The sequence below is a fragment of the Spea bombifrons genome, chromosome 5 (assembly GCF_027358695.1).
Source record: "Spea bombifrons isolate aSpeBom1 chromosome 5, aSpeBom1.2.pri, whole genome shotgun sequence".
Taxonomy (NCBI): domain Eukaryota; kingdom Metazoa; phylum Chordata; class Amphibia; order Anura; family Pelobatidae; genus Spea; species Spea bombifrons.
The window spans coordinates 63,390,860-63,462,948 of record NC_071091.1 but is presented as its reverse complement, the minus strand read 5'-3'; positions in this window follow the sequence as shown (position 1 = coordinate 63,462,948).

Genomic DNA, 72,089 nt, shown 5'->3' with positions numbered 1-72,089 from the left:
AAATAACCGATATATCCTTTCAGGCATAAAACAGTAGGGCATCAACGATCAAAAGAAAAAGGATTCATATAGCTTTATTTTACAGCTAATATTTTTATCTAAATATTTCAGCACAAACCTTCTGCTCTACAAAAAGGTTTCATTTTACTGTGCACTCAATGACTCCCATACGTTTTCTGCTCTGATCCTAATCACAAAAGTATATTTTATTTATTACTAATTACAAGTATTTCAATTGGTAGCATTGAACAATTATTCATATTTAATTTGTTTTATTTGAAATTGGTATGCGGTTATCCCTACTTTCACATGTATTTATTTTATGTTGAATAACCACAACCCAAGCCGCTCCCTCACATGTAAGTGGAAGGGCTCGTAGTAACTACAAGGCTTTTTTGTCAGGGCATAGGTGTAAACTAAGCAGAACATGACCCCAAAGGAACGGGCCATTTAAGGTAGATGGGAATTGGTAAAGATGGGTTGGAAATATATGAAGGGTCACCTGTCTACCATTTCTGTTCGGGCAGTTTGGGGTTTAGGTCTGTCCATAGACTTCAAGCAATGTCACATAATGCAGGGCTAGTCTAAGAAGAGTTGTGGATCTCTCTGACTGGGCTATAATACCCAATGTCCCCAAAAGTGGAATGGTAGGGGCGTTTGGCAGGACAGTGGGACAGTACTTGAAAATCATGATGGTTGGGATTATAGTGATGGGTTATACAAAAAAATTATCACTCTAACCCTGCATATAGACCTTATGTTGTGTATGTATTATATTGCAAGGAGAATAAGTGGATTCCGATGATAAAGAAAACCCCCACAAAGCTATTGATTATTGAAATTTTTTTTGTTTTATGTTTTTCAATTACAGGTATAAATTTATAAAGTATAAATTGGCTGTAAGCGATCTCAGCAGAGGAGGAGACCTGAAGCTACATTTATTTTAACACTAAGGTTTCTTTCAGTCATTAAACACAAAAATATATTGATGTCTGGCTTGTGCAATAAGAAGGTTGAAACGATTCTATTATCATAAGGTTCCCTATCTTGCCAACTCAACAACCAACCACTGTTTATCGTCCATAACAGGCAAATAAAATGTTTTACGTGAAAAAAGTGATTCTGGTGCAATGTTACATCTAAGTGGCAATATAGCCAGACCTAAAGCCTATAGCCATGAAGCTCCCTCCTGTGTGCCATATTCGTAGATAATGATGATGAAGATAGATAGATAGATAGATAGATAGATAGATAGATAGATAGATAGATAGATAGATAGATAGATAGAGCTTAGAACACACTGCACACAATGTTTTGGTCTTTCATTACCTACAATGCATATAATTTATTTGTCTTAAAACATATTTTATGTTGTGAGAAACAATTCAAACTTGGAAACAGGAGGCCTTTTATGATAAGCTCCTTTGTTTCTGTTTCTTTTTATTTGTTCGCCTTTGGTAAGAAACACAAGAATTACCTGGAATAGTAATGCTCTAAATTTGAAATATGGTAAAACTCTGTTTTCACACTGTGTTCTCAATTTTGAGTTCCATTGTAAATGGAAACATCTTTGTTTTAGCTTCCTTCACAGAGCATTGCATGGGAAGTGAATATTGGCAGAATATTGTGCTGGAATCACTTTATGGATGCATACATTTTAGGTGTTCTTACCTTCAGCTACTTTAGAATGCAATTAAAATTGGTCACCAAGTGGAAATTTGAAAAGAAATTGCATAAAGCATTTATGACTGCACTGTAAGATAAGCAAGGTACAAAAAATGTTTAATTCTTTCAACAGCATGCAAGAGTAGCTCTGACATTACCTGTAATGTCCCAGATGATTTTGATAGGGACATGTCTAAGAACCTATTTTACAAGAATGGAGGGAATCACTGCAATATAAGCACAAGACAGCGATCCATTTACTTCAATGGATCCAAAGAAAGGGGCGACCAACTTGGCGACTGGTGGACCTTGTTGGATTTGTAAAATGAACATTGAAAATTATTATTATGGTGACTGGGGAAGCATGGCAGAGAGACAACTTCATATGTCATGACCAGTGGAGCAAGGCATATAATTCAAGCCCACTATGTCCACCCCCTATATGTACACTATATGGACAAAAGTATTGAGATACCTGACCATTACACCAACAGGGACCTTATGACATTACATTATAAATACATAGACATTAATTGGTCCCACTTCACAACTTTCACCTTTGTGGAAAGGTAAGGCACAAGATTTTGGAGTGTTTCTGTGGAAAGTTTTGCCCATTCATCCAGTAGAGCATTTGTGAGGTCAGGCTCGCAATCTCCATTCCAGTTCATTCCAAAGGTGTTTGATGGGGTTGAGGTCAGGGCTCTGTGCGGGTCAGTCAAGTTCTTCCACACCAAACCATGTCTTTTTGGACCTTGCTTTGTGACACAGTCATGCTGGAACAGAAAAAGACCTTCCCCAAAATGTCTTGGGATGCTGAAGGGGACATGCCATGACATTTTGTACAATGCTTTGCTTATAACTTCCATAAAGTATATAGATCCAGATACCTGGCAAAGAGCACTTGCCCAGTTCATTGTAAGCTGAAACTTCCTCTTCCTGTTTTATTAATTTGCTTTATAGGTTAAGTTAAGGAAACTGTCCACTAGATTTTAAGAAGATTTATTTTTCTTCTTGGTATATACATTCTTCTTTGATAATATTGTGTGTGTTGATAATTCCAATTTTGTAGCTCTATTCAAGTTCAATATACACTTTTTGAAGGTTTAGTTGAATGTTACCACCCCTTTAAAATAGTGGTTTATTGATTACAAACAATGCATTCATCATTTGCTTGTCTTATTCAACCAATATTTTCAATTGCTTATCCACACTGCACAAAAAGGAATCTCAGACCTCCAGTGGGTTCCAGGACTCCAAAAGCATGCTATGCTATCAGCAGTAACATGTTTAGCTTACTGCTGTGACTAAATGGATATTGTGAAAGACTGCAGGCAATGGATGAAATGTGATGCCCTCCCTGTGCACAATACGTCTGTGCAGAATTGGTCAAAACAACACAACTTCACAGGCAGAGCAGCAGAAGGCACTGGCTCCTCTCTTTATTACCTGGAGCAATATGTGCAGAGAGGAGAGATAATGAAGTACTTGACTAATTCAGTGTGATCCAGCTGACTAAGCCAGGGGGCTTTACAGAGTATGCAAAGCTGCGGAGCCCAGTGCTATCCTTTTCCCACCGGTACCTGCAAAGGCAAAACAAAGAGCAGCAAAAGATCAAAAACTGAGAAATACCAACAACAGTAATAATAATTAAAAAAAAGCAAAAAAAAAACCACGCTGTGTATTTTTGCTTCTAGAATATTATTTTGCTGGGATGTTTTTTTGCATTCCCTGCAGATATAAATCTGAAATAGATATTCCTATTATGGAAAAATATGTTATATACACTTACCCAAGATGATCTATCTATCTATCTATCTATCTATCTATCTATCTATCTATCTATCATTGTAGAATTTGTTGGCTTGTTGGATTGCAGCCATTATGTCTGAAATCAACCCATCTGCTGCATCCAATCATCTACTTTGTATGGTACATCTCTGATCTCCCGCACACCACACAGACATACTCTTCTAGTAGCAATAATATAGTAAACCAACCCTACCAACAAAAGAGCAGGCTTGGTGGTGCTGCAAATAAAGCATAGGGAGTAGACGATTCTTGTGGCATAATAAATATCAAAAGATCCTCTAGTCACTTTGGCTGACAAACAATGAATCATTACTTTCTTGCACAATTCAGTATTACAAGAAACAGACACACACACTATGTATCATTCAGAGATGAAAATGATAAATAGTCTTGAGGAATGTGCGAAACGGATAGTCAGAGGCAACTGCCAACATATTTCCAATGCCAACCACAGTAACAGTTTAATCATGAGATTAAAAATAAGACTGCAGCCAATGTATTTTAGAAGCTGGAGGCTTGTTTTCATTCTTAAAAACTATCAAGACAATATGATATGACATCACTCTTAAAATGTGACTGAGGACATGAAAAGGGTGTCAGTTCTACAATTTGTTAGATTTGCATTAATAAATGGAATAGTTATTGCACAATCACCATACATTCAGAAGCTTCATTTGCATCCTGAAACATAATCGACAGAGACCATGAAAGCATTGAGAACGCACGCTATTTTACAATTGAGGAAGAATTGAAAAACAAGAAGTTTTAAGCTTGTCACTATATTGTTCCAATCTATTTACCTTCTTTCTCATTTTAGGTAAATGACACAAGTGGGGCTCTCCAAACCCATATGTTCAAACTAGTCCGTCCTGCATAATAAATATAGAAAGTGATCAAAATAGAAAACCTCACATGTTTCTGAGTTTTATTGATTATAAATTATATACATTATAATGCAAAGGAACATCAAACCCTCAAAATATACCCATTTGCCTTTTAATGACCCATTAACCGGCAAATATTAGGTGTGCTCCACTTTAAAAGTTGTATTTTTTTTTCTTGCACTGTAACCCTTAATAGCCCTTAAAGCTTCCAAAATCTCCCAACAGAAGTGTATGTTTTTGAATAACAATCTCGGTTATTGTAAAAAGGCAGTTCTACCTCTCTTAATGCAGCTATTTTCCTACCAACATCAAAATAAGTAGCAAAATGTAAAACTGCATTATTCGCACACCACTTGCTTTTTTGCATAGGATTTCTTCCATAAAACAGGTGCCACTGCAAACAAAATCTATTTATGTCCAGCAACATCCCCAGAATACAGTAATAGACCAGGTGCATAGGTTTTTATGATATGCATAAAAGCCATCTTGCTCCCTTGCACACTGCTCTGTTTTTTAAAAAAATATACTGTTAGTGTGGTGGGCAACACAGGGGTTTTCTAAAGATTTGTAATCTCTTCTGTGCATAGAACAGGGTGTTTGGTGAATTAGAGAGCAACATTACCAGAAATCCCATTGGATCCTTTCAGGTCTCTCATGGACTCCCAATGATCCCTTTTTTATATTTACATTATTTGTTTCGTATTTTCGTTGTTATTTGAAGAAGTTATTTCTACACCATCTCACTCTGAATTCCCTGCCTGCTGAGCATACAGTGATAAGGAAATCCCAGCAGAGTTTGTACAGATACTCTACAGGGTCTTTATTACACTTAGAGGTTTTTCCTGTGTTTCTGCATTCAAACCTCAGACAGGGAATACCAAAACATTCATTTGGTCATATTAACACCGAGCACCGGTTAGACAGTTTCTGTCAACACTTTCATGGAAGGTGAGATTGTTGGCAGCCTGTAGCAGAGCCATAATTATCAAATTAATTTGGTGTCCTAAAGTCGCTGCCTTCACTGTATATATATACCGATCAGCCATAACCATATCAGTGGGTTAGATTAGTTAGCAAGTGAAAATTTTGTCCTCAAAGATGATGCGTTAGAAGCAGGACAATTTATTGATGGCTAGACGAATGGGTCAGAGCATCTCCAAAACTCTTGTGTGGTGTTCCCGGTCTGCAGTGGTCAGTACCTATCAAAAGTGGTCCAAGGAATGAAAAGCAGTGATCCGGCAACAGGGTCTTGGGTGACCAAGGCTCATTGGTGCACGTGGTGCGTAGTCAAATCCAACAGATGAGCTACTGTAGCTCAAATTGCTGAAAAAGTTAATGCTGGTCCTGATAGAAAGGTGGCAGACCACAGTACATCGCAGTTTGTGGCGTATGGGGCTATGTAACCGCAGACCAGTCAGGGTGCCCATGCTGACCCCTGTCCACTGCGGAAAGCACCTACAATGGGTACGTGAGCATAAGAACTGGACCATGTAGTAAAGGTGGCCTGTTCTGATGAATCACGTTTTCTTTTATATCACGTGGATGGCCAGGTGTGTTCGTCGCTTACCTGGAGAACACATGGCACGAGGATGGATCCATCAAGGCCCCACCTCGCAACTTACTGGACTTAAAGGATCTGCTGTTAATGTCTTGGTACCAGATACCTTCAAAGGTCGAGTGGAGTCCATGCTTCGATGGCTTAGGTCTGTTTTGTGGCAAAAGGGGGGCCTATGCAATATTAGGCAAGTAGCCATAATGTTATGGCTGATCGGTTTATATATTATTCTAATTTGTAGATACCATTACGTAGCTTTACTTGGTTAATTTTTAGACATTGAGAGAGTCCTGGCACAGCTTCAATGTGTATGGGTGTACTAGGTTTTGTTGCGTTTTCAGAGCTTTGAGGAAGTCAAGGTAATACTAGTTAGATGAGAAGGGAAATAACACATTATGATATTTTCTTTAGACAGTAAGGTTTCACTGGAGTGGTGAGTAGGCATGGCTAAACAGGAAGTTTATTGTCAATATGGTATTAGAAATTTTGGCAGCAGTTCACTATTTGTAAACCTACTCCAGTATATACAATTGAGAGATATTCATGAGGGGATTAGCCTTGAGAAAATCTGGGCTATTATTTATAGCCCCTGGCAATGGAGATCAACAACTCAAAAGCAACATCAGATATTTATTTATAGCCATTCCACTCCCTACACCACTACAAATTTGGCTCTCAGTGTTGTGCCTTAAGAAACTGTAATCGTGTTCACTATACATCACAACACTCGAAATGTGTTTGTTTAAACATATCTTTCTTATACAAATGTTCAACAACATGTTCCCCCGTCCAACCCTTGCAATCTTGGGACAACGTGTAATTCGCGTTATGGCAAGATTTGTAGAAATCATAATTTGCAGAGTTTACATTCTTTAAAATAATGATATGCACTATTAAACACACAAGTTTGTCTTCAATGTTGGTCTATACCCAAGGATTTTAGGTGAAAAACAGATAAACATTTCACCATTCTACGGAGGTTTTAAAAGCCTATATGCTGATTATGGCGTGCATTAGTGATTTGCTATGTATGCATTTATTACAAATAAAATTGAAAAGTGTATTCTGTAAAAGTGTCAAGTAAAAATTTTCTTGGGTACTTATTATGCCCTAGATAAACATAAACATGTGGAGTAAATGTCACATTGATTGAACAGTATTTTATACGTCAACACATGCCAATATCAGTAATGAGTTTTTCTGAATGCTGTTGGATAATTACTAGTAGTTCTAAAGGTGACACAACAAGACTTTTGCGGAGAAATAGCCCCAAAATAAACAAATGAATGCTTTGGGAAAAAATGAAAGATTTTCTCCCCTAAATAACCAAAAATATATGACAAGCATCATTTTGGAGTTTTAAAGAAGATATTTGTAATGTTAAGGCATTGTGTTCATGATATCATTAGTAAGCATGTGTGTCCAGAGAGGGGGCCAAGAGGGGGCACATGATCCTCACTGGGAACTTCAAAGGGGCCCACTGGAGCCGCAGCAAGAGAAGGAGAAACAATGGGCAGTAAGTGTCCTATTCAAGGACACTTGAATAGGACACTTTAGCCTTTATGTCACTTTTTACAACTCTCTTACTACTCTCTTTTTTCGATACCTCGGAATGCTACATAATACAACATTAACTTTTCTTGATTGCACCTCCCATGATGTTGATCCAGCAATTGTAGGAATAGTAGCTGGGCTTTGAGGGGGGGAGTACAATAAGTCTACAGCACATACACTCAAATTTGTTGACTGCATCTAAAAAATTATTCAGCAGCCAGGGCCGTAGGAAGGGTGAGGCAAGAGAGGCACTCACCTCGGGCGCAGCTGGGAGGGCGAGCACAGCCGCAGCACTTGTTGGGGAGATCACAATCCCCTTCTAACTGGCCCAACATTAGGGAGCGCGAGGTCTGTCACTTTAGACCTTGGCTTCGGTGCTTCCTAAGCACTACACGCCGGCAAATGATGCAGAGCGCCGGGATATGACAACACTAACCATGGCATTCTAATTATGAACCATTTATAATATGCTCTAAATTTGTATACCAAAATACATAGAAATACAACCATCAGTAAAGTTCAATGCACATGGAAAGTCTCAGAGTTTAATGGCCAGAAAACTTGTAGACATTTTGACAATGTTTTGGTTACTTCATTACCGATTCTCGGATAAGGACAATATGTTTAAATGTTTGTGTCAAGTGTGGTGTCAATCCAGTTCTTCTATGCTGCTGGTTACTTGTTGTGGCAGTTGTTCTGGGACGGTTGTGTTTGCATTTACTTTTGGGTATACTGGTACTTTGAATGGGACAGATGTATCTGTATATATGAAATGCTGTGATGACTCCAAAGATGTCTACACTTACTTCCAATGTTGAAGCACCCCAAATATCCGGCCAGTATACCTACAATATAACTGTTTGTTATAGTTTTATTATGTTCTATATCCTTAGTCATATATTTTGTTTACGCTTATCATATGTTTACACATTTTGTTTACCCTTGTCCTTATAGGATATTTTTACAGAGAAAACCATGAAAGCTGTACAAAATACAAACTTATTAAACTAAAAGTCATTAATGTAAATTACAGAAGACACATTTTATGTTTTCTCAGACTGCAAAGGCAAATCAAGTTCCTTCTGAATAATCAGGTTAAGCTTGGAATAATGAGATACACACCCCTTTGTTTCACAAAGGGTTAAAGATGTATACATTTTGGCCTTGTTCGTTAATTCTCCATTTCTAGACGTAACTGGAGCCCAGACCAGAGACATAAATAAATGTAATTAGCTTATCACTAAGTTGGAACAAACAAGAAGGACAATCATCTCTCTGTTAGATGATCTAAGAAGTTTTTATTTGCCAATCTTGTTTCTGTTTAAAATTTAAATCAACATTTTGGTTAAATAAACATACTCGATCGTGTGGGGTATGCCGTTAGAATATGTGGAAAGTATGATTCACATATTTTTGTCTTCATAACACAACCAAAGTTAATTAAGAAATAGATATTTTTTTTTCTCCTGGTGTGTAACGTTCTAATGTTTTATATTTGAAACTCAAAATTCATATGTAACAATTGATGATAAAAAAATAAAATTTCTTTATTTTGGTAATAGGCAAAGTGCAATTGTTTTAAATGTTTGGGGCTCTGTGCCTTGGAAAGATTCGATGCTCACCTGCTGCTTGTCACTGCTGCATTAGGAATGATGGATGGCTGTCTAGTTGTCTGGTAGTGGTTTTGCCTGGTGGCCTAGTATGGAACATTGAAATTCATGTTTCTACTTTTCTGCTTCCTGTCCAATTCTCCCCATAGGCCTGGCAATGAAATTGAAGTCTTAACAGAAAAAACTCTGCTGAGGAAGATTATTAGACGTGGGAAAGCTGGTTCTTCATGGAGCAATGCGTGAGCAGAGCTGGATTTGCCCACTGTGCCCACAAAGCTAAACGGCTAATACTTTTTTTTAGTTTAAATGCAAAAAAGAACAACCCACTAAATCGCATTTTTTCCCTGTCATTATCCTATAGAACATATACCGTAAAACCTTCAGATGTCATGTTTCTAAAATTTGCTACTAGTGTTCCAAACAATTGAGACAGACTTCACAATTAAAATATAAACATTTGTGCCATAGAAACGGGCAACTTAACTTAGGGACTTTCCTGGTGTAGCATTGAGACAGAATTTAATTTGGCTCTTGTCAATTCTTAAAAAACACTGATTGCAGTGTATAACAGTAGCTATGTTACAGTAGAACTAGTGATTATGGATCCTCATCCTTCCAAACGTCTGCTTTTGGTAATCTAAGCATGAATATTAACAATACCAGTCCTGAAGTACCCTCAGCTGTGAAGGTTCTCAACACAAGCGGAGAAGACTCTCTTACACAGATCTTAAGTAGAGGCACTGATTAATTTATCAATGCTCACTAGAGGGGATTCTAGAAACATGCACTATTGGGGAACATTTCGTAACCAATACTCAGAAATTGTAAATCTCTTTCTTCTATTTTTTGGCCATTCTATGAAACTGGAATTAGAAAATTCATATAACATAAGTAAGGTGTAATAACTATTATTAAAAAGCTGAATACAAACAGAGAGCACCTAGTTAATCATGTATTGCAAATATTATCTATGTAATGAGAAAAAAAGATATATATTATTTACATTTTTATATATTTGTATTTGTTCAACGTTGGGGAATTGCCTCTGGTGTACAAATACAGTACATATTGCTTGATTTTGATTTTTCTTTTCAGATTTTATCATCCCTACGAGTTTCATTGTCAGGAATCAAACCACTACTGCGATTTAGTTTGCCTGGGGTCTAGAGAGGAGTTACTAACACATCAATAAAAACAAGCATATATACATTGCCTGTTTTTTTTTTACACTCATGTTTAAATAACTCACAGGTCAGTTATTTTCTATTTTCAGTGTGCAGCAAAGCAAGCTAAAGATGCCTGTAAAACGAATGACTAATTTCCATTGCTTTCTGCCATTCAGCCTGAAGGTGGTCACAATCTGGGCCTCCCACTGCACATGGAAAACAAATTGAGAAGACAAGAGGAAATGCATAATTTCTGCCTGTAAGGGAACAGTTTAGACTGTAGCAACAGCGGGTCTGCGCTGTGCCCATAATGTGGTGAACACGATGTTCAGCCTAGCACACCTTTTCATTAGAGAAAGTCGTGGAACGAGCTCAGAAAAAGGCCTTGGGTCAGGCAGCCACTGTAACCATCAGCAGCATTAAAAACCTTCTGGGATTCAGACGAGGTGACGGCAGGTGACGGAAAAGCATTTAGCAAAGCAGGTCAGGCTGCTGGGGATTTAAAAACAAGTTTGCCATTGCAACTGCTGCTTGGCAAGTTTTATCTACTGATCAACACAGTGTGCCAAGGGGCTGATGGGACACCCCTGTCAAAAACTTCAAGCAGCATCTAACAAATCAGTAACAGAAGGCGAAGAGAGACATTAGCAGGGTCGGTTCCTATGTGCACACACAGCAGTTGTTGTAGACCTTCTTCTGCACTGTGTCTTAACCTCTGGCTGCCTGCCTGTGCTAATTACCATGTTCCAAAGACATAGTGATTTCAAGCCACCTTTAACATTGATAGGGTGGTAGCAAACTGACCGAGGTTCAAAGCAATTAAGGAAGAGTTTCCCAGCTTTTCCAGCATGTGTTATATCCTAGATCAAAATAGATTCATCTCTGAACTCTTCCTGACAGCCTTACCAACCATGATCGTATTGCTATTATCAATGTAAAGAATATTCAAAGACGTGCCTCAGTCTGATACACTGTAGACCTGCCATGAGCCCTATAACGTTCAGTTGCCAGCTGCCAACCACTGATCACATAAGTGCCTAACAGAATTAATGGAAATGCTAATATGTTCAATCAGAGGATAAATAGCATGCCCGTGCCTCGGACCCTATGCTTTATTCTCTCCTCCAACATTAAAATTAAATAAATTGCAGTATAGTGATTTGCATAAAGGCTAGATAAGTTAACAAGAGGAGTGCATCAATTTCTAATGTGACATATTATGGCTCCTGCATTTTAGAAAGTCCCTGAATAAACAGAAGTTTAACTTGCCGATGGAAGTAATATATATTGATATTCTGAATATCAGCTGCAATGTGCAAATTACGCTAGAAGCGAATTGCTAATACTTAATTATAGTTTTAACTTATTAACGTTATTTCCCTGTTTCACTGGGATGGCTTCTTAATTTTGGAATATGCAAATTCAAATAATTTGCGGTAGTGAAAAAGAAATAGGATTAGATACCCACAGGTAAAAAAAAAGGCAGCATTTCTAGGGTCTAATTATGTGCTGCTTGCAGGATTGATCACGCTTTTTAAGTGATAACCCTCATAGTAACACCACACCTGTGAGTCAAAACTGACAATTAACGCCTTCTGCTTCAGTGGCTTCCAAGAAACAGCATACTTCAATGTCACTTGCCTGTCTCTCTTGTGCACACCACTGCTCTTTGGCTTTTATTAACGAGTAAACGTTTGCAGTTTTTTTGGTTCTGAGTACTACTCAGTTTCTACGCGTTCCTTAATTTTAAAAACACTTGAAACAAATGTGTTCATTTTTTTGTCTCCCGCTAAGAGTGTTCCTTCCAGGAGGAAATGAAGATGACACTGGCAACTTAAGTATCATACACTTGTATAAGTAACATATATATACCAAATATGCTCTCCTTTCTCCTTATCCTGACAAATACTTCAGGAACCAATCAACAACAACAGTAAAACAATAGAACAATAGGGTACATAGAACTTAAAGGGACAGTTTAATGTTTTTGGCCACCCCAGTAAAGGAAAAATGTAGGTTAAAGTTATTTTTTTAAAAAACATGACTGCAGTGCATGAAAAATGACTAAAACCACACCTATATATGGTTAGCTCTTACACAGTACTAAACACAAGCCAACATCAATAAAACAAACAAAATTAAACAGCTCAATCATTCAGAAAACGCCTTCATCCCCCCATTTTCTGGAAGCTGGCCCACCCCTCGTATACTAAGCTCCCACCCCCATGTGACCATAATTAGGGAGCGTGGCCTTATGCCGCCTAGCCATACTATGTAGAGAGGGCCTGTGCTCACCTCCATCATGGGGCCCCTCTGTCCGATTTCCCTCACGTTGGGCTGTTCTGAAACAAAAAACCTAGCGTTTACCTGAGGTAGAAGCTGCAGCTATAAAGTCGTGGCCAATTATGAAAGTGCTCCAAACGAAATAAATAGCCAACACTGGAGTTGACTACTCATAAGTATGTAGATGAATTTGGCCAAACACATCTCCTGCAAGGAAACTTGCTGGTTGTGGGGGAAAGTGGTAATGTTTATAGGGGGTTCTTTAGAATTCCCAATGCATTTGAGAAAGGACACAACATAAATTTAAAGGAACTTCTGGTCATATTCATTAAAGTTAATATGATGGCTAGCGTGTCCCTTTCAGATGGTGTGGTATTGAAAGAGGACTGCTCCCATGGTATACATACCATTAATGAAGGATTAGGGAAAAGTGACAGATCTTCTTTATATAATTAAAGAATTGAATTCATGGGTTAAAATGTATTTTTATGGCTCTCATAATCCTCTCTTTCTGGTACTTTCCATATCTTCCTTGGCACTTGGATCTACTGGATTATAGATGGTACTTATTAAAGTTATACTAAAAAAAATCATATTTTTGCTTTCTTAGCACATATTTCCAAATAATTGTTATATATCTCCAAACTACCTTTTAGATAAAAAATAATATTATACTATTAATTATACTGTGAATGTCAAAGTGTTGTACATTGTAGACTAATGCCTTGCTGTCCCACTAGAATTGAGAGTTTACTTTCGTATAACATGGCTTTTATCTGACAGCAAACCATAGTTAGGTACAGTGGATTTTACCAAGTTTTGGTTCAGTAATCCCCGTCACTGATACAAGGCTTTCCTTTCATGTCTGCCTTGATGTTTGTATTATAATCTGTAAGTATCATATTTAACTCAACGTCTATCCTGTCAGCCATAGACCGTACAATTTAATAAAGCTACTTTACCAAACCTCCTTTGAAAGACTAAATGTTCACGTAAACAGCGCTCTGTATCACTTTCATCTGTGTTGTGTGTCCTTATCTCAAAACATGGGGTAAAATAGTTTGTTGCGACTGCAAGTCAAAATCCTTGAAATGCTTCACTGAAGACACGTTACACCGAGGTGGGTGGTGTGCTTGGAGGATAATGAGTAGATGTACGTATAGACGATTTCAATAAAAGAGTTTTTAGTATAAGATAAAATTAAGTACATCTGGAGCACAAGAAATTATCAGTGTAATAAGACATTGATCCTTGAATATATGGTGTAGTTGTATAGTAATTTTGGTTATTCCTGAACCACAAAATCATTGCATACTGTTAAGGAAAAAAAAAATACTTTATAGTGTAGGGAAAGATAAAACATAAAATAACTAAGACTATTAACTATAACAACACGGTTATTATTGCTCTTGGGCATGCAACACATCATCATTATAGCTATCAATCCATGTTGTGTTAAGCAGAATATAATATATATACTGTAAATATTAGAACTGTATTAATTACCTTACATTTACAAAAAGAAAGGCCAGAAAAGGGAGGCATAGTTAAGTAATACAGATACAGTTAACATGGTTTAATTTGGACTGCATCAGAGTTTTTGTAACCTACGCTGATGTACCTATTGCCATACCACTCAATGAACACAGGCAGTTGGAACCAAATATCAAAAAAGAAATTGAAGATAATGTTAAATTTTTTAATAAATAATTAAAATGCAAAAAAATATTGTTCTATTCTACACGCATTGCAGACTTTGAAAAATAGTATCATTATTCATCTATTTCACAAGTCTTTTGATAATTAAATATTAATTATATTACATGTAATATATTTATTCGTTTTGCAACATAATTATACATATAAAAAAAGGTATTTGCAATTTTTTGCAGTGATTCTATGGCAATAAAGAGCACACCCAAAAGCAGACACTGTTATTCATCAGAAAGATATTTAAGATGAAGATAAAAATCAAGGGAACTCTCAAATGTTTGGAGAACATAATCTATCTCTAGTTTCTGAGATAAGTAGTTGCTTGTCTTTTTAGTTTGAATGATCTGGAGACTGATGGCTAAGCTTGAAGAGTGGCGTATGTTATTTTTTTGTGGGGAGTTGTACTTGAAGATATTTTAGTCACTGCAGTGAAAATCTTGCTATATTTTAGAACACTTATTAATTTATAGTGTCGTACGAGGAGGACGATGAAGACAAAGTAATCATGCATGACCTTTGCTTTACTCCATCCAGACACATTTATATAAATAACTCCTGTTAGAATTTTCAGTTTTTTCTTCTGCACTAAAATATTGCTATCCAAAAATTGGAACCAGAATTGGAAGAGAAACAGAGGATGCTTGCTCAACCAGAATGTGTTTTTTATATGTGACAAATGCCAAGTGGAGAAAAATCTTCTAGAATAAAAGTAAAAGGAATGCATTGTCCAAAATTCAAAATAGAATATTATTATATTAAGAAGAAAGATATCGTATAGCTGTTGAAGATATTTGTAAAGAAAAGTCCATATTAATTTATTACATTTTTTAAAATTGTATGTTTTGCCTGATTTCTTACTAGTTGTCCATTATTTTAAATATTGCTTTATCTGATTTTTATACCGGAATACAATTGAAATCCGTAAGCTCCAAACACAGTAGTATATTGTTTTACTTAAATGTTACAAGAAATATATAATTACTCTTAAATTCAAGAGTACACAAATCGGAAAAACATACATACATGCTAAGATATATATTCAGTTTGAACATGAATTTGGAAATGTTCCTTGTGTATTTTTTGAAACAGGTTAGATTGCATAAGAGGTTAAATCAAGGTTGTCAGACTGACCAATTAGAACTAGACAAGGTATTGCAGCTCTATGGGAAAAACTTTATCTCTGTACAACCACAGATTAAAAATGGTAAAAAAACGTTTACAAAGTATTCCAGAAAATAATTTTACATTTCAGCCAGGTAATATAGTTACCTGCTTTTGGGCCATCACTCATGATCACTCAGGCTTAGGTTAACCACTTCGTAGAAGCCCTGCCTATATTGAGATCTGATGCATGCTGAGGAACACACATGAATAGGCTTGGACTGGCTATCTGGTAAATTGGGCAAATTCCTAATGGGCCAGATGGAGTTGCTTGCTTACCTTTTGTGACACTTCTGTGGGCTGGATACTTGTGGCTGCCCTCTCCACAAGTGTCAGAACATGTAGGTCCATGTACGTCATCTGCAGTCTAGCCTTGAACATGAATCTTTATACTGGCTGCTGGAAAAGGTATATTCTTCAACTGGCAGACTGTCATTAGAGGCACGATAATGCTGGCAACTGACAAAGCTTCACTGAAATTTCAGTTCCTTCATTCCTGACAGATATTAAAAATATGAATATTCTACCTGTACTAAAAGCGTGATTTAATGTATGTGTGCATCCTGAGCTCTGGCTACACAATGGGGGTTATTTATTATGTTGCAACAGTGCCAGTCAGGGTACAATTACACAAACGTGCCAGCGGATCTATTAAGACATTCATTGTAACGGTCCTCAAATTGGCAATATTGTAGCTTAATGAGTACTCCCAAACGTGTCTAGACTGAGACGTCAAATTTAGTGGGTTATAACAAGGATATTAAACTTAATGCTTGATTGATGGTTCCTCGTGAAAATAGAAGACTCCACTGAAGAAACGGGAAATGGTAAGAGGCAAACTTTTTAGTAACTGAAATTACTCATTATGATGTGGGTTAGCGCATGTCTTTGTTTTCTGATAACAACACCTATCAGCCTACCTATCATTGCTTTAACAAGTTTAATAAGATGATATCATCATCCATTAACGTTCACGTCAGCTTTTGTTGAACAAGTATGCAAAAGAAAATATATTTATTCACCTATTAGCTATTATATTTTATTGTAAATAAGGCTGCATCATTTTCAAAATGTATAAACTTTCTCACCTACATATTAGCCAACATTTGCAGAGAAATTAGAGCTAAAAATAAATACATTTCCTCATACATTTGGTAAGACTATTATACCAATAACAAAATTACAAAATGTAATTAGTTATGCAGGCATTACCCACAATGATGCAAGCTTGCGCCTAACACTACTATTTAATATATAATTTATTTGTAATTATATCATTTTATTTTATTTATGGAATCTTTGAGGAAAGGGAGGGCAAATATATATATTTTTATAGGATAATATAGGTTACTATGTGAATTCACATACAGTTTTACTGGATTGAAAGACTATTATTTACGGATTGAAAATCCTAAACTATTTTAGTTATTTTTGGTTAGATTGGCAATGCCCATTAGTCAACACATATAGTGAAATTATTTTTCTGCTTGCTTGAAATCAGTTTCAAGGCTTGTATAGTGCAATGAACCAACTATTTCCATTCTGATCATGCATGCCATATTTAATTATACAGAGCAGCAGAAATGGATCGTTTGAATCAGACATGTTTTCAAAGTTTGTACCAGTGCATTTTATTTGTACATGAAACAATATGAATGCTTCAAAAGAACCAAGATAGGCTGGTATTAATCCTGTTTAACGTACAAGATATGTCTTGATCAGGGATCTCATGTCAAGTGGTTGTTTGGGCAGTTTAATATCCCTGGCAGCCTCACTAAAGAAGAATGCATATTGAACTACTTTATGAATGCTGTATTTGTAATGTAAAGTACCTACCTTAGGTCCACAGATGAAGATCATTGTCTCCTCCATGGTCCAATCACCGGCAGAAAAGCTCTTTTACTGAAATCAGTGAGAGAACTTGACTGCTTAGGCCTGGAGCCTATACCTATTACCTCTACCAAACCCCTTAAATAAAGACAGACGTCAATGTGCGGGTAGGGCATTGGGCACAGCTTTATTGTCCCATGCAAGCATTAACAACCAACACAAAGATTAACAAATAACCCGCCAGCTGCAAAGACGAGCTGCAGGCGGTTCTCACCCCAAGAGTCCTAGTACAGCAGGTGCAATAAGCCGCCTGCTGGACCTGCCTCCCCAAGCCCAGTTTGGGCGCCTCTTGGGGTAACACAACTTCCACGCTGGCCGACGGGGAACTTCCACTGCTGTGACTACAAATAATAAAAGCAGCAAGAAAAAACAGCAACAACAATGAAGTATACAATACATTTGGGTGAGTGGGTTGGTGGGAACCTCTCCAGGGAGGATCCTGGTGGGAAAAAGGTAGAACCCTACTCGCACCCCCTTTACTAAACTGCTGGCATCCTTTAAATCGGCCGTAATACTCCCCTTTCCCTAACTGTCCAGGGCCCCCCCTAACTGTCCAGGGGGCCATTTCCTCGCATGTGCAACGTTCACAGAGTCAAAACTGGAGCTTATTGGTGGTAAGTTTATTGTTTATTATTCCCATTTATCCTGCTGTGTTTAAATTGTTAATATTCACAAGAATTTAAAGAGTGCCATTCATGGGTCCAAAACAACATTACATACTTTCACTAAGTGGATTTGTTTAGAACACATTAAGGATTTTTTGACTGGGTGCGGTACTAAAGATCCCAGTGCTTTGTGGCATTTGTAAACACAACCCTGCATGTATTATGCCTCTCTGTATAACCACCCGCTTCCTGGGGCAGAAATATAATATGTGCTCTATTTCAAACTTTTAGGACCAAAAATGATCTAAGCAGACTTGTGTATGTGTATGGTTTGAAATGTTTGGTTCTTTTCACGATTATAATTACTAGATAAACATACCTTTAAATAGAAATATTTTGGATTTTTCAGGGTTTTCCTTAATTAAACAAACTGCTGTTAGACTTGGTTTGTGCAAGAAAAAAAGTACACCCCAAAAAGGGTTTTATTTTACCCATCTTTGAATGAAAAACGATGTTCCAGTAAGTATGTTAAAATAAACTGGTAGTTCTAAGGAACATTTCATTCACAGATCACAACAAACACACAGTGCATCAGCTTCTCCACGTCATCTTTCATATCATATCTTTATAGACTTGAATGCGTATCTACCTATGCATCAAGATGGATTTACTATATGGTAAGTAATGCCAAATCACTTTAACGCCAAACTAAACAGGCTTTTATGTCAGTCTACTGTGAGAAGTATACAATCCAGTATACTTTTTACCATTCTCTGTTGTGATTACCTCTCATAGTATGTCAACTCACACATTTAGATGCATCGACATTTGCTCCACAAGGCAAATCACAGTATAGTTACACAGTATATCCTTATATTTAATAACTGTAATGGTGGCACATCTCACCTCCAACACTGCAACTGTTGCAGATGCCATTACTTTAGGACGGGGGTTCTTAACCTGTGGGGTATGCCTTCCCTGGAAGGGTTTGGACCGACTCCAGGGCAGATGTGAGTAGCCTCTCAATTATGAATTGTTTTATGCAAACTCATCCTGCCTAAGTCTACGTTTTGGGTCTTTAAAACATGGGAAGCGTGTATCATAAGATTTTTCACAAGGGAGGTGTGATAGCAAAACATAATCTAGTGTCTCTGGTGACATATTATTTCTCTAAAGAGCAGTAAGATGTCACAAATATAAGAAGTTCTTTCCCAACAGTTTATTAACTCCATCTCACTTATATGCCTTCTAAATTTCAATTTAACTTTCCTCTGTTTCTTCTCACACTTTTCCTTCTGTCACTTTACTGGATTTAATTGGTCATTGTGTGTAACTTACCTTATATAACTTCCCTTACTTCTTGAATAGTTTCCATATATTAGCACAGAGTTCACATCAATGAGGCTTATGGAGACAGCAGTCACAGTCTGTGTGCATAACACCTATGCGTGGTGATTATGTCAGAAATCAAGATACATGGCTGTGGTGATGTCAATATACCATATATGGCCACTTGACAAAACTAACTTTCACTGTGTGCCTTGGAGGCAAATTGTTCTGTCTTCCCTAAACACTAAATACAGGGACTTGAGGCAGACTGTCAGCTCCCCGCATCTCCTTGTCAATATCTTTTAAAATAGGTTACAGAGTTGCACTTATATTTTACAAAATTTCAAATGAATTCATCTATTTTTGACAGTGGGGGTTTTTTTTACTGGCAGAGATTTTAAAATAGGTCTTGGTTTAAACGGAAGGCAAATATGCTTTGCATAAAATTAATCTAAGCTCTCAATTTTCACAGAAGGAGAGAATTAGTAATCAAAAATGATATTGACTTGAACAGCATAATCTCTAACAAAGAAAAAAAAAACGGCCACAGATGAATACACCCCTATCAGTTTAACAGACTCATGCATGCTCTGTTTCTAGAAAGCTTTACTTTGTAATTTTACTCTCTGGCAATGTGTAGATAAATGATCTTAAAACAGTGGCAAACAATTCCTGCAGATCTAGAAGCAACGAGTGTTAAATGGCTTAGGTAACTGATTGGCACGTTTCCCAAGCAAACAATAAAATTGACTTATTTTAAGAAATTATGAAATCGCAACACATTCTCGTTTATTGCGCTGATTCGATTGCGAAACAAATAAGGTGTTACAAGAAAAAATAAAAAGACAAATACCCAAAAACGAATCGTAAAAATATATGTCATTTTGAGAACTTCTACCTATAGCTTCCTAAAAAAGACATTTTTGAGATTATTTACATGGAAAGTTTGAATCAAGCCGAGTCATTTTCCACATTTCTACATTTGCGTTTGGTACGGGATGTATTCACCAGGTAAAATGCTTTAGCAGAAAAGCAAACCCTAGTTAGTGACCATAAATAATAACCGCATTATTCCTTTGTCTTGCCCTTTGAACACGCTAATATGGTCTGACAGCTAGCTTTGCTCATTTATTAACTCTCTGTCAGCTGTGATCACTGATAGTGAAGTCAGGCAGCAACATTTACAAGTGGCAACTCTCACCAGCACCTTTTCAAGTATTTCACTATTCATTTTCTCAGGTGATTATTCTGAGTATAGCTGGAGCTAGGATGGGCATGGATCTTTTTTAAAGAGCATGATAAAATACACTATCACTGTATTTCTAGTAAATGTTAGAGTCAATCAATGTATACAGAATTAGGCCAGAATGTAACATTTAACAACGCTCAATGTGCTACATCATCTGCGTCATAACTTTTACTAAGTCTTGTTGTGTTATGGCACACACATTGTCTTAAAACTGGAAATATTTCCACAGTATGAGTTATAGCCTCATGGTAATTTTTCATATCCACACCTTTTAATTGTTGGTATTAATTTAATGTGTTACAAACCCTTCTGATACTCAAAGACAATATTTATTATTATTATCTTTTATTTTGTTTATTTAGCACCAACAATTTACACAGCACTTCTTGTACGAATTAACAAAATGAGCAAGTTTCGTTAAAATTAAAATAACCGACAGACTAAGGTGAACTGTTAAGTTTACATCCTTTTACAACACATTGCAGACTTTGCTTAGTTTAGAATATGTTGATGATAAATAATATTCTCCACTCTCAAATTTCCACCTAAAATTAAACAGGTAAGATATTCAAAACGTCTCACACTGTACACAGATGTGTCTGACATTTTGACTAAAGCTGGTACAACCATACGGATATACACCGAACAGCCATAACATTGTGACCACCTGTCTAATATTGTGTAGGTCCCCTTTTTGATGCCAAAACAGCCCTAACCTGACGAGGCATGGATGCTAGACCTCTGAAGGTGTGCTTTGGTATCTGGCACCAAGACATTAGCAGCAGTGCTTATTGTAAACGTTTTTGGCAGTGGACAGGGGTCAGCATGGGCACCCTGACTGGTCTGTGGCTACGCAGCCCCATGCACAACAAACTGCAATGCACTGTGTGTCCTGACACACTTGTATCAGAACCGGCATCAACCTTTTCAGCACTTTGAGCTACAGTAGCTCCTCTGTTACATTTGACCACAAGGGCCAGCATTTGTCCCTTACATGCATCTATGAGCCTTGGCCACCCATGACCCTGTCGCCGATTCACCACTTTTCCTTCCTTGGACCAGTTTTTATAGGTATTGACCACTGCAGACTGACATCACCCCACAAGAGCAGCAGTTTTGGAGATGATCTGACCCAGTCGACTAGCCATCGCAATTTCGGCCCTTATGCTTGCCCATTTTTCCTGCTTCTAACACATCCCACCCACTGACAGGAGCCATGATAACAAGATTATCAGTGGTATTCACTTCACCTGTCAGTGGTCATAATGTTATGGCTGGATGGGGAACATCTAAGCGTTTGTCCAGTACTCTTTACCAGGACAAAATAAAGTCTTAAGAATGTGAAATTTTGAAAGAAATATTTCTACAAGTAATATGTGATAACCTTTTAACCCTGGCCAGCATCTCCTATTCATTAAGTCAAAGCATTTTCCTGAATGAAAATTGTATTTTCGTTAGGTAACTCCCACAGGTACAGTAAATTAGAAAATGATATCTATATCAGAGAGAAAAACTATTGTATAAAATGGAAGAAAGTACTGGTTGTCTGTTTTACTTGCTTTTGCCGAGGCACTCGCATAGAAGATTAATTTTCAGGGTTTTATATAATGAGAATTATCATACTTAAATTACCATCATTAGGTTGACATATATAATCTCCACATGCATCTCCTGGTTCTGGTTCAAAGAGACGATGATACAATAACAGTTCAATGTAAAAGTGTTGTGTTTTTCAGGTTTTTCAAATATGTATTATTCTAAGGGTTCTACATGGTGGTTTAATAAATATACTCATTTCAATTTCTGTAGCTTGTAGCATTGACTCATTTAAAACTCATTTTGTTTAAACATAGTCATGAATGGATGTTTGCACTTATAAATCCAAAGACTTTCTGGAAGAGTTCACTTTTTCCAAGCTCAAAAGAAATAATGTTTTCTTTTGTACTAAGTAAACCAATTCATTTTGTTAGGTGTTACACATGGGTGCAATCGAAGTAAAGGCTAAAAGAAGCAAGAATTTATTACCCTACTGCAACATGTTTCAAACAATAATATACTGCAGTAAATCACCATTATCAGAACAACTGCTGGTATGTTCTGTAGAATTTTAGCAAGACTGATCAAAAGTTAATGGAAGGTGATAACAAGAACAAAAGTTCCGGGATATAAGAGTGACATGTGCTCTAAGAATTAGCTTAATACGTAGCACCCATAATATGTTTATTATACGGGTGAAAGCTTTTCAGTGAGGTACGGTAATTTAATAGAGTATAACTAAATTTGACCTCTATTTTATGAACCCATTAATAATCTTTATTCACTTTCATGTCTGCCCTTGATTACTCATTTTATGCATACATATTCTGAACGACCAAAAAGTCACATATTCAGCATCAAGACTCATGAAGAACCTTAATCTAAACACAAAATAAATTGCAAAACATACAAGTCCTAAATTAAATATCTGTGGTTTTATGCAGGCATGTTGGAAAGCCCAATGAAAGTAGCAAAGTGCTAATTAATACATTCTAATACTCACACCATGTTAAGATAATTTGCATGACACCTATTTTTTAGAGGGAGAGGAAGGGTTCCATCAACAGAACCTGTCAGTAAATTCTAATTAAACCTCAGTACACCTCTACCATCTTTAGGAACAGATCTACAAAAGCCTTGATATTATTGTGATTGTGACATAGCATTAGCATAAATGTAATAAACTGGTTAAAATCTATTAACACTTGTCTATAGCGATTAACAAAACTTTGTTTTTTGAATTTTTGGGTTCTTCTTGGCAGAAATAAAGGCCGCTAATTAAGTTATTTTTCAGGATCTGTACTTTCATTCATATACATTCATATACATCTATATATATACATTCATATACATCTATTCCCATGATGGCCATGGGACCCTGTCTTGTTTTATTGTATAACACTCTGTAAAATATTAAGGGCTCTAGTCATGGCGTTTGGAGTGTGGAGTTGAATATTCACTACTTGTTTATTCACTAAAGATAACTTGAGTGCCATTTTGACCACTAACTACTTAACCATGGCCAACTTGAGTTCCATCTTGCAATGAGCTACTATAAGATCCATAACATGTTGTTTGTACACAAAAATGAGTTGTCAAGATCAACATGCGTATGGTTGACCCAGAATTCATTAAACTCAATAGGATTGCCAAACTTGGCTACCATTTCCTTGCCAACTTGACTGTCTTGATTACCAGCTTGGTAGCTTCTCATTGGAAATTGACAACAGTAGAGCTGAAAGCAACTGTATGATTGCAACTTAACAGAACTTAAGTTGGGCATTAAGATTATGTGGTTCCGAATGAAGTCAAGTTACTTCTGTTACTAGACTGATAAATGAAACCTTTGGTAAATTGATCTGCAACTGTTTGGAAGTTCAGCAAATGTTTAGATATGAGACAGGTTTTACAATATAGCAGATTTGCTTAACCTTCCACGTTCCAGCTAACTCTTCTACATAGATTATCAATTCTGTTTAAAAAGAAAATACTCTCTCAAATATAATTAAATAAGTGGCATAATAGATATTTTAAAATGCATAATAGATATGTATTAGATGCATTAATCTGTTCTTAACAGTCTTTACTATGTCTTGTATCTGGAGTCCCTGGGTATATATAATTGTGTATGATAGGAGCTGTAGCCAGCATCTGGAGCAGTGACGGATCAACCACGGGTTTAGCATGTACAAGGAATAAAAGGAGGTCAACTTCATGAACCTGAGGACAAAATCTCAATGTATTTCCAGGATATATTGGACATTGTATACTCTATGCTGTTACTGAAACATAAGCAGTGATGGGAATAAAATGAAACACAGAGAAGGGAGATGGGAATTCTGACAAAATGCATGTTGACTTGTTAAAAAGGAGGTCACTAAAAGCTAGATACACAGTAACATGGAGCAGATTTCTGTCCTCACTCTTTATTGTTCTCTGCCAGATGGCCTACATTCTATTGTTAGTTTGCTACCTCTAAAATACTCCTTCCTGCATGCTAGCTCCATTTTATTAACTTAATTAAGTGGATCTCTCAACTGTAATTGCATTTGTTGCTGTTGCAAAGTTTAATTTTAATGCAACAATTTACAGATAAGTGCAGAATATACAAACCAAGTTACTTGGATAACATTTAAATCTGCATCTATAGAAAACATAAATAAATCATCAAATATTTTCTCCCAAGGTTTCATGACCATCTAAAAAAGACCAACAAATTCAACACTTTCCTTTACAACTGATACTCTTAATTACAAAATTACATCTGGGTCACCATAATAATAATATAAAAAAAAACAAACAAAAAAAAAAAAACAGAAGCACAACTAACATTCACAACACAATCATTTCAATGGTTAAACATATTTTCACTGCTCATTTTTTCTAATATAATCATTAGATTTTCAGTTAAAAAATGCAATACATCCCTCAAAAACCAATATTAACACTTTGAGTGTTGGAAAATGCAATGTAAAGGAAGAATACAATTGCAATACAACAGAGCAAAAACAAAGTGCACTGTTTGTGTGGCATGCTAATATGCTATATGTATATAACAATAATACTTCATGCAATAAAAAAACTACTTGGAATATGATAACTATAGCTAGCTCATATGAAAGCAACATGGCTGCCCCAGGGGTACCTTTGATACTGTATAACACTGAAAAAAAGCATCCAAATACCATTAAGAATACATACAGAAGATAAATTTGATATGTGGAGGGCGTTATTAAACACTAATAATAATACCTAGACACTTCCCAGGCCAAGAGTCCCTGGAGAGAGGGCAGGGCTAGCCTCAGGCAGCCATGAGTAAGAGGGAAAGTGGGCAGGCAGCTTGTGTGGCTAAATGCCACTTCCCTGTTGAAAGAAAGAGGAAACTGACTCGGAGATCCAGGGAAACAGTGCTTCACTCAGAGAAGCCGGTTCAAACCAGGTATGGGAACAACACAGTTCAGTTACCCTATGAAAAGCAAATGGAACTGCGCCAATTAGCTTTGTGTCACTTATCACAATGCTAATTAAATGAAATAAACACATAATACTGAAACATTCCCAAAAAAGGAACCGGTTTCTTGTGGTGGAAAATCTTTTTTAGGGTGGAAGAAGCAGTTATTCTATTTTGCCTGTCAACACAAGGGTCTCTGTGTTCTTCGATCTCATATAAACGCATCAGCATTATTATAAGTGTTATAGCATAACATGTACCATCTATATATATAAAAACACACCCACAAACTTTTAATATTGATTTGATTGATCTATTTGATTGGTACACTATACATTGTGATTGGTGGCATCTAGCCCTTTTATATGAGTAGCTAAAACATTTCCCTGATGAATATGAGCAAAGCAAACACTGGCTTTGTGTTTTCTTTAGATAAGATCATAGCGGATTATGGGGGGGGGCATTTTTCCTCAAATTTATATGTCCAGGGAGATCATAAATCATTTGATACTGTGCTTGGAACATTGATTTAAGCTGCTGTCAGAGCATTAAAAACTTTAGAGACCAGGAAAATATATATATACAATTCTATTACACCTGCTGAACTGAAATACAAGTTGATCTGGTTTCCCCCTTGTGAACTGTCGACAAGCTTAGTCTTGGCATGGCCTGAAAGATTGAAGAATGCATTTCCAGTAATTGGCAGGTCACTTCATTGTTCTAGTGTATACACAAACATCATGCTGTGATGATAGTGGTCATGCATGATCTGATATCTGAAATTCTCTTGTGTATGGAGTGACTAATCTGGTATACTCTGAAAGCCATTTCCCTTTCTCATACATGCACATTTTTCTCCATCGCTGTGCAATCCCAGCTAGATTTACGAGAACAAACACTGTTAAAATTTGTAGACATGTTACTCATTATGCATACTTACTAAAATGCAAAAAAATATACCTGTCATCACAAGGTATTTATTCCAGACAAAGAGATGCTTTTACAATATGCCATTAGCAAAATAACAGCATTGAATAGCAGCCCGAAGAAGCCCTGTTTTTAAGAGAAATCTTAATGACAACAGACAATGTTGAAAGGATACCTGGATATAACACATATCTACTTGTGTGCATTGGGCAGGGCACTGCAGAAGAATAGCTGTTCAGATCTTTTTTATTATGGCGTATATGTTTTTACATGTTTTATACATAGTGTGGTAAATCTAGACTAAGGGTGGGTTAGACGTCTTTTGTGCATTTTATTTGGTGATATACAATGTATGGAGATCTATATATTAAACGGAAGACAATCAAGTTATTCAAAACAGAACATCATACAATCTTCATCAAAGCATAAGGGCAAGTTCCACAGATTCCGGTGTTGATTCTTGTGTGACTTATATTCTTATCTGCATGGTGACTATTATGTGAAGCACCATGCTATACTACTAGGCAAAAATTGCAATAAACTGTTACTGAATGTTTTAACCCCTTAATGACAAAGCCCGTACATGTACGGGCTCAAAATGCATTGTTTTCAATGGGTTTAGGGGCCGCCCATAGTCCTTAAGGGGTTAAAATGAATGTATCCACCTTAAAAACACAACTCTTGTGTAATATTTAGATTTGTAAACTCATTTCAGCAGGGCCCTCCTTACGTTCTATTTCTACATATCTAAATTGTTATATGAAACATAACTTATGTTCCGCAGAATCGAAGCTATATAAATCAATGAATAATATTAATAGCAAATATTGTATTGCTGCTTTTTGTTAGGGGTGAAAATGGCGGCCAAGACATAACTTGTCTCCTTGCATGTAGGTATTACTGTTACACCATACATTTTCTGTAAGTAAAAAAAATCCTTGGAATTTAGACATGGATGTCCTATTGGGCAAATTTTCCTGAGCTATGATAATGACTCGCTGGCAGACACCAGGATAGATCTATAGCTAAGATAAAGCACTTAGCTCTCTTATCACATTGCTACAAAATACATGTTTGGACAAAAAAAAGTTAATAACCACTCAATATTGAAAAAAACTGCTCACAATACATGAACAGGTTCAATCAAGGCATCTACAATTCATTAATTTATTTTTTTAGCATTATCAATCTTTAAAATCTTTAAGGGAAAATATTTTTTTACTGTACATTTTTGTTTCTCTACTTGATAAAAATGATAGAAATGGCCAAAAATCCAGCATGATATTTTTTTTACCATGCTAAATGAATAGTATGCAACTCAAGAACATTTTAACTTTACAAAGTAATATAAAGAGTGGTAAGTTTTTCTTCCAAAGCCCTAGTATTACTTGCTGACAATAAGATTTAGTTCAGATTCTTATGACACATAATTATGAATGTGTCTGTTAACACTTAAACACATAGCGTGTCTGTAAATACATTAAACAGAGTATGTATTAGGTAAGTTTTGTCTATACAACTTGTGTAATTATAATTTTGCATCTAATACCTTTGGATATACTGAAATGTGTTAATTCTTTCCTTCGGTAATTTGTTTCCTTTAGTCATAGTTAAGAATTTCTAAGATTCTGGTCATGGGTCTCGTAAATGTTATGGACGCCTAATGTTAAAGTAATTATTTGTCTTGGTAGCAACTGAGGAATTATTAGGAGAATATTGAAAAATATTTTAAAATTGGATTTAAACTGTTGATTAATAGATTAATATTAAATATTATTTAATATTTTTTTCACCAAGAAAGACTGAAATTTTGTCCTGCAATTTTGTAATTTTGAAACTTTGCTCACATAATAAAGTAAAGTAGAAAATATTTACATAACATGATTTATTTAAATAAAAATGGTATTTAACAAACAAACCCATGGGAATGTTTCCAACCTGCATGAAAATAGTCCACCGAAGCCCTTAAAATCAACTTAGTTTTGTAAATTTCATTAAATGTATTTCCATAATCAATGGCATTATAAAACCCCTTACCAGTCAATGCTGTTCATAGAAATCAGTGAAACTGAATGTGCTAAAAAATATTTACCTGGAACATGATGGCACTATATTGGCCCATTGGCACCCATTTCAGTAAAACATTAAAAATGTATTGAGAACATTATTGATGCTAGGCCCCTGGGTCCCTGGGTAGGCCTCCCCAAGTGTCACATCCAATGATAATGATCTCCCAATGTTGATGCCTTTGTGCTGGTGGAATTACAGTGTAGCCCTTGAGTAGCCCAAGGGCAGCTCCTGTGGGCTTTTAGGGCTGCTGCCCATTTTAAACTAGATTTTACTTATTTAATATTAATATTTTCTACTTATTTAATATTAATGCATGCTTTTATTTTGTATTTTTTCCCCAGAAAATACAGTTCAATCCTCCTCTTGTTGCATCTGATGTTATTTCCAAATTTATTGACGTGATCATTTCCCTTTTTCTAAATTATGTGCTTTACGCATAAAGAAATTACATTTACATGCCTGTTTTTGTTTGTTTTCTTGGAAAGGGAAAAAAGGTAAAATAATGAAGAAATATATATATATATAAAAAAGAAATTTAGCAATTATTACATACTTTTGGTTCTTGTACTAAGTAAAAATCTATGAAAACCAGAAATGTAATTTTATAATATTCTTGTTCAGATGCATTCAATATGTGAAAATAACACCCACTGCAATTTTAAGCAGTCATAACAGGTCCATGCTTGAAGATTTATAAAAGAAAGTCTTTGAACAATCTAAAGGGCATAGTTCATGCCAAAGACTTTGAAATTTAAAACACAGGTGTAGCACCTCTGGAATTTTTCAAGAAGACTTTGCCTGATAGAGGTGCGTTAATCCATATCACAACTCTACTAGCTTATTTCCACTGTCATGTTTGACTTGATTTATTTAAACAATTGTAACTTTTTTTAAACAAGATTTACTATGTGAAACATTATTCCTTTGCTCGAAGCAAGTGTATTGTTCGCTTTGGCCTTTTGCCTTCAAATTTAAGAGCTTTCCCTTTCCGATATAGCAAATCCAAAGGCCATTCTGTTGTATTATTTACAAACTCATACTTTAATAAAACAGGGCAGAAGAGATAAGAATGCAAATGCAGCCAGGGAAATTAATTATTCTAGGGGGGAAGTAATATAAAATTGGAGAAGTAATATAACATTCTACTAAGTCTACCCTCAGTATTAAGTGTTTAACATTATATGCAAGACTTCCATTTAAAGCCTGACATTATCTGTCCCATGGGTATCAGCGCAGTTGGGGCTAAGTAGGTATTAAGTACTGCCACAGCGGTACATGTTTGTACATGGGCCAAAAAACACAGAATTATGTGCTAAGTATTGAAACAAACTTCATATAAGAATAAACTGGCACCAAGACATATAATTCTCAAACTAATGCTTATTTATAAAGCAATTTTTTTATTGAATATGACTTTAAATACTTTTAATATGTAGTACAATCCAAAATGTATATAGTTTCAAACTCTACAGTAAATGGAGTTAATAATTTAGCCCTTAGTTTATGCTGGGTTGATGCAAACATTAAGAACCTGAGTAGCATCCCTATAGAACAGCTGGATTTGGAGAGTTCCAGTGCTAAGTCTGAATGTTTTTATGATATTTTATTTGTAGTACTTGCTTGTTATTACTAGTTTTAGATCACTTCCTGTCAGGGTCCATCCAGGCTGCGGAGCCACATATCTCTGTTTTTCTCTGCTTTGCCTCAGTTCCCATGTTTTGCTGTAATCCGTTCCTGGAATTCCATATGCTCTGTTTTGTGCTTCTGATTCCTTGATTCCAGTCTTGCTCTTTGCTTCAGCTCTGTTATAAGGTGTCCCCCACCCGTTTGTTATGTTTGTCTCAGTCTGCAGTAGATATGTCCTTGGTTTTGTGTTTAGATTCAATGTTTGGTTTCAGCTTATTAGTGATTCAGTAAGCAGGGTTTAGCGTTAGGACCCACCGAATATTGGAGTACTTTGGCGTAGTGGTGGGCTAAGCATACTATGGCCATATGATGTGACGGAATCTCCAATTGTTATCACATAGTCCTAGGCTAGTTCCTGTATTCATGTTTGTCTGTCTCCTATGTACGTTTGCCCTCCTTCCCTGAATCATCTGAGGATTTCGGTTCCTCTCTCCTCTCCCCATGTCCCAGTTAAGTTGGCCTATCCTTGCTTAAAAGAGAAGCGTCCGAGTATTCCAGCTCCTCACTCCATCCCCTGTGTTCCTTGCCTTGTTCCCTGTCCTTTGTTGTGCCCTGTATCATGTATGTCTTGTCTGGTTATGCTTGCAGGATATCTCCAAGTTTTGTTTTGGATTTCCACATCCAGCCAAGTTTAGTTTTGCTTACTTCTGGTCTGCTGCTATGTCAGGGTGCTGGTATGTGGCTGGACAACCCCAGATGCCCACCTGGGAGAGTGCAGTCGCCCTGCACCAGGCCCTGTCCAACTCCACTACTGCGCAATACCTCCTGAACTCCATCTTTGGGCGCTCTGGGTCTTTACAGTCGTCTGTATGGACCCAGTTTCCTGACACTTCCCAACCACTCAAAGTCTAACTCATTGCACCTATCCATGGCAGCCCTGACACTTTTTTCCAGTCACACGCCTTTCTATCTCCTATAAGGCAGACAAAGCATCACAGAAAACCACCTACCACTTCTGTTTTTTTAGATCTGGGGATTTTAGGAAATGTGCAGTAGGAAGGTGTAATCCTTTTTTGGGCTCTATGTTTTAGCAGACTGCACATGAGCAGTTGAGCAGTTTCTCTATAAAACCATTATAGCAATACGTGAGGGTAAGGCAGCAGTTTAAAAAGTGATATAGAGGCAAGATGACAGCTCTCACATATAGCGCAACAATATGCAATTTGGATATTATAGCTAATATGTGGATTATTTTTTATGTTAAACATGAAAAGTGAACAGGATTAATATGTTGAAAATAAGTGTTCAATTTATAATAAGTAGTAATCTGGAATATAACAGCTCTGATTTAACATTAACAAATGCACTGCATAGTCTTACATACAATAATGTAAATCATTCATTATATGTTCACTATAACATTTAAAGGTACAGAGTATTACAAAAATGAAGGTTAGCTGTAAAAATTATTGAAAACACTGACCCTTAAAACACCTGCTATCTATAGGTTTCTAAATTCAATCCCATAAGAAAAAAAACATTTATCGCACTCACTAAATCTAGCAAGAAAACATACCATTTTGTATTTAAACCATGTGCAAAAATAGTTGCTAGGTGCAAAAAGCAATATGCTTTACAATCATATACATACAGGAATGAATCACTGCCCTCTTACCATTTTATATTTATTATATTTTTATTATATTATTTTTCTCTATTATATTCTATTTCTATTGATTGAAAGGTGATACTTATTTGCAATCAGTATAAAATAAATAAAAAATCACAGTATTACATTGCCGGGTATTTTTGTAAATATCTGATATGATGAATAAATATATAATCACAGAGGCATCGCAAAACATAGTATTTGAACAAATGATGGCACCTTTGGTTATATAAAAACTGTAAATATTGCTTTGTTTGACAAAAGCTTTGGAAATATAGACATGCTGTAAAAAGGAATACGTGTCCACTTACAAGTTTTATAATTATTCTGCTGGATTGATTTTCTGAAAATGTGATTGCAATAGCAACATTCAGATGTAACTAATGTTGACTTCATAAAATACATTTTAATCTAATTCCATGAAATGAAAACTGATGTATTATTCTATGAAAATTTGCCATGTACCAAACATTTCATTTAAATGTTATTGAAAGTTACCTTGTTTTCCCTTCTTTCATTGTCTTGCCTTGGCTAGCCTATTGCTAGAATTCACTTTTCTGCATATGGGCCTTATTGTCTTTAGCTGTGAAACGTTTATATGTGTGTATAACCTTAATTTACAGACTGGAGTGTTTTTTTGACCACGTGAAAGAATAATGTTTCTTCTAAGTAGCCTTGTACATCATTACTTTTGTTTCAGTCCAACTTCTGGGATTCTTAACCATCCTGTTGCAGACTAGGTATGATCTTGTATGTTTCTTCAATATCAGCCTGTAAACATTTACCTAATGCCTTATCACTTTTTTATTGCCAAAAAGTACTAGTTGCTAACATCATCTGCCTTGGTAATCTTAGATCATGTCATCTTCAGGGTGGCTGTTATGTCTGTTTTTTTTTTACTAATGCATACTCGTGACTATTATTCTATAAAGAAATCATTAGCTCAGATTTCTCGAATTAAATCATTACTATCATCAGTCTATCTTGAGCATTTGTTAATGAAGTCTATTCAATAAAACATTCAGAAGGGTACTCATATCAACAATATATCAAAAACAAATTGAAACATTATAGAATAGTGGGAGGCAAGTCTCAAACAATGGTGTTCCTAATACCTACCCGAATTAATATTGAGTTGCACACCCATAAAATAAATTATTCCAAAGTGTGTTAAGTGCAATATCCAATCTCATAATATATTGCATACATACCGCCGACGTGTGAGAACAAGTGTGCAAAGGAGGGAACTCCCTGGTCCCTGCTAACAAGATATAAGATGGCAGCATGCTGCCTTATTCTAAAACCATATGTTACCATTGTAGCAATAAGCCATATTATGTTGACTGCCTTAATTACTTTTTAGGATGGTGAAAAACTCTGGGATAAGTGTCTGAACAGCAGCCTTCTCTTTGTTGCAGAGGAAGTCTTTACATTTGACTGTAATCACAAGGCTTTCCTCTTTAACAAATGACTTCTATATATCTATGTATCAAATATAGTGTAATAAAACTGGTTTATTGTATTGGAGTCATTCTATTGTTTATCACAAGGCAGTATAATGGTGTTTGTCTAGTAGACTGGGTCAGGTTAGACTGGGATGTCTAGGTGACCCTAGCTCTTTAATGCTAGCAGTCACCAAATGACATATCCTGCTGGTGGCACACACTACAGCACCTGATCTGCGATGCTGGGGCAGATTGGACAAGTATGGGTTGATGTTGGGCCTGGATTGGGCTAAGAAAGCATAACTAGAATACATACAGATGACCATACCTAGGAAGTCTCTGAATTTTGCCTGGAGACTCTGTTTCTCCAGGTCTCTGGGACACATTCAGAAATCTCTGGGGTGCAGGTGCGGTGTTTAAACATGCCCCACACTCGATCAATGGTCGTTTTTCTAGCCCCATTAGCACCAACATAAATGGCCCCACCTACCTGATAGCCTCGGATGTTTGGGTTTTCCCAGGATGACTCAGAGAATCATTGCCATATAGCCCAAGTGTAGGTGATCAAATGCCTTCTCTGCATCTGAGGACAGGAGATGGCAGATCAGATGATAGCTGCTAAATGTAGCCTACTTGATTGTTGATGAGGAGAGGTAGTAAGGTGTTCAATCTGGTAAACAATAATAAACTCACTGCGATGAGACATGTGTGCAAATTTTACACATTACTGGATATTTAAAAAAAAATATAAAGTTTTTAAATATTTAGAGATATACTACTAGTAGAGAAAGCTGTATATTCAGTGTATGAGATGGCTATATGTCATGTTTTTGCTTATAAAAGTCTGTAAAGGCAAAAAGCAATAATAATTTGACTATTCAGAAAAAGTCTAGTGCTGTTGAGTTGGACATTGCAAATCTCAATTTATGTTGAGTTGCTATTAAGTATGTGGCATACAGTAAACTGGGCTAGGCCTAGGCTGGTATGTCCAAGGTGGTGACAGTCTCTTTATCCTTAAGGGTGGATCTTGGAGCTTAGAAGAAAAGTATGTGTTTGCTGAGGTATGTTAAGGTGGGCTAGGGAAATACCCAAGCGAAGAACCTCTCTGCATCAAGTTGCAGTAAAATTCATGGTATAGATTGTTGTATACAGCCTTAGAATGCCTGAGTTAGCAAAAACACTACTCTACAGTAAAAATGCTTAATCTAGCATGAGAAGATATTTTTTAGAAAACTAAGAAAAAAAGAAACACTTAATATTTCAGCTTATTTGAAATATTAAAAAAATGAAACTCTGTGATATGATAGTTTAGCACAGAGTCAGCATAACATATTAATTCATTGGTACAATATTTTCCACTGATTTCTCATAGGCCTGGGAAATGAAACATGTTACTTGTGTAAATACAAATGTAACAGTATAATATGTTCTTTTTTAGAAACCTGTATCTTAAAACATGGTAAAAACTATTTAAAAATCAAACCCTGTTACTCAGAAAAAGAAAGAACCCCCATTCTATAATAACCAGATGTTAATATCTAGAACATCACACTTTTGGTTGTTCTTAGTGAATTTTCTTATGAGAAAATAATATGCAGTAAGATTATAAACAAGAAACATGCCAACAGTCAAACTGCATCTCCATATGCATCGAAAACAATTGCTGTGGATGTTATCAAAAATGTGTTAAATCAACTAACGTTGATATAACTTCAAGCAATTAGGAGCATGCTGATAATGATATGAGTCTTCAGCTGTAAATAATTACGTTGCCTCAAGGCTACACTTTAATTCTTGGCTTGCTGTATCTATAAACAATAATCAAACTGCAAAACCAGTTGTGTGTTTTTGTCCACAGTTTGTGGAATTATTTTAAAGCCCTGTAGCGATGCTGATGGCTATTGTGACCTTTGGATCTGAGGACAGTAAGGTTAGACACTAATGTGTATTACCATCGATCTGTGTTAGAAACACACAGCATGTTCCGCTGACTGTTATAAATAAACACAAAAGCTGCTATCCTCAGTCAGTGTGGGTTGTGAAAAAAAGGGCTTGCCGCTGTGACTCAATAAATGGGGCATTAGGAAGAGATGTTATAATTGTTGCTACCCACATCTTGTTAATGAGTAATGTACAGTTAGACTCCAAGCAACCGAAGCTTAAACTGTTTATACAATTATTCTTGTGCTGCAACTAACATTTAACATAATGAAGGATCATAATTGAGGCCATTAAAACAGGGTTAAGATTTGTTTAATTAGAAACAAGAAAATGTAAAATGGGAAGCTATTTTTAAGATCTGCTGGGTCAGTTTGAAGCATGACGCTGATGGATGCCACTGCACACTGTGATACATGAATCGTTGTATAAGGTTGGTTTTGCAATTTTCAGGCTACTGATGCCAATAACGGAACTGGATAAGAAGCTAGTCCTTTTTTAGGATTTTGGTTCTCATTAAAGAGCAACTGACACATGTGAGATAGTACCACAATTGAATCCACCACTGGAAACCATCTATAATTTGTGTTTGCATCATGCTTTTAAAGTTCAGTTTTTAAGTTTTTGAATCTGCAAGTATTAATTTGTATCACATCTTCTATTTCCCATGATCCTTCAGTTAATATTGTGTTTGGCTACTTCTAGCACCCTATGTGTCTAAGTAGTATCACACGTCCTGTGCTCTATGTTCATTGCCCATGCTTCATATGAGCCTCAGATGCTCCAGAGTATCAACATTTTTGTTGTTCCTCTGAAGTGTTCATACCTGTTTACAGGCTGTAAAACTGAAGAACCATAACACCCAGGGCCGGCCGAAGACTTAACGCCGCCTGGGGCGAAGTTTAAAATGACGCTGCCCCCCGCCAACGCCGGGGGGGGCGGCATTTTATACTTCGCCGTCACCATTATCTACCCCCCTGGTACTTACCTTTAAACAGTCCTGCGGCGAGTCTCCCTGCTCTGCCACGGTGCCGGCTTGTAATGCTGAGCGCCGGAAATTGACGTCACTTCCGGCGCTCTGCATTACAAGCCGGCACCGAGACCGAACAGGGAGACTCGCCGCAGACGAGAGAGAGAGGGGCGCCGAGCGGGTAAGCGAAACCCACTCGGCGCCCCTCACTCTCTCTCCTCCGCTTCAAAAAAAAACAAAAAAAACCGCTTGGGGCGGCAAAGTGCCGCCCCTTCTAAAGTGCCGCCTGGGGCAATTGCCCCAGTCGGCTCCATTGTAGGGCCGGCCCTAATAACACCATAACGACTTTGTTAGTTATACCTAGTTTAAATTGAAAAATACATTTTGTAAAGGAATAAAAATAAGTGCTGGATCTAATATGGAATGTTACAATTCTGTAATAATATCTAATAACATAGCATTATGACTTCAGATAACATCATACTTTAGTTTATGCATTTTGTATGGTGTCTGTGAAGGGGGTTAATTCCTAATACCCAACTTGTGATTAATCCTGATCCACGTGTTTCCAGACCATATGTGTCTACTTTCTTTGATGACTCTCTAAGGGAAATGTCTAGAGTATTAAATGATACAAATGTGACAAAATGTTATACATATGGGAACAGATTGCTTTTATTTACAATGCAGATGCTACTTGTTGAAACAGTTAGGGAAGGTGTTAAGTATTTAAGTTTTATCCAAGAAGTGTTCCAGTTCTCTTGCATGGAAAGTTGGAGCAATTAACTTGCCGGTGGATCATACAGATGTGGTAGGGTTGGATTTATGTGCATAGGTTATCATGGCATCTTGTGGATTTTATGTGATATTTCCAATAAATAATGCAGTGCACTCTGTTACCAGAGTGAGCTGTGTAAAATATGTCAGATATTTGGCCCTCCTTAACATCTAAAGCAAGGGATAAATTATGTTGTATCCATCAACCCTAGATATCCAGCCTTTGAGAAGATCTGAATAGACTCTATTTTAATGAAATGGTTCATTGCTTGGTCTTGATTTCCACCTATTTTCAAATACTGCAAACCTCAACTATAACATCCTCTGATACACAATACAAATGTAAACCTTATAGGGCAGGGGGCCTCCTTTGTTAATGTACTTACAGAGACCCTTTCATAATCTCTATATGAATGCTACACTTACTGTACTCAATTTTTGGACTGTAAAATGTAAAGTATATCAGTTTGTTCTGTAGAAATAAAACCATAAATCAATATATGCTATAGGTTACATGTTTCTGAGATACACAATATAGACAGTTACTCACTAAGTGTCTTTAAACTTTAAAAAATGTAATCTACCCTTCTAGACAGCATTTTATATTTACCCAAAAAAGATAAACAAATAAAAAAGACTTTAAATTACTATAAGTGAACAAATGCAGACCAGAATATTGTTGTTTAAAAAAAAAATGTATAATGTACCATTACATATATATATACTACTGTTCAAAAGTTTGGGTCCCTGTTTTTGATAGAAGAGCAAATGTTGTCCACTACAATAACGTGAAACAGAAATATAGTGTAGATGTTGTTAATATTGTAAATGAATATTGTAGCTGGAAACGGATGATTCTTAATGGAGTATATTCATAGGCGTACAAAGACCCTTTATCAACAACCCTCACTCCTGTGATCCATTGGCACATTGTGTTTGTTAACCCCAGTTTAAGTTTAATAGGCTAATTGACCATTAGAACTCTTTTGCAATTATGTTAGCACCGCTAAATATTTTGCTGTTTTCCATGCAAACAGGTAAGTGACGCCAAACTTTTGTACGGTAGTATATTTATATATATATATATATATATATATATATATATATATATATATATATATATCAACTAATTGTTGTACCACTCACCTTTGGTGAACAAACTGCCTTCTGCTACAGCCAACTGTTTCAAATGGTGACATCAGTCCAGAGCTCTTGCTGCCATTTTTCTGCACCCTGGTTCCTGTGTTTTCACAGAATAGTTCAGTCTCTTGGCCTTGCTTCCACGTTGGAGGTATGACTTTTTGGCTTCTAATCAGACTTCTCTGGACAGTAGATGGGTGTACCAGGGACCTACAGTTTTTTGCCACAGCAAAGTTGTTGGTAGTGCCGGGCACAAAGTCAGATATTTTGTAGGTATATAGTTAGGGGTATGATTAAACAATTATAACAAACGGTGCTAATTATTATCAATTTAATATGTAGGTTGAAACACAATCATGAACAGAAACAGAAACAGCTGTGTAAGAGGAATAAAATTGGATGAGCAACATGTCCTAACATGGCAAGAATGAGTATAGTAACAAGACATAAGGTAGTTTAACTACATCAGCAAAGTCTCTTCCAGGCATAAATTTCAAGGCAGACAGGTTTCCAGATGTGCTGTCCAAGCTTTTTTGAAGAAGCACAATGAAACAAGCAATGTTGAGGACCATAGATGAAGGAAACTTGATGAAGCGCACCAGATGAAAGACATATCATGCTTACTTACCTTCACAATCGGAAGATGTCCAACAGTACCATCTGCTCAGCATTGGCAGGAAACAGTGGGACGCTGGTAAACCAACCCACTGTCCTGAGAAGTCTCTTAGAAGTGGTCTTCATGGAAGCCTTGCGGCCAAAAAGCCCTACCTCCAACATGGAAACAAGGCCAAGTGACTCAACTATTTATGAAAACACAGGGACTGGGGTGCAGAAACATGGCAGCAGACTAATACCATTCCAGAATGCAATACCATCAGGGAGTTATCTGTGTGGCCCCAAATGTATTCTTCAGGACAACAACCCCAAACATACAGCCAAAGTCATTAAGAATGATCTCCAGCATAAAGCAGAACAAGGAGTTCTGGAGATAAAGGTATGTCCTCCACATAGCCCAGATCTCAACATCATTGAGTCTGTCTGGGATTACATGAAGAGAGAGAAGCAACTGGGGGCTGCCTATATCCACAGAAAAACTGTGGTTAGTGCTCCAAGAAGTTTGGAGCAATCTACCAGCCGAGTTCCTTAAAAAAAAATGCAAGTGTAGCTAGAATTGATGCTGTTTTGAAGGCAAAGGGTAGTCACACCAAATATTGATTTCTTCTGTTTACTTACTTTGCATTTTGTTAAATGGAATCTTGCGAAATAAAATTAACAAATTAACATGTCTGTTTTTGCACTCTTACTTTATAGCACATCTGCTTAAAACGTTTGTTGAATACAATACATATATATATATTTTCTAATTTCTCTAATCTAATAATAAATTTGTTTCTGAAGTACTTGCACTCCAGACAACATTGAGAATTACCCATTATGATGAGTAATGACATGATGATTTTAGTCACAATATAAACAGAAACAGGTCATTATTGACAGGTATGGTACTGTATAAATACTCACAGCAAAATATCCCCACCTATGTGAATTTAGAATTGAAGTGTACAAGTTCATTTTAACTTAAATATTAGGACTCCTATAGGTGGATTGTGCCTGCTAGCTCACAGAATAATTGCAAGCAGTTCACTTGTATTAATGACACAACAAGAACCATCAAAAAGCCATACAGAGTAATCATGATGCAAACCAGACTCTTAATTCTCAGCATGTGGATTTGGTTTGGCTGGATATCATTAATGACTTCCACAACGTTGCTTTAAAATTTAACGTATTTCTCCTATGATTCATATTATGTATCATTTAGTTCCCAGTAAATCAATTCCCTTTCAGCAAATAAAGGTAATCAATTTGTAATGATTGGATTGCAGCAGATTTTTGTACTTTATGTCAACGAAATCTCTAAACCACTTTTTAAAAAGGATTGTCTAATCACTGTGCATTCATTTTAACAGCATTTAAATAGTGTAACATTAGCTACAATTACAGCATGTTAAACACTATGAAAGGGGAAGGTAAAAAAAAAGATTATAGAAAAAATACAACCGGTCAACACATAGAAACACAATGTAATTTCATTTAGGCATGCTCAATAAGTAATTAAAGGAACAGACATGCCTAGGTTTCCAGGGATCATTCGAACAGGAGGAGTTTTCACATTCAAAGCATTTCATAGAAACACTATGTTTTACTATAGAAAAGAGTGCTGGTTGTCCATTCTAAGAGCTATGTGCTATCCATTTATGTCCCACTTTCCTTTTACAGGGTGTGGAGGACCACAGGGTATTTTAAGTTACCAATTGTAAGGCCAAACCTTTTGTCCCTGTTTGGTTAAATACAGTATGTTATTATATATATAATATAACTGTACAAAGTTGCTGAATTTCTTTGTGATATATATATATATAGATATATATATATATATATATCTATATATATATATAATGATAGTAAATAGTAATAAAAGTAAGCTGATAACAGATTGCTTGTTTTAGAGAATGCTATAAAATGTTTGCAATAAAGTTGTATTTGAATAAAAAAAAAAGCTGTAATATTCCATTACATTTTAACCAACAACATATAAAGGAGATAAATGAATACATTACATCAATTACATCATAAGAGTTAATTTACCCCTAGAGAATAACTTTTTCCGATAAGTGCACAGAGGTCAGTAGTTTTATAATCACAAAACATGCAAATGTGTAAACATTTGTAACATTTACTTTCTCTTGAAATAATTTGTCCCTACTCATTTAACAAAATTATTTTTTAAAAGAATAGAACTTTTTAGGCTGTTAATTTGTCAAGTGCTGGTTTATCAAATGTAACTTTTTGGCATGTTGGTTTATCATGTCTAAAATTCTGCATCTGTTCTGTTAAAAGACTAAGATGAAGAACATAATTAAGAGAACATGTAATGGCTTGTGTTAGGTTTTAGATTAATTAGCTACATGTCAATATTTTTATCAATATCTGATTAACAAATGACACATTGCACAATGAAAGCTATTGATTCATGAGCTGTCTGTACATAGATTGGATCTGCTTTGCTAAATGAGAAATCTGACAAAATAATAAGTTCCAAGCACTCTCCATCTTTATAAAAAAAAATACATTCCGCCAACATATATTTCATTTTGAAAACATGGCATTTTTTTTTATTAAACTAATGACTGGGGAATGATGTGTTTAATTCACTAATTATTAATGACAAAGCAGAGGAAAATAAGAATATTTATTTGTATGACAGAAATCATTCTTGATTAATAAAGAAATATTATGATATATATTTTACTTTCTTGTTTTCATTGTGGCAGAAAATTATTGTCCTTTTTTGCCTGTTTATGCTAATCACTTATGATGTCGATGTAAATTGTAACTTTTATACTATTAATATGATATTGAAAGTATTTTCTAAATTGACTGTTAACTCTGAAATGTGATTAAACATTCAGGTTGACACTTCAAGTCATTTTACAGTTCAGTAATGTATATTTTAAATATTCTAACAAAATTACTGCTTTCCTTAATTTTTTGTGATGGCGAATATGAAAACATATTGCTGTGTACTTTCAAAAACCTAAAGCTACCCCCTATTTTGAAAAAAATAATTATTATTAACACTAATTATTTTTTAATTGAATTGTATTGTGGCTGATTCTACATGTTACAAATTCAAATGGTAATTTTAAGTTCTATATCACCAGTAACAGACATTTTTATTTGAGTAGCAATGCTTAAAAATAATTGTCAAGGAGTGAGGAGTGTTTCTAACTAAAATGCTGTTCAGGTTTACTGAAAGCAGTGAAGGGGCATACTGCCTAGTGCCCCATGTTTTCAGGGTAGTTGCGGGATGATAAATGGGGAAAGTTTTCTGTTGCACTAGCCACTGCTGGCTATTTTTCAGTTAGCTAATCTATTTTTTCAGTCCATGCTCTACCCATTAGGTGTCTAGGCCCTTCTTACAATATAAAGATAGAGATAAACTAGGCATTTTGTGCCAAGGGGCACCAGGTATGTACATCCCACCCTAAGCATATTTACTATAGTTGACCAAACCATAATTTCTACCTTTGATGACCATGGATGCTTTTAATACATAGTTAGGAGTTAATGCTACTTCTACCTCTGATCGGTCTCTGCTTTAGAGGAAAGAACTTTGCGTGGAGATCGGATTCTTTTAGTAATTTGGGTAATGGATTAACAGTGACAGATGTAGCACCAAACAGAACCCCTGCTTCGTGGTGCTCACTTATTTCTGTATCTGTTCCTTCACTTAAGGCTGATCCTTCTGTTGCTGAAGGTCACATGTTAACTGGGCAGATGTGTGTGTGTGTGTGGGGGGGGGGCTCAATGAGGCAGAAACACCATGGCACCAAATAGGTTTTTTGAATCTGTGCATAGTTGGCATTTTTCTCTTGTATGTATCCGATATTATAGAAAAATCTGATTTAAATTGCTATAAGCTGTGTTTAAAAACAATAACCACATTCATAGCCTACTGCTTACCAATGCCACAGTTAACTGAACTCAAGACCCCTTTGCTAGCTCTCCTCAGTTGTAGAAGATTCACGTTAAAGATGCTTCTGTTCTGCTGATTTTACCTAGAAATAGAACTCATGTTAATTTGTTAGAAAATGTCTGCCTGTTGGATTTATATCCGCCAAGAGCTGCATTTAGATGGGGGCAAGCAGGGCTCCCTCCCTAACCTTAGGAATGCCGTTGCTTACCACTCCTATCTCTCTACCCTGTCTCTCTAAGATATTATGCCATGTGTCAGTGCTCCACTTCTCTCAATGATGCAGAGACCGCAGAACCTAATTATTTTTTTAGATTAACATCTGTTTGAAAGTGTATGTCTGCTTCACTTATTTAAAAGGCTCAATCAGCTGTTTTGGCAACAGAATTATAAAATGTCCGTCAAAAACTCTATGGGCCATGTCATATCTTCGTTAACAGAGTGAAATTGTTAGTGGCTATATTTGTGGTGGTTTTAATTTATTTTTTAAGTGGACTACATTATTAATAATACATCTCAGTCAACATGACTTCAGTAGAAAGCACCAGATACCTAATTATATCCAGTAATTGTGTCATTTTATATGAAACTATTTTGACAGTTTTACTGTTTAGTGGTGTTAGCTTTTGGGAAAATGTCTGTTCTGTTGATTTATAAAATATACTTGTGTTACACCACTGAAAAGATTACCAAAGCAAATGAATGAGATTGAAGACAAGTAAGTGTATTTCTGGTATATTATATATATATATATATGTATATATATATATATATATATATATATATATATATTATACTGAAAACTTTGTACAGTAATATAGTAGTATTTGGGGAGAATTTGGAGAGAAGGTTATGTGCCTTTTTTCCTATGCACAAAATCTTTATATATAATTTTTCGTAGAAACAACAAAAAGTAAAAAATAAAATTATATGATTATAAAAAATGAGGAAAAGAATGGGAACATCCATGTATCAAAATTGATAAGTGCATGTTGCTAAAACATGCTCTGGTGTAACACAGGTTTAGTGTTGTCTGTAGGTGAGAATGATGCATGGGAAATATGATTGATAATTTGGTAATTTTCTCTAGGAGAAGATAAGGGACAGAAAACTCAGCAAATCTGTAAAGGGTAATAATAAAAAGGGATGAGTTATGAAGGAGGACAGGAAGTAGACTTTGTCATGAGATATAGAAATGATGGAAGAGGAAGGAAAAGATGGGGTAAAACAATAAAACCGAAAAATTAACGAAAAGTTGTGTCGTTTACAACTAATATAATAAAATCTATTATAAAAATATTAGGATTACATTAAATAAATTGCAATAACTTCACAGTTCCCATACTAATTGCAATCAATCACCAAAATTTACACTAGAGGAATCTGGTTATTAGTAGTAGTCATAATAGTATGGTCATTTGTAGATGCTTTACTAACAAGAATATTGTGCAATATGGCTCAGAATTCTGCATGCATTCTAAAGCTTTATGTCACCAAAATTGTACATTTTTTTTAGAGCGAATTGAAGCCAAATGCATTGTTCATTCAAGCCACCTCTTTGTTTATGATTACTTAGGGTTATGTACTTGGTCATAATCCTAATAGCATACCTTAAGGTTTTTTGTTTTTTTAAATGTTTTTTTATAATTGACATAATGTACACTAAGAATGAATGTATAATATAGCATAATTAAAAACACAAGCTTTTGCTGCAAAATATTCTCTAGAATTGCAGGTAAAAATGAGTTGACAAAGGAGTTCTTTGACCGCTGCTAGATCGTTGTCACAGAACATTTAGTTCCAAAGTTTTAATGGTTGCATTTTTTCCCGTTTTGTAAATGTAAATAAGTCATTGAGGTTATCTACTGGCAACGCCAACTATTGATTTAACATTTTTTAATAATTAAAATTAGTACGATATGTTTGGTAATTGTTTCTCTAGTTCTAGATTATCCATTACAGTAGATACACTCCGGTTGCCTGCTGCTGATTGAATTAGAGGTGGGATGTGGTGGGATACGGTGGGGTGCTAGTGGTGGCGCATACAACCAGTAGTCATGCAGCCGGGATGTAGACGCTTAGCGGGGTAATATAGCATGGCACGCAGGCCCTGAAAGCTAACTATAAGAAAATGAGTGAAAGGTTTTATTTTTGTTTCACCAAGGTGTTGGCAAAGGGTATGTGCCTAGGGGCCCTAAAATGTTTTCGCCATAGCAACAAAAGGAATGAACATGCTGGCTGGATTAATCCATTTTAGATTTAAAAACAAATGCATTGATAACATCCCCATTCCTACCCTTTTTTTTAAAACTTTTTGAAAAGGTGCACCTTCGAATAGAGCACCTGTTGTCAACGCGTGATAACATCTCCCACATGCATCTTTTAGTAAAGTCGATCTGAGGGAAAATATTCTACCATGAAGTCTGTCACAGCATTTTCTTTTTTTTTTTCTAAAACCAAGGCCAGGAAAATTTGACATGAGGAAGTGTTACATATAAACATACGGACATTTGTCTCCATGGGACAAGTTATCTGATAACTGTTTCCTGAGTGAGTTTACATGATCATAGCCTGAAAAGTAAAACCTTCATGTAACTTACACCGTATGGTAGAGCAGTGGAACTCCACTGTCCCGGTTGCTTTGGAAACTGTAGCTATGATAAAATTTCCACTGTGGGGAACATTTTAAATGCTCTCAGCGGGACATGAGAGGTATGTCTTTCGATGTTTTAAATATTGTTTATATGAGCAGAATTTTTTGTGTTCAATGATATAAATTAGATTAGCCCCTTAAACACCACGGAACACATTGTATGCTTATTGTTAGAAATGCAGGTTGGACTGTAGAAAAAAAATGGCTATAAACAATGTAGGGTTATGGTCTGAGTGCAATAGTTCAGCAAATATTGAAACTACACAATTTCACAGTAACCCATATAATTAATATATAATGTCTAGCTTTTATTATTTGCGGCTTAGTAGATTGTGATTACAATTTATGAAACAATTTCTATTATTCGCACATCAGAATTACTTGACGTAACTTTGCTTATAACACACATATAGGTAAAAATACATTTTTATATGCATTGAAAACATTAAAATCTGGTTATTTATTCATACAAAAGGCACTTTTTTCAAATTTTTATTTTGAAAATTTAGTATTGTGCGTCTTGTTGGGTTGTTAAATGCATGCTTAATTTCACTAGATATCATAATTGTATTATATTTCTTAAATAACACACTAATTCTTGGACTTTTGGACTCATTTGTATGGGAGTTTAGGTTTGAACAATAATTCCTATAAATTGTGCAGTTCTATTTTTACAGAAAACGTTGCTATATAAATGTTGTCCCTCTATTGTTAGTAGCAAACATTAAATGTGGATTTGCACAGTACTATTTAAGGGCTAATGTTTTAATTATCTCTTTGATTGTCTAATTTCATGAGACTGTAACTATCTTAATCGTGCGCCACAACTCGTGCTTTATGACACAGGATTTTTTATTTTAACCTTTCAGAGACAGATATCTAATATTTTATGCTTTAGAAGTATGCTGCAATATATTATACATGTAATGCATGTGTATTTCTATATCTTAGGGTAAAATTTCATTACCTGTGATAAATATATCAGTGATTTTATCTCCAAATCCCCACTAGACTATAACAGAAAATGTTGACATAAAAACAAAGACATAAACTGCTTGTAATAGAATCCATCTCTTAGGGCATAAACTAAATCCTATTCATTTGTAGATGCAGTTCTCTCTTGAATTGTGCTTTGTACAGGTTCCAGTTGTATATACACTGGGTATATATATATATATATATTAATATCTAACATTGTAGTTACTGTAATTAAGTGTATTATTTATGTTGTGCCTAGTACTATAAATACTATTTATCATCATAAAAATAACAAATTACTTTTAAAAAGCCATTTGCCTGACCCATTTCTGTTATTTCACAATCTGACTTGTAATTAAGTTCATTAATAATTACTTAATTGAAATAAAAATGAAATTAATAGAGGAATATAATAAAGACGTAGGGTAAAATATAAACTCATTATGTGCTTAGTGCTCCTCTCATTCTTTCTGTACAGTGAAATATATAATACATAGGCATTGTTTTTCCTATTTTGGATGAGCAAATTTTACCCTCACACCATTGGAAACTACTACTAATACAAATATTGTATTGTGATGTTGTTCTAATCCGACCTTTAACGTCAACGTTTTAAATACTATCACACAGGTACATGTAAGGAGGTTCAAGCTTATTTGGTTACAGCAACCATCATGTGCCACCCTGGCAAAAGATACTAATATTATTCTGGGTGATTCTGTGAAAAAAAATGTGACAGAGGAAGGCCATCAATGTATATTACCCACAAAGAAAACAACATAAAAAGAACAATACAATTAATTAATGACAGTAGACAAAAGTTACAAGAAAATACAAAAGCCTGTATTCCCTAACATGTCTGCAAAGTCTTCACGTGAGTGAACATGTTGGTAAATTTTCATTCCAAACATGTTAAACCCTGAAACACATAATTACACTAAGATTAAAGTTCTCATTCTCTTTTAGTAGAGACACAAGTCTACAATTATTAGCTGATGTGCATTATTGCTTAATACATATAGTTACCCTATATCCTTATCTGTATAAACTTGCACATACAGTCAGAAGTTAAATGGTCATTTATTTTAATTAGATGTATAGGTACATTAGCCTTTTATAATTTAAAGGTGGACACATAACATCTCATAATTTGCTAATTGACAGACCATGTACTCTGTTGAAATCCTATACGCCTGTTGTTACCTGATTTGCTTTTATCCAGTGTATCAAAGACACTTGCTACAATTTAGAACCTTGGATCTGGAGCAAGTTGGGAAATTAGGGATATTTTGTGACTGAAGTGAAAGCTCATACACGTGACACCTCTGCTGCCTTATCTCTAGTTTAACAGGACACAGTGGTATACCTCCCAAGTATTCCATTCTCCACTCTCTTGCTAAGCAGCCCATCTGTCCCACTTTTGTGGACGATGTGGATCATGGGAAGTTGGGGACATCTTCTCATCTCTCCTGACAGCCAAATGAGCTGTGAAATCGACAAAGATTTGTGCTATTGCAGCACAGACCCCAGTCACAGTTCCCACATGACCTGCTCATGACATAGTGAAGTTGTGTGAGGGGATATGACATCTTTACGAGACGCTCACTACATTATGATGTAGAAGGTAGGTGCCCTAGGCCCTGCCTATAGTTCTGCCAGTACCCACAAACAGCCCTTCCTTCCAACGAAGGTTCCTCTGGTTTGGAAAACTGAAATTTTAGGGTAGTAGTATATATGCTAATTAATGTACACAAGAGCGTGGTAGGTACTGTTTTATTAAAACACAATGGATTTTTGCATATCGTTTCATTTTAGAGGCTATTGCCCCATGTTAAATAAGTTAATTCCTTTAAGAGATATTCTGGCAGGGTTGTAGTTGAAGGTCATTATTGTCTTGTCCTACAGCATAGATGGGAGATCTGTGATCAGTTTTTCTGTTTATCTTTTTATTTATAATTTTTTGAGTTTTTTTTGTTTATAACTTAAACCAAAGTTATCCTATATAATAAAAAATAAAACTTTTAATAATTTATATTGATGTTTATTTAATTTGTTGTAAAAAAAAATAATTGTCACTCAATATAAAACAACAAAAAAATCAACTCATTTCATATTTTCTTAACATCCATCCTTCTTACTATCATTATGCTGTTGTAACTAGTATATATGATCATTGCTACTTTGCAGAAAAACAAACAGGAACAAACATACCAATAACAATGAGAGTGTTACCTGAAAATTAGTCATGCATCTAAGAATCTGAAATGCCTGACGTGCAGATGCGTGGCTAATACTTTCTAAGAATTATCGAGGCTGAAGTTTGTCCTTGGGCTATGCATTGCAGGAAGAACTGTAATGCAAATCTAGCTCTGCCCTATCCATAACCCCTACCTGACCTGGGATTGCCAATGGCTTCAGGGCCTTCAAGAACTGCTCTTTGCCTCTCTAACAATAATATGTAAGGCTGGTATCTATTGTGCTTGTTAACAATACATACACACTTAAGCTCTGACATGCTGAAGTGTGAATAAAACGTGTGATATGTCAGTATTTGTTAAATGTGTTTAGCCTATTTTAGAACAATCACACCTGTACTAGGCTAAAATGAAAACTTGGCTGCTTCATTTTAAAATAATTGTTTATATACTTGTGTATTAACATCCACATGGGGTAATATAAATGAAATCACATTGTAAAAACATGGAATGAGGCACAATTACATTAAAAACTGGCAGAATCTTCATGAATGGTCACAGGATGGAACTGCTAAAGGCAGCCACAATCAGAAACAGATCTTGGATTTTTCTAGTCAAGCGAAAATTGCCCATTTCTGTTTTAGAGGACACAAGGGTGCATGTGAGAGATGACCTCAACTCAATTGTTCAAATACCAGATAAATAATTATATTGGTTGCAATGCTCCAGCCTACGTCACAATTGCATCTTCTATTTCATCCTTAGTGTTATGCACATATCTACAGATGAACACGTTAGGGAGCACTGCCATTTTATACCATGACACCATGCGACACACATAGCAGAAGATGTGTTCAGCTGAACACATTTCCTACAAACCTTGGAGAGTGGGTCCTGCTTTGCAGCTGTAGCTCTATTTTTATTCAGCATACCCCATTCCTTTTTGAGATGATGAAAAATGGCCATGTCTAATAACTACAACCATAAAATCTTGTCCCATTTTGGTGTTCAAATTAGAATTAGCTTAAAGCCTGTTCGTTGAAGCTATTTAAGTTATGCTAAAGGGAACCACTTTAATATTCTTTTTGGTTCCTACCATTACACAGGATGCTGCCCTCACATGGTTAAACAAGTAGTTAAAACATTAATCAGAGGGCATCAATAAGTTTCAGTGTTTCTTTCATGTATTTTATATATATATATATATATATATATGTCTAGTTAGGCCCAGGAATTGGAGGGGAAGTTGCAGATTCCACTAGTTATGGTGGTGGACCTAAGGGAACACACAGTCACATGTACAAATACTGTAAGTGTGTATGCATGCGCTGAATTCTTCATGCTTCAACTCCCCAGCTGGGTGTAAACAGCATTAACTACTAGCTAGGAGGTAACTCCACTCCCCCACTGTGAAAGATGCCTTTATTCAGACAGTCTTTCTAAAGGAGCCATTAGTCTTTATCTTTTGGGTCCTTGGATAACTGGTAACACTAATTGAAGAAGAGAGAACAATAAAGGCAGGATGTTCGGGACATATTTATCAGGGCAATGCTTGAGTAAGTCTAGGGCAAATGCTTATAGTTGGAAGAACACACAAAACCAGTGCACTGGATACTATTGTGTTTGTTCCAAAATTAGTCTTTTTCCCCCAGATATTTAGGCAAAACATATTATCTTTAGTCCAGAAAAAGGATCTGTTGATGGATGCGCTAATAATTTTTGGTTACATTTTAATTTGTATAATATATATATATATATATATATATATATATATATATATATATATATCTTGATTGTGAGAGTGACAAGAAAACTGAGATGATTAATGAGTGCCTAGAACAATACATTAGCAGAGTTATCAAAATTAAACAAAAGTGCCTTCAGAAATTAAGAGAATTTCTCTAATAATTTTTGGTTACATTTTAATTTGTATAATATATATATATATATATATATATATATATATATATATATATATTGATTGTGAGAGTGACAAGAAAACTGAGATGATTAATGAGTGCCTAGAACAATACATTAGCAGAGCTATCAAAATTAAACAAAAGTGCCTTCAGAAATTAAGAGAATTTCTCACGATCCATGTGGAGACCCCAACAAGCTTATACACAGTTTCTATTTTTGATTAGATTTATACAACAGCACCACGTATTTGCAAGTTGCTTATAGCCTCAGGCAAAACTAGTCTGGCTGCTCTAAAGCTGTGAGGTTTGGTGAATTTAGAGGAAGCCAAGGGATGGAATAAGTAGTCTAATTGTTTCTTTAGAGTGACCGTGGGACCTTTCTTGTTGTGAATTACACATGGTTTTACCCTTTGACCTAAGAAACCTCAGAAATGCCCGGCAGATCACCTAAAACAGTGGTGAAAGGTCCTATCATTGACTTGTTGGAACATTATCTGTTATGTGAGATGTGTGCCAACAACTATATTAAACCACATTAATTACTACCGAGGCCTAACTCCATTTAACCTGTCCGCATAGTGATTATTGTTTAAACAGGAAGAGCCAATATGGACCACTACATTTAGCTGTAATAATTACCTTTCTGAAATCGATGTGTTTAATACATTTGTTTCCCTTGTCCCAGTTAAAAAAAGCTTTTATGAGCACAGTATTTTTCAGATGAGGAATAATTGGAAGTCACAGGTTTGTTTGTCTTGTATATGCTGTTCTGGGCAGGTATTTTGAAATTGAACCTTGTATATAATTAAAGCAATTGCCTCATCTTAGAAGCAATATAATTCATGGAGTTTTGACATTTTATTGCCAGTAACAATACAATAAGCCAGAGGTGCACTCAAAACAAAGAAAAATAGAGAAATATCCAAAAGTATTCATGCAAAAATAGAAAAAAAATGTATTAAACACAATAGTGCTAACATCTTTACACAATCTTTAAATAAATTACATACATGGCAGAAGAGCAAAAAGTGAGATCGAGATCCCATACGTTTCGACCAGTGGCCTTCACCAAGGATCTAAATGTGTTTCAAATCTTGCATGCGAACACATTGTAAATGTACCACACAATACAGGCAATATAAACTTATGCAAAATAAGACATTTAACCAAACAAAAAAAAATGCATATAAGAATATTGTGAGGCTATGTATCAATGGCATACAATGTTGGAGAGTAAAGAATACCCGTTTATTTATTATATATATAGTGTATAATATGACCAAAGATGCAAATGATTTATGGGATGCTCTGTAACATATGTTAAATACTAAAATGTGTATATGCATTTCCCAAGTATATAGTTAATACATATAGCATAATCTGTTAATTCATACTAAAAGGATTGCCAGTAACAGCCATCCAAATTGTCTCTGTAGCATGATGATGATATTGAAAGGTATTGTATCACTTATAATTATTTAGCCCACTAGCGATGTTCCATGAAATTATCATTGTGGGTAATATAAAGACTACAATCCTGACTACAGTAACATGAACCCTGTACTACAACTCTTAAAAGACACAGTATCAACGTGACCATGCCCCAGACCCAAATCTCCTTATAGGTTCCCAGATCCCCCCCCCACACGCAAGCTCTAGGCTTCCACATCCACCTCGCAACTACCCCTCAATAACTTCTGCATCCTCTTTTCTTCTACATCCTTACTTTTAAACTCACTCACTAACTTTCTCTTCTACCCATCCTAGTTGAGCACAAAGGATGGTTGCTGTGGTACCCTGTGAAATGTTTGGGTCCATGGCATTTGTCATTTATATAGGTTGATGACTTCTTTCTATGAAATATGTAAACTTTACTCTATATTACTGTTATTTAGATAACTTTTGTGCTAACAAAACTACAAAGGTGCAAGAACATATGACCACATATACATCGGCTGAGCTAGGTTGCTGATGCTAGAAACAGTTGTTCATATTAAGAAGCTTTAATTTAATTTCATAATGGAGACATAACATGCCAGTATGCGTATGTATCTGAGGTATGCATTTTCTAAAGGGAAGTAAAACTCTGTCACTCCAAAGTTACTCTTCGGTTTGAATTGCAGCCAGCACGAGGACTGCTGTCTAGAAGCAGTAACTTTAACTTTAACTCTAAGGATGCTGATGAGGTCCGTCTGTGTGATTCTCACAAATAGATAAGGCTAGGGAGACAGCTCAGAGCATGGCTTGTTTACAGCAGGACAGAAGAAAACAGCTAGACATAAATGAGGGCTGACGGTTTCATGAAGCACATTTGGTTGATCACGGATTCAATCTGACTGGCCTGAACTGAGCGATGATCCGTACAGTATGCAAAATTCACTTCCTTGCTGGTCTGTGCCCACCAGCCTTGTAGCAGCCCCTCAGCCATAGCTTTGAGTAGAACCAGAACTGAACACAGTATTGTTTTACCCAATTCCTTTTGACAACAATCACATTCTTTTAAAAACTTCATAGGTTTTACTTGTCACTGGTTATAAATTAGTTCTTTTCTTGGTTTGCGGTTCTTGCTGTTTTCATACAGATTTTTTTTTCTTCCTGTTTTGTCAAATCAGTCTCAAGTGGCAATTTACGCATTAATAACATTACTTGGAGGTTAACATTAATACTAGAATTGTATACATATTTTCTATGTTTACTATTTTTTTATACTTAGTCTGGTTTATCTACTGGTTCTTGCTTGTCATCCTTACATTAAAACACAAAATTCTAGTATTTATACTGATGTAACCGTATATATTTTATTCCATATTTTCATATATAAATGTGAAAAGGGGCAATACAAAGTACATTAATAATATGTTTTAAGGAAAAAACTTTTGAAATAATGTAAATTAGCTGTGTAAATTATCTACATCAATTGTAGATAATACATTCCGTAAGCACATCAGATTCTGAGCTACATTGCTTCTTTGATATTTTACTGTTAAATGGAGAATAAGTTTGTTTTCATTTTTCTAAATGTTGCCGCCTAATGTATTCTATTATTAGCACATGTATTATTTATAACTGGAAGTGCCTTATTTTTTTTTGGCTGTGTTCTGGTCCTCAGACGGTCGATAGCTTATTCATTTCTGTATCGCTAAGCAAAATAAGAGAGAGAGAGAGAGAGAGAGAGTGAGGGAGGGAGGGGGAGGCTGAGAGAATGAATGAATGAATGAATAAATATGATATGCAAAAATATCTGCCATTGTGTACCTTATTGATAAAAACACAGTCTTTAGTTCTGTTAATGATGTGCAATAGTAAGGGGCACATGGTAAGAATGTAATATTATTAGGTAAATCTGTGTGATGTTATTTACCCACTTTTTTAGTTATGGAAAGAAGAACTCCAGTTTTATCTTCAAGCATTTGAATCAATTTTGAATGGATATCAATGTATTCTTTAGTTATTGGAATTCTGTCTCATTGTTCTTCTCTTCTTGACTGCCTCTAATGAAAGCAGTGAGCATACTCATGCTAACATGCATGTTACTGGAATATTGACGTTCAACTAGTATATAGTGGATTAGCTGCCAATGGGTGTTCACTGTTTAGCTGCTCTTGCAATCAGTTGGAGTGCTATAGAGAATGTCTACTTAAGCACTTCCTGCTTATTCTTCCTGGTTTCACTAGAGATGGCCAAGGGAATGAGGCCAATGAAACAAAAGCCTAATTTTCTAAGGCTTATAAATATAAAATGCACTCATTTACATGAAGTAAATGCATAAGCGTCCATGAAAATTGACTCCAATATACATAAGAATATATATATATATATATGTGTGTATATATATATATATATATATATATATATATATATATAAACTGAGCAAACTAGACTGTCCATTTTTAACCCCTTTTTAAGTCTTTGAAAGCTTGCAGTGGTTGACTCTAAAAATATATTTCGACTCCCTGCTATCACTATTCATTATCGAGTGCAAAGCCCTTGCAAACATCTTCTGTGAAAAAGTATAAGATGGCCCCCGCATAATGCAATGGTAGTGTGGGAGACTTCTTAAATCACTTTACCTGCTGATTTAGTTATGCATTATTCAGTGCCCTTCTTGCAGGAGAAGCTCGCTGGAGTTTGCCTTTTATAGCTTATAGTTATATTAGTGAGTTGAAACTTGGCAAGTGATTTACCTGCCTTCATCAACATTTATCAGACATTATCGCATGCTAGGTTTTAGTGATCAGACAGGAAATCTAAGCCTACTCAGTGCTGAGTGACTGTGCAAAATTGGGTGACCTAGTACATTTTGTTTTAGAAAATCACCTGTGAGTAATCTAATAAGGTTATAGACAATTAACAGTACAGTGAATAAATAAATGAGGCCCTGATCATCCGGGTTTATATTCTTGGTTTCTTACTTGTAGAAGAAATCTCGTATTTACTGTGTTTTGAGGGTTGGCTGTGAGCATGTGTTCTCCTTAACATTTATTAAGGTTGTGCAAATAGGCCCCTGAAGATTTCCATTAAATAAAATAGTAAAAGGTACTCAGTAGGAAATAAAATTATTTGATTCAGGGAGTCTGTACGTGCATTAGAATATATTTCACAGCCAGTTGAATTCAATGTCTCTTTCGTGTTAGACATCAATAAGACATTTAGCCAAACAGTATTTGCAAGGCTGGATGCCCCGCATAAAGATACCACTGGGACAACACTTTAGTGTTAATAGTAGAATGCTATAATGTTATTCATGGCATTAGCTAGTGTAAGAAACAACCTTGCGTTATCCTCCACATTATCATTATTTGACTTGCAATTAATGCATTTACAATTAATCCACTAGATGATGTTTTCAAAAATGCAATATTAAGTATAGATCTGTAATTTTTCCTAATGCCATTTTGTTTTGCATGAAGTTTCCTACTGGAATAGACTTGAATTTCTCTATAATAGATCATGATTTTTATAGTAGGATACATGTCATAAATAGATGTTGTCTTGACAATGAGATTTTATCAATATGAACAGTCATCAGAACATTTGTAAGAGAATTATGTTTTTTATATTTTGACCACATGCTGTAACTTCTTATGAAAAAGTCTAATGCATAGAAGAGCCCTGTTACCATAGTCATGCTGGGTGGGCAGGGCTTAAGTCAAATGTCCAGTCCAGGGACAGTGTGAAATGCGTGTAGCGGGTGTGTGTGATGTGGAGGACAATATGGGTTAAGGTGATGTAATGTGTGGCAAGTGGATAGAGGATGAGTGAGAAGAGATATTTTTATATTGGACAATAGCAGCTCCACAATGTCACAGAGTAGGACGCTGGAGTATTCTGAAGGTCTGTTGGGCCCTGCTAAGGGTTTTGTTCTCTCCACGGCACAACTCACACTGGGAGGGTGTTGAGGGAGAAAGTGTATGTATGTGTAAGTGTGTATGTGTAACAAAATGGTGTAACAAAACACCAACTCCTGCGTTCCTCCAATTCATACAATTCTCTCATACATGGTCTCAAGCTTTTGAATGGTTAGACAGATAGATAGATAGATAGATAGATAGATAGATAGATAGATAGATAGATAGATAAAAAGGTTTACATTCCCTGATTTCACCCTAAAATTAAGTTTCGTTAAGGTTTCTAAATCTTAACAGACTTTTTTGGATAATTAAAATGCAGTTAATTAAATCCTGGTGTTCCACACATCACTAAACTCTAATTGAATTGTTAACATGTTCCATAAAGCAATGATGCTTATAGAATGACAACCACCATTGCACTCACGAAAACAAATTTTGCAGGGTAGATATGGATTCTTTTAACTAAACATACTTATGTCGTTCCTGAGTAATAGATGTAAGAATCATTTGCCTTTTTTCTTCCTGGAAAATCAGACTCCCTTGTATCAGAAAAGTGGTTGCTTGGGAGCTGCTGTTGCTGCTACGATGATAATACCTAAACATTTTACTTGTTTATATAGTAATAATTTTATTATGTACAATGCAGATCATGGAGCATTTTTCCTTGAAAAATAAAATATGGGAAATAATAATGGAGACATTCTAGGACAATTTTGTTAAAAATCTTTGTAAATATAGGACTTTGTAGCTGTGCCACAATGAAAAATCTTACAATTGGAGGTTATACTAAAGGATCTGACATCAAGTTTTTAAAATGGTGCACCAATCAAGTCAATCACAATATTTTTCCACAAAAAAAAAAAAATATTCAAAATAGCAAAGGCAGAAGTTGGTACATTTGCTTATCTTATGTACTGTAGGTTTAAATAGCTAGAAAACACATAGAGAGAGAGAGAGAGAGAGAGAGAAAGCTATGAGAGAACACATGAGAACTATGCCTAACGACATAATTTATTGTGTTGTCAGTTGTAAATATACATTGTTTGATTGGATTGATATGCATATTGATTAGATGGGTTTGCACAATTTTATCTTTAAAATTATGATTAGAAAACCTTTTGAAAGGTATGGCTACAAGCAGGGCTGTGGAAAATGGAAGGAAGCCAAGGATTGCCAGAGAGCTGCATTGAGGGATAAGATTAGTGTGTACATGTGTTTGTTGGTGTGTGTATATATATATATATATATATGTATGTATGTATGTATAGATAGATAGATAGATAGATAGATAGATAGATAGATAGAGAAAGAGAGAGAAAGAGTGATTTAGGTCCAGTAATATTTGACCACAGATACAATTTTTATAATTTTTACTCTGTACGGCACCACAGTGGATTTGAAATTAAACAACTGGGATGCAATTGAAGAGCAGAGTTACAGCTTTAATTCCAGGGGTTGAACAGAAATATTATAAGAAACATTTAGGAATTGCAACCATTTTCATACACAGTCTCCTTATTTCAGGGGCTCAAATGTAACTGGACAAATCAACACAATCATTAATAACATGTTTTGAATACTTTGTCGAGAATCCTTTGCAGGCAATGACTGCTTGAAGCCTGGAACACATGGATATCACCAAATGCTGGGTTTCTTCCTTCACGATTCTTTGCCAGGCCTTTACTGCAGCTGTCTTCAGTTGTTGTTTGTGGGTCTTTCTGATCTCAATCGGGTGGAGATCAGGTGATTATCTCAGCCATTGCAGAATATTCCAATTCTTTGCCTTAAAAACCTTTGTATTGCTTTTGCAGTATGTTTTGGGTCATTGTCCATCTGTAAAGTGAAGCGCTGACTTAGTTGAATTAGGCTGAATCTGAGCAGACAATATATGCCTATAAACTTCAGAATTTATCCGGCTGCTTCTGTCTTCTGTCACATCATCAATAAACACTAGTGACCCAGTGCCATTGGAAGCCATGCATGGCTATGCCATCACACTGCCTCCACCATGTTTTGCAAATTATATGGTATGCTTCGGACCATGAGCCATTCAAAGCCTTCTCCATACTTTTTTCTTCTTGTCCAAAGAATGTTGTTCTAGAAATGGGCTGGCTCTTTTAGATATTTTTTGGCAAAGTCTAATCTGGCCTTTCTATTCTTGAAGCTTATGCATGGTTTGCACCTTGTGGTGAACCCTGTGTATTTGCTCTTGTGATGTCTTCTCTTTGTGATAGGCTTAGTTTTTTCTTTACCCTGAAAAGGATCCTACGATCATCTACCGCTGTTGTCTTCCGTGGATGTCCAGGCCTTTTTGTGTTGCAGAGCACATCAGTAAGTTATTTTTCCTCAGAATGTTCGAAATGGTTGATTTGGCTATGTCTCTGGTTTTTTTCATGTTGTGAGTTTATAGCAACAACTTCCAAATACGAATGCCACACCTTGAATCAACTCCAGACCTTTTACCTGCTTAATTGATGAAGAAAAAACAAAGGAATAGCCCACACCTGTCCATGAAACAGCTTTTGAGACAATTGTCCAATTACTTTGGTCCCTTGAAAAAGAGTGGGCTACATATTAAAGAGCTGTAATTTGGTTATGAATACCCTCAAATTAAAGCTGATAGGCTGAATTGTAAGCCCATATTCATTATTTAAGTGTGATTTGAATTTATTTTTGGTAAGCAGACAAAGTAACACAGCTTGTGTCAGTGTCCAAACAGACATACATACATACATTTACTCACCTTGTGAGTGAATGTTAAATGCTGGTGTCTGTGTTATAGGTCTATGTCAGCCATACTTTGCTTTATTTATTGCTACTCTTTAAGGGCAAAGGCTAATCTGAAAATGAAAACACTTTTAGCTGTTTTATGAGGCAGAGGGGTATCTCCCCAACTGGCCCATTTACACTATGGGGGCTATGCCGGCTTAGCTTCCATAGACTGCATTAGGAGGTGCTATGTGTCTTTAAGACATGGAGCACCTTCTAATGCAGTGAAGACACCGACCGTAGAGACCAAACCTAGGGTTGGCAGCTTGTCATTTTTTAATGACAGGATCACTTTACATTTTGGGTTGCGCAAAGGCTTGTTTTTTAGTTTTCATTTCCGCCTTTTTTATTATTATAGCTGACCACACAGCGATCATGGTGCGAAGCTCTGCAGCTCTGTATTTCTGATCACCATATGCGTAGTCAGCAAAGCAGAAGTTTGAGCGTTCAACCACTGCTAGTGTCCAGGGGCTTCCACCAAGCATTACATATAATATGTGATCAGGATATGCTATCATGCCCAAATGATCACTTTTTTAGACACAATAGTATGTTTTAAGCTTGTTACATGGTTAAGTAGCAAACCACAGGTGATTTTATCATTCAGCACTCACCAAAGACTCACATATAAAATGAGCATTTGTTTTCAGCAAATCTTACAACCTCATTTTACTATGTACTTGTGTATAATATTCATCCCGTAATTCTCATAAAACAGAAGAGAAATGTCTATTTTATATAAGATTTTACCTTATAAAAGGCACACATGAATTTTGCTGCTAGGGCTGACAGCATGATTATGTAAAGTAACAGCTATGAGTAAATTGTTTCATCACATTATTTACAATGCTGAAATGAAGTATTTAGTTTGACCTTCATTTGGCATTTCTTTTAACTTTCTTTTTCCTTTTTTTATTTAATTCTTCCAGTCCTGTTGTTCAATTAGTGTTTGACCCCTTTAGCAGAGATGTAAATTAAATGACATTTCAATGCCATCCCATATTTAAAATTCTGTGTTAGTTGTGGATCATAAATGATGATCTTCGTTCTTTAGCTAATTTATTCATTTAACAATTTCCCTCCAGAAGTTCCAGCAGAAGGCTCTGAAGCAAACTAAGCAGAATAAATCCAAGTCGGCTGAATTTCTGATGGGTGAGCCTTGCTTGATGAGTTATTGCTCATAATTTGTGTAAGGATTAATTAACTAATTACAGACAAATGGCTGTGGGCGAAATTTTGCTCTTGCTTGTCATGGCGCAATTTGTAATTATTTTAATCATTTATTCTCTTTTTTTTTGGGGGGGGTAATTTTAACCTAATTCTGTTTTGGCGACATTTGAGGACGATACACTCAGATCTTTCAGCCACGGAATTACTAGAAGGAATGTTCTCCTTGTCATTGAAATGCTTTTTTTTGCAGTAACATGTTCCCTTGACCTCTTTGTTCTATGCAGTCAAAGATAGGAGAGAAACTGAAGGCATTGGAAATCTACTTTTTTTACCATAATCAGCCCAAATATTTCAGAATATCAATCTTAAGAGGAGAAAATTATTAGACATGACATGCTTTATACCACCCTTACAACTTACAAAAAAAACCTCACGCAACAAGCCCATGCTGAACCATGAGGTGAGACTTCACTCTTAATTATACTCACAATGAATGACAGTGGTTGCATTTCTAATGTAACATGTGTTGTTCAAGGCCAAAGTACATACATTCCATTCCAGCAAGTTAGCACATGCTGTAATGCAAAACATAAACTCCAAAGGTTCTTAAATGCCCGATTGGTCTATTGTGACTATATAAATACAAACAATATTAAATAAGTTGCAAGAAGAGCTATTTTCACTGTAATAGGTGCGTGTTAATGAGAAAGAAGCCAATTCGAGAGAAATGCAAAAACTAAATTAAGAAAATCTCACTTTTCCCCCACAATATACTTGTGATAAATAATATCCTTAATTTAAATATGGAGAAATTAAAGAAGCTCACGGCCTACTATGATCTTTGATATGGTCTTTGATGCAGCTGCCTGACATTGAACCATGTTGTTAAGTTTATTGACTATAATTATTCCAAAGTCCTTCTCATTCAATGATTTCCCCAATACAACCCCATTTAAGTTATAACTTGTACATTACTTTCACAAAATGCGTAACTTTGCATTCGTCAGTGTTAAATCTCATCTGCCATATGGCTGCCCAGCTCTCCAATTTCACCGACTCTTATTGCGGGAAGTGATGTCTGTATTGACTTAAATAATGTTATCTGCATAAGCTGGTACATGGCTTTTAAGACCTACTGTAATATCATTATAAAGAATTATAAAATGATTAGTCATAACATTAAGACCACTGACAGGTGAAGTGAATAACACTGATAATCTTGTTATCATGGCAGCTTTCAGTGGGTGGGATATATTAGGCATTAAATTAACATTTTGTCTTTAAAGTTGATGTGTTAGAAGCAGGAAAAATGGGCAAGTGTAAGGATCTGAGTGACTTTGACAAGAGCCAAATTGTGATGGGTAGATGACTGGGTCAGAGCATCTCCAAAACTGCAGCTCTTCTGGGATGTTCCTGGTCTGCAACAGTACCTATCAAAAGTGGTCCAAGGAAGAAAAAGTGGCGAACCGGCGACAGGGTCATCGGTGGCCAAGGCTCATTGATGCATGAAGGTGACGAAGGCTGACCTGTTTGGTTAAATCCAACAGACGATATACTTTAGCTCAAATTGCTGAAAATGTTAATTCTGGTGCTGATAGAAAGGTGTTAGAACACACAGTGAATTACAGTTTGTTGCATACTTGACCAGTCAGGTTGCCCATTCTGACCTCTGTCCACTGCTGAAACCGCCTGCAATGGGCCTGATGACTCAGGTTTTCTTTTACATCACGTGGATGGCTGGGTGCGTGTGCATCACTTACATGAAGAACACATGGCACCAGGATGCATCCATGGAGGCCCTACCTCGCAACTTAAAGCACCTGCTGCTAACATCTTAGTGTCAGATACCACAGCACACCTTTTTGGTGGCAAAAGGGGGACTTAAACAATATTATGCTGGTGGTGATAATGTTATGGCTGATCGCTATTCCCCACAAACCCCCTAAAACTGTAGCTAATCAATGCCGGAGGGGAGAGCGGAAAGGCAGCATCCCCTGGGCTGGAAGATTATGATCTCCCAACCAGCCTTGCTCAGTGGGCGCCCGATGAGCAGGGCTGGTTGGGGAGATCACAATCCCCTTCTAACCAGCCCACATTAGGGAGCACAAGGTCTGTCAGTTCAGACCTCAGCTTCCGTTCTCCCTAATCACTAGATGGAATATAGAAGATGAGAAAGGTAAGAGATGGGAAGAAAGGGGTGTAAGGGCAGTGTATCTGTATATATGTGTATATATGTGTGTAAGCTGGTGTGTGGAAGGGCAGTGTGTGTGTATGGGCAGGTGTATGTGTATGGGCAGGTGTGTGTAAGAGCAGTGTAGGTATGTGTGTGTTTTTAAGCTGGTGTGTGTTAGTGTATATGTAAGTAAAGGCAGGGGTGTGTGAGGGCAGTGTATACATGTGTATGTGTATGGGCAGGTGTGTGTAAGAGCAGTGTAGGTATGTGTGTGTTTTTAAGCTGGTGTGTGTTAGTGTATATGTAAGTAAAGGCAGGGGTGTGTGAGGGCAGTGTATACATGTGTGTGTGTATGTGTATAGATATGTCTGTTTGTAAGCTGGTATGTGTAGGGGCAGTGTATGTATGTGTGCGTGTGTATGGGCAGTGTATGTGAATGAGCAATTGTGTATGAGAGCAGTGTAGGTAAATATGTGTTTGTAAGCTGGTGTGTGTGTATGTCTATATGTGTGTGTAAAGGAAGGGGTGTGTGAGAGCAGTGTATGTCTATACATGTGTGTGTGGACAGGTGTATGTTAGGGCAGTGTATGTGTATATGTGTGTGTATGGGCAGGTGTTTGAAAAAGCAGTGTGTGTTGGGCAGTCGTGTGTAAGGGCAGTGCAGGTATATATGTGTTCACGGGTAGGTGTGTGTAAGGGCAGTATATGTGTATATGTGTGTGTACGGGCAGGTGTGTGGAAGGGCAGTGTATGTGTATATGTGTGTTTATGGGCAGGTGTGTGTAAAGGCAGTGTAAGTAAATATGTGTGTTTATGGGCAGGTGTTTGTAAGGGCAGTGTATGTGTATATGTGTCAGGGTGCACTTTTTTCGCTGCCTGAACCATGACTGAATCATACTGCAGGCATATCATCTGCTACCACTAGTGGCCAGCCTCCTCCCTCTGGAGTGCTCAGAAGCTCATTATCAGGTACAGCTGCACCTAAGTACCTGAGTGAAGCCCTGCCTTTATAAGACCTGCCCTGCCCTTCAGTCAGGGCCTTGGCATTAACGTTTAAGGACTGCTTTGCTCTGAGCCTGTTCCTGTACCTGTTCCCGTGCCTGAGCCTGTTCCCGTGCCTGAGCCTGTACCCGTGCCTGAGCCTTGCCAGTGGGCTTACCTGCTAGTGGGCTTACCTGCCAGTGGGCTTGTGCCTGTGCCTGTACCTGAACCCGGGCCTGTACCTGAACCCGAGCCTGTACCTGAACCCGAGCCTGTACCTGCCGTCTGCCCTGCCTCAGCTCCCATGTCTCTGCCTCAGCTCCAGTGTCTCTGCCTCAGCTCCCGTGTCTCTGCCTCAGCTCCTGTGTCTTTGCCTCAGCTCCCGTGTCTCTGCCTCAGCTCCAGTTTCTCTGCCTCAGCTCCCTTCTATCCGTTTTCCAGGTCTGCTACTCTGTCTGTACCTACCTCTCCATTAATATGCATAAAGGGGTACAGACAGACTCTCCAGTATCCCCTGCACATGGACTCCTACCCGACCTGCTCGCCTGGGTCCTGACAATATGTGTGTTTATGGGCAGGTTTGTGTAAGGGCAGTGTATTTGTATATATGTGTTTATGGGCAGGTTTGTGTAAGGGCAGTGTATTTGTATATATGTGTTTATGGGCAGGTATGTGTAAAGGCAGCGTGTAAGGGCAGTGTCAATAAAATAACCTCTGTAAAAAAAATAGCAGGGGGCACAATTTTCCATTCTTGCATCAGCACAAAAAGAGCCAGCTACGGTTCTGGTCACAACCACCAGGCAGTGCGAGTGCCTGTTGCTCTGTCTCTGCATATATTTGTAAACTATAAAGAAAAGCTTTCCTCTCCTTCTCAGGTCTGAAGCAATACCCCCAAAAAACTTGGGGTTTAGTCCTGGAGATTTCACATGTATACTTAGATGTAAACATTTGAAAATATATTAGCAGGTACGATCGATGACCTGCCTCGCATGTCTTGGCATTGAACAAGCTTAGAAAACTTTCTTTACTTAAACTGTGTTGCTGTAATGTCTCAATGTTGTGTATACTGTATGGCTACGGACCCCTGATGTTGCCTCTCACAAGATGGCGGCGCCCCTTTAAAAAAAACAAAAAATAGTTTCCAAGGGGGTATCTCCAGACCCTCCTGAGAACTGCCCCTGCAGGTTTAATACAGGTACTGCATTCAACCATGCTAGTCAATGGAGCCCAGCTTTCTAATCACAATGTCATTTAAAAAAAAAATGAAAAAAACTTTTACAATATTGGCTAGTGGTGGAATTAGTGCATGGAAAGAGTGGAAGTACCCAGTTGAAATACCCTGGGGTATCTAGTTGTCAAAAACTATAGTTTGATTTGGCAAATTGATTTAGTCACTTCAAATATGCCCCAAATAGGACATGTGAGCAAAAGGACCAGGTGTCAAAGTCCCAAGTTAAATATATGTGCACTTCCCAAATCGGGTGTTTTATCTCCCAAACAACCTGACAAACCCATGCATGAGTGGTATCACTGTACTCGGGAGATGTTGCTGAACATGTAGTGGGATGTTTTTTGGCAGTGACATATATATATATATCAGGAGCTATAAATTTATACCTGAAGTACAATTTGTCTACTTTGGCAGAGGCTGGTGATAGGATTTGTGCATGGAAAGGCTTAAAATATCAGCATTTAAAATGCCTTGCAGTGTCTGTTTTTCAAAAATATATGGTTTGAAGGGAAAATTCTGAAAAATTGAAATAGCCAGCTTCAAAGATGTCCCAAATAGGACATGGGGCAGAAGGACCGGGTGCCAAAAAGTTTAACAAAGGCTGGCTGTATAATTTGAAATACCTTGGGGTTTCTAGTTTTCAAAAAAATATAGTTTGATGGGATAAATTGAATTTAGCCGGATTAAAAAATATCCCAAATAGCACATGATGGCAGAATGACCAGTTTTGGAAAAAATGGCTTTGAAATAGCAAAATGCTACTTACACTTATTGCCCTATAACTATGAAAAAATAAAAACATTTTCATAATTAGGGATAAATAGTAGCATCTATCTTTTCATTAGGTTTTGTAAAAGATTTTTCAAATAAAAGTGAGAAAAAAAACCTTTTACATTTTCACCATCGTTTAATATTTTTTATAGGAAACTAGATGATATGATCAAGAGAATGATATCTGAAGAAACCCCTTCTTGAAAACAGCCTGGTGCTTAAGGGCTTAAAGTTTGAAGACATATAGTAAGATCTTACAGCAGCAACCTAGAGATTTTGCTCCCTTCCACAGTAACTTCCACACGAACATAGAAGCCTGCAGAAGTCGTTGAAAAAAGCCATTTTAACTAACTTTTCCTGAAACATTGTATGTGTATTATGTACTTGAAACAAATTTCCACAGATCTCTGTGCAGAAACATGATTAATGCTGCAAGAGTTTTCATGGATATAAAGTGCTCCTTAAGCAATTTTTCATATAGGAGCAGAAGTTTTTTATCCACTTTAGTCTTTTTAGTCTAAAGCTAAGACTAGATTGACAAGTACAGGTGAAACACTACCCAGAGTGTTTTACTCATTACCAATAGCAAATGAGACTGGTTCATATTTTTACTCTTACTGCATACTTACAACAGTGCATTGGTTGGGATTGTCCCTATTGCATTACTGTATGCATTGTGATGGTCATACTGCAATTTTACTTAGCATAAGATTAGTTAAGAACTTGAGTTGCTTTGAGAGCTTGATATTAACCCCTTAGTTCCCCTATAGACGTACCGGGACGTCCAAAAAACGCCCACAAAGAAACCCCTATGGACGTCCCGGTACGTCCAGCCTTTCGTGCAGCGTCAGGGACACATCCCTGCCGCTGCACGGGAGACCAGGCTGTCGTTTGACAGCCTGGACTCCCCCCTGGCAGCAGAAGCCGGCATTGCCGGCTTTCTGCTGCCCGATCTCCCGTAACAGCTTCCGGCATGAAAGCCGGTAAGCTGTTACGGTTGAAAGTGCCCGATCGCGCGATCGCGCAGTTGAAACGCGCGATCGGGCATTCCCTTCCGGGTTACGTCACTGCTGACGTAACCCGGAAGGTCATCGGAGGACAGGATATCCCCTGCGGGGATATCCTGCCCTCCGATGAGGCACAGAGACGCTGCGATCTCTATGCAGGTCTGTGAGGACCTGCATAGAGATCACAGTGTGATCGGTGCAGGGGGATCGCGGGGAGGGGAGTGAGAGACCATCTCTCTCACTCCCCCTCCCGTCCTGTAACAGAAAAGCTGAAAAAAAAAAAACGGTTAGTGATTTAAAAAATAATATTAAAAAAATCATTAAAATATTAATATAAATAATACAAAAAAAAATTATAATGTGGGCTGTGATGTCATTGTGACATCACTGGCATGTTCAGGAGGTCCCTAGGAGGACCTCTAACCATTACTGTGTAAAAATAATATATAAAAAATAAAAAAAAATGTAAAAAAATTAAAATAAAAAAAAATTAAAAAAAAATATATAAAAAAAGATAATAAAAAAATTATTAAAAAACCTTACTTCCCATTGCCCTAGCATAACATCTAGCCAGTATAACCCTCCTGCCCCCGTTCACAACCCCCAAACCCGTTAAGCCATAGGCATACAAATTTTACAAAATTGTACACCTAATAGAACGCTCCCTGGTGCTGGGAAAGTCTGGAAAATCTATATAAATTAGGTATTTCTGAAATCAGGACACCTGAATTAATAAACTTGGAGGGGATTTTCCATCACTTTACCTAATTTTGTGAGGATTCAGAGGGAAAATGTAAAAAAAAATTAGTTTAATTTTCTAATCTTCGCTAGTTTTTACTAAATTTCTCATTCTAAATTTCCAGCTAATCATCCAACTATGGTATCAAACGAAAGCTCTATCTCTCCTTGACAAAACGATATATAGTTTACATGGGTACACTATTCACAGGAAAAGAGAATCATCGCTAAACCGACATACCCCAAAAATGGCAAAATTGCTCTGGGCTTTGAGGTACCAAAAACCCCTGGGATTGAAGGGGTTAAATAGACATGTGCATTCAGATTCATATTTCAATTTTAACCAAATTTTACAATTTCATCAATTCATATGAATCTCCGAAAATGAGGAGGGAATTCCAAGGATACAAATGAAAATGAAGCAAAGAATTCCAAATTTTCATTTGAATTACACTGGTTCTTTCACTCTTTCTAACAATCTCACCCATTCTCTCTCTCACACTGTCATTCACGCTCTCTCTGAATGTCACCTCCGACTGCTTCTTTTTTTGCCACGCAAAATTTCTGTTTCTTCTCGACTGCATCTTCGTGTTTTTTTGTCTTCTTCCTCTGATTGGAGAAAAGAGGGAGAGGGTGTGCCTAGTGGCTCCGACCTTTAGAAAAAGTTTACAGAGAGGCCAGAATAATGAAGACAGATTTGCAGAGAAAGAAAACTGTTTCTGCACCTCTCTTTCTCTGTGAATCTATCCCCATTATTCTGGCCTCTGTGTTCAGTTCCACAAAAGAAGAACAAGTAGATGCAAAAGAAGAAGCAGAGCTACGCGGCAAAGAGACAGGGTCATGGAAGCGGGTGGGAGAGAAGGTAGGGAGACATTCGGAGAGAGCATGAGTAGGAGTGAATGAAAGTGTAAGACAACATTAATGAGAGTGTGAGAGATTGAGAGAGTATGAGAGAGATTGAGTGTGAGAGAGTGTGAAAGAGCAAGAGCCCATGAGGGTGAGTGACAATGAATTTCATTTCCAAAAGTAAAATGCCCTCTGAATTTTATCCAAACTATTAATTATGTTTTCAATCAGTCTCCATATATAATTATCATTCCAGTGTCAATAGCTGTGTTTGCATGATCTACTTATTATTCATATATCCTTAACCCTTGTGTACAAAAGCATTACCAGGAAGAAAAGAAGGTAAATGAGCTCATATTGCACACAGGCATATATGCTTCACTGGGACCAAAGGCTAGGGAACCATTAGATTTTATTGGCTCTTAATTTTCCTGTTTCCAAAAATCCACTTGCAAGATCCTTGACACGCTATTTAAGCTGTGACCTCTGTAGCTGTATTTGCTTTCAATAGTTCTCGTACAGTGCTATATTTGATGAAGTGTTCTTTATGTACTCCTTGGAAGTAATCATGCATTTTGGCAAATTTCCAGAAACTTTTCCCTGAAGAACATTTGATACAGAGTGTGTTTATGTGGCTTACATGTTCACCTTTGCCACAACACTGTCATAAGTCGAGACACACATAGGATTGCAACAAAGCAAAATTCTCTAGCATGAAATAAACTGCGCTCAATGAATTTCCATGTACTATTTTACAGAGTCATATTTACTAAGACAAGGAATACTAAATGTATTATTTCTAAAAATTAATGAAAGCTAATTTAGAAAGTAGAACACAAATTAATCAGCACACTATTGTAAGGGTTTTGTAAAATTATCATATCAGTGGCCCTGTTTAAGTGACAAATGTAAATATAAATATATATATATATATTTATATACTATGTAATGCATATAGTATACAATATAATATGTGATTACAATATATCTTAATGTGATAATTTGTATTAATAAGTCCAATTAACATGTATGTTTGAAAACATTTATTGATATAAATACCACCTTTGTTTAATTTTTATCTTCCATTAATTGCCTAATATTTTTGGTTGTAGTGTGAATCCATATCTTATGTTTTTGTGTGTAGCATGTTTGGGCACTCATCCTTTTATAATTCTAGCATTCTTTATGTAAGTGTTGCAAGCTATGTCATCTTTAATTTCGGTATTCACACATCACAATATTGTATCATGTGATATGCATTTCTTTAACTCATCCAAAAACAAGACAGGCAATTCATCAGTAGTGTAGAGATGTGTGCGAATCATGTGCTGAATATAATATTAAATATATTCAATATTGGTGTCAGCCTGTGAATAATGGCTAAATGATTGTACTGCTTCCGGTATTAATATCATTGGCAATCACCATGTTGTATGTGTTATAAAAATAAATAAATAATGTTTTCTTATGAAATAAAGTTGTATACTTGAGCACAAAATGAAGATGGTGAGCCACATACGTTTTTGACACCTCCGAGATCACTGATTAAAGACTCCTTATTCAACACTTACCCAGTCCAGTTTTTTTCAAGTTTCATTTGTAGAGCATATACAACTGACTATAACATTAACAAACTGTCTACTGGTACTGCTAGTCTCATACGTTTTCTGTAGTATTTTCTCCTTTTGGGAATCTCTTTGATGTCTCCCTAATTGCAAAGATAAGTCTAGAAGTGGACCTCCTTGCTCCTCTGTCTAAGATACACTCTTTCGTCTCTTCGACAATCACTACCTTACCACGTTCCCTTCCGTGAAGAGCACCACAGCCCTGCATTTACGCTGGGTCTGGGAAATTTCTATGGTCACTTTTTTGATCCATCCACTTTGGACTATATTTATGGAAGTAGCCATCAGAATATAGGTACACTGTGGTCATAAAGGGATGGACATGGTCAGCAACAATGTTTGGGTAGGCTGTCACGTTTCAACGATGCTCAATTGGTACTAAAGGGCCCAAAGTATGCCAAGAAAATGTCCCTCACACTATTACCCCACCACCAGCAGCCTGAGCCGTTGATATATGGCAGGATGGATCCATGCTTTTATGTTGTTTACACCAAAGTCTGACCCTGCCATCTGAATGTCGCAGCTGAAATCAAGACTCATCAGACCAGGCCACATTCTTCCAGCCTTCCACTGTCCCATTTTGGTGAGCCTGTGTGAATTGTAGCCTCAGTGTCAGGCCCCATTCTGGCTGCGGAGCTGCTTATCTCAGTTTCCCCTGTCTCACTACAGTTCCCCTGTCTCGCTACAGTTCCCCTGTCTTGCTACAGTTCCCCCTTGGCTGTAATCTTTTCCTGGATTTCCTTGTGCTCTGCTGTTTACTTCTGATACTTTGTTCCAGTCCTGCTCTTTGCTTCAGCTTCTGTTTCCTATATAAGGTGTGCCCCACCCATTTGTAATGTTTGTCTCAGTCTGTTTTATCTCTATTTTGTGTTTAGATTTAATGTTTAGTTTCAGCTTTAGAAATTCGGTAGGCAGGGTTTAGCGTTAGGACCCACTGAATATTGGAGTAAATTGGCGTAGTGGTGGGCTAAGCATGTTATGGCCATAAGATGTGACTAAATCTCCAATTGTTATCATATAGTCCTAGGCTAGTCCTGTATTTATGTGTGTCTGTCTTTTATGTACATTTGCCCTCTTTTCCCTGAATCGTCTGATTCCCCTCCGGTTCCCCTCTCTTCTCCCAATGTCCCAATTTAAGATATCCTATCCTCAGTTTCCAGTTCTTAGCTGACAGGAGTGGCACCCGGTGTGGTCCTTTGCTGCTGTAGCCGATCAGCTTCAAGGTTCGACGTGTTATGCTTTCAGAGATGGTATTCTGCATACCTTGGTTGTAACAAGTGGTTATTTGAGTTACTGTTGCTTTTCTGTCACCTCAAACCAGTCTGCCCATTCTCCTCTGACCTCTGACATTAACAAGATATTTTCGTCCACACAACTGCCCACAACAGTTTCTGAAATACTCAGACCAGCCTGTCTGGCACCAACAACCATGCCACGTTCAAAGTCACTTAAATCCCCTTTCTTCCCCATTCTGATGCTCGGTTTGAACTTCAGCAAGTTGTCTTGACAATACATACCTAAATGCATTGAGTTGCTACCATGTGATTGGCTGAATAGCTATTTGTATTAACAAGCAATTGAACAGGTGTACCTAATAAAGTAGCCAGTGGGTGTAAATGTATATGCATGTAGAAGATGCACTCACTGAAAATGCCACATTGGAGTCAGCTTTTGGTAGGTGTTGTGGGTTGACCTTTTGGATCTCACATTCCCTTGAAAACTTCAGTGATCTCCTTCACTTCTGAGGCCGGCCCCTCCAGGAAGGAAGGCTAGATATCTCTTTTGGGGGAAGGCTGGGACCTGGCATCTTTATTGGCCTAAAATAGAGCATGCTCAGTCACCTTTTTGACACAACAGGAGAAATATGTCTAAGGTTGTTGATTCCCATCGTGGAGACTAAATTTGCCTCATGTTTTAGACTATACTTACTGACTGAGATTTTCCTCTGTAGTGGCAACATCCACTAAGCAGGGATTCACCGTAGAACAAGTTACAGTAAGTGCTTTACGTTCTTGAGGGACTTCCTAAGTGTAAAGGAGCATCCAAATATGGACCTCCTTTCTCACTTTGCTTAGAGACCAATCACATCTCTTGGATGAGGCTCCTAAAGACAGACATGCATGTCTGGGGTTATTGGTTCTCTTGTACAAAGTACATTTTCTGCATGTTTTAGGTACAGACTGTCCTTGTGGGTGGCACTAGTATGATTTGCTGACTCATACCTTTTTGAATGTACACTGGTATAGAAACAGAAGGTAGCAATAGCTTTGTTTTGCGCTAAAATATTAACCCTAAATAGCTGTATATGTGAATGTAAAAATATTATGAGGGGGTGTAAAATGGTGTCACAAAGTAATGAAAACATTTCTCTTATTTTGAATTTTAGATTTTTGTCTGATAGGATTGGTACTATGTCTTTACCACAGAGACAGCTTAAAGACCCAGCTCAAATTTCCCCTAAAATCACATTATACAGACTAACAATCATAATTTGTTTATTTTTTGTATTACACATAAAGACCTTGCACACATTGTGTTTAAAATTTAATTATAAGCAACACTGAGACAACAATTATACTTGTTTGACAGTCTTCTCAACATATTTACAGTGCAATTTAACTAGATGAAAATTCCACATGGACCTATTAAATTTAAATACGTTTATGTGTTTTCAAAGAAGAATATGAATGATTAGCGCTCAACTTTTAATTCTAAGCTATTAACAAATTACCTTTGGCACTATGCAATTGGCTTGAAATCATCATATAGCACTATACATGTAAATCCCTAAAGGCTTTAACATAGATTACTTTTTAATCCATTATAGCATTTATTTCCCTAGGTATGAAATATTAGAAGCGAGAAATAATGTAATCAGTGGAATTAATTGTTTTAGGCCACATTTTTTTGGCTCGATAGTGACATAGTGTGGAATTATCATTAAAACCAGACATTATCCATAAAGTTGCATTTACCATAATCTTGAATTGTTTTGACGGTAACTTGAAATAGCTTAAAATTTTACGCAGAAAAACAATGTGCAAATATTTTGACCTACATGGAATTTTTTGCTGTTTCTCCTATTATACTTCTTTTTTCCCCAACCAAATGCTACATTTAGTT